General features: G+C 37.5%; 2 protein-coding genes and 1 long non-coding RNA gene across 6 annotated transcripts; 1 reads left to right on the top strand and 2 right to left on the bottom strand.

Moving 5' to 3' along the window:
* Positions 1 to 23072: 23072 nt before the first annotated feature.
* Positions 23073 to 65693, bottom strand: LOC115921211 (N-lysine methyltransferase KMT5A-like). 4 transcript variants are annotated; one of them, XM_030978447.1, is made up of 7 exons: positions 65012 to 65692; positions 58721 to 59038; positions 54566 to 54609; positions 48635 to 48740; positions 47830 to 47983; positions 40327 to 40371; positions 34372 to 34421 (listed from the first exon to the last, which is right to left on the bottom strand). In XM_030978447.1, coding segments are annotated over exons 2-6 (615 nt in total). In that variant the 5' UTR covers positions 59031 to 59038; positions 65012 to 65692; the 3' UTR covers positions 34372 to 34421; positions 40327 to 40370. The 4 variants fall into 4 exon arrangements, with proteins under 4 accessions (XP_030834306.1, XP_030834304.1, XP_030834307.1 ...); XM_030978446.1 differs by lacking the exons at positions 34372 to 34421; positions 40327 to 40371 and adding an exon at positions 23073 to 28520; XM_030978444.1 differs by lacking the exon at positions 40327 to 40371 and having other exon boundaries at positions 34367 to 34407; positions 65012 to 65693.
* Positions 46741 to 47823, bottom strand: LOC115921212. The gene is made up of 2 exons (XR_004062813.1): positions 47175 to 47823; positions 46741 to 47133 (listed from the first exon to the last, which is right to left on the bottom strand). It is a non-coding gene; the product is annotated as an uncharacterized LOC115921212 (long non-coding RNA).
* A 402-nt stretch (positions 65694 to 66095) lies between the features above and the next one.
* Positions 66096 to 66626, top strand: LOC115921440. The gene has a single exon (XM_030978926.1). The coding sequence runs from the start codon at positions 66096 to 66098 to the stop codon at positions 66624 to 66626; it is 531 nt and encodes a 176-aa protein (XP_030834786.1).
* Positions 66627 to 72089: the final 5463 nt, after the last annotated feature.

Below are 72089 nucleotides of genomic sequence, written 5' to 3'. Positions count from 1 at the left end.
CATGTTTTGTTTGTAACGTAGTGGACCTGCGTGCTCTGTAAAACCCCCTTCACATACACAGATTTTTCTTACGAGTCCTTACGGATCGCCAAATCGTAGTCAATCGCAAGCATCCGTAAATAACTCGCTGGTATCCGTAACTAACTTGTCACAGATCCGTTAAAGGAGAGGCAAATTTGTTGACATGTCAAAAATCTTCTTACGATTGTCCACGGATTAATTCGTCCGTAAATAGCTCGTAACAATCCGTAACCATCCGTAAATTGCTCGCAACAACACGTAAACATCTGTTAACTGCTCGCAAGAATCCGTAGATGACTCGTAGCAGATTTTTGTAACGATTCGTTACGGTTAGTTTACGATTTGTTCCCGGATTATTTACGGATTATTGCGAGCAGTTTACGGATCGTTACGTGTGATTACGCGTTGTTTACGATTTTATTCGGGCATTTTACGATGGCTTTACGGATTGATACGGGTTCTTACGAGCATTTTACGTGTAGTTACAAGTACTTTACGAATAGATACCTATACTTTACGTATTCTTACAAATTGTTTACGATTTAGGGAATGTATAAAAGCTGCAAATTCGAAAACTTAATTTTCAGTTGTTATTTTTTGGCTAAAAATCGTAAGGACTCGTAAATACTCGTAACTTACTCGTAACTATTCGTAACAACACGTAAACTGGTCGTAACTAACACGTTAGTTGCTCGTAGTTATCCGTGGCAACTCGTAACAAATCGTGGACTGTTGCCGTAAATACATCGTAATAACTCGTAATAATCCGTACTAAACCGCAAACAGCTCGTAATAACTCTTAAACCGGTCGTAAAAGTGGCCAAATCGTAAGGATCCGTGAAAGATCTGTGAGGTTGTGCGATCCGTAAGGACTCGTAAGAAAAATCCGTGTATGTGAAGGGGGTATAAGGCACAACGGAAAATTTCCGTTCCTGTTTATTCAACAGCAGCCCTGATATATTATGCTGTGTGATTAACTTAAATTCACACCGTTAACATGTGAAAGGGGCAATTCATTGAATACTGCGGTCCGTAAAATTGCGCCTAGTTCAACGCAATTACAGTCATATGCAGTGCATCCCAGAAAAAAACGAAACTGAGAAGTATCGATGTTTTATCATAACTTAATCTATAATTAATAAATGACACATATTTGTAAAGCTTAGATCCTCATCTTTTTTTATGTTACTCATATGATTTCACACATGAGTGATTAAAAACAACTTGGAGAGAGGAAACCAAAAATTGTTTTTGGCGGGCGGTATCTGAATTTCAAAGAGAAAAATCACATTTCTAGAAAGTCCATTTTCTGCCCTTTCAAATGATACCTCAATCAGGAAAAATCAGCCAGGAATCTCAAAGTTCTTTTTGTTCAAAGTAATGCTTGCATTTCCATAATTTGATCAAACGAATTCGTTTTCACTGGCTGCCTGCTGTAGCAACAAACAGAGTTGTCAAAAGATTTAACTCCATTTTGTTGACGATTAGCCATGCACAAAGAAGACGAAAGACTTACTCATTTACATATACACTGTAGGTGGAGAGGGACAAGTATGCCTTGCCAAAGCAAGTTTTAGTGCCAGGCTGAGATTCAAACCCTGTATGGTTGAATTAACCACTATAATTATCACGACACCCCCTATTATTGGATATCAAATTGTAATTATATTGAATGAATGACATTTCTGGTAATATAATGCCTGGTTACGGTGATAGGGCAATCCACCAGTTCTGATCGGTGTCATACAAAAAATGGTTCTTCTTCAGTGCCATATAAATATGAATTGAAACAAATGCATTGTTTTGGCTATAGCCTTAGTTTTCGGTTACATGTCGTCTTTCCAAAGGTTTGAATTTGAATTTAAATTTTATTAGTAAACTTCATTCATATACATGAACATTTTGTTTCACAATACATATATAAAACACTCATATAAGCAAAAAAATCAACAAGTGTTATTGTTTCTCGAGTAATCACAAATTAACAATAAACATTGTAGCTTGTATATACAGTGCTAAATGATATTCCATCAAATAAGTATATGACACGTACCAACGTTCTACCAGGTTTGTAATTCCGATAGTTCGTTTATTCCGGAGGTTTTTTAATCCGATAGTTTTGTAATTCCGAAGGTTCATATTTCCGAAAATGAAATAGGATTTGTTTGAAGGAGAACAGTATATTATTTATCGGAATTATAAACCTGCCATATAATAAAACTTTTTTTTTTCAGAATTACACACATTTTCAGAATAATAAAACCTTTTTCAATTTCGGAGTTATGAACCTTCGGGAAAAACGAGGCCTCCCCCTTTTTTCGTGCCGCCACATTTCGGGGATTTTGCATAAAATACTACCTGGTTCGGTGCAATAGTAAAGCCGGACATCATCAGAAATCGGCAGGTCTGCTGGGAGGTTGGATATTAACCAGTCCAAATCGGGTTGAATCGGTTTCGGGATTAATTCTACAGTCTCACCGCTCTCCAGAGTGATCGAAGGACATGAAATAGTCACATGAGGACAGGCATCATGTACGTCATGTAGTGCTACAATGAAAGTGAGTTAAAGAATGAATTCGTTGACAAATACATTGATAGATAAACACATATTTAAACGAATTTATAAGTATATAGAAGTAGATGTTACTGAATAAATATATGAATTAATGAATAAACAAATAGATAGATAACATTTAATGTACGTTTGAATGAAATACACTTGATAAACAACCAATACATGAATGATCAATACCTATCATTGGCTGCCAACATTGTTCTCTAAAGCTCATTCACATCGGATAAGGTTACCGAACAAAATGGTCCAATATAACAGTGTGTTGTACATGCAACAATGTTTAATGCAATTTATATATCAAAATAGGGTAGAGTATACAAGATCTTTCAATAGATCTTTAATCTGATCCCCACTCAATTTATGTTACTTGTGGTTCCAACTCCTGATTTGACTATGTCTATTTTTTTATATTTATCATATGCGTTCATACGCAACTTTATGTAATACATAAAGTTGCGTATAAACGTATAAAACCATATACTATATGTTTTTATATATTGAGTGAATAATTGAACCGAATTGAACTGAATGAAACATTAATAAATTTTGAGCAGCGGTTTGCTCACATTTTTAACACTTCAACGCTACCTTTGCATCTGGGGTCGAGGAAACCTACAGCACAATATTCCCAACTTATCCCAGGATTGATGGTGTAAAACCAAGCAGTGTCACCATTATCTGTAAATGCTAGTGAGACGCTATCTAACATAGCTTTTAATATCGTAACAATCATCTTGGACCCCAGTCATATCAGATTAAAAAAAATCTACATTATTGTTTTCAAAGTGGTACGTAGCTAACATTTGTAAAGTAAAGCACGTGATTACAAATGGTAGTTGGACAAACTCGATATTTTAAATAGCAAAGTTGGGATTCATTAATTATTATTTGAGTTCGAATACGCAAAATTGAAGAAATGTTTTCCATGCTATTGGTTAAATAAAACCTTCAAAAACCAATTTTACGTTACTTGAATTTACTTTTTTCTTTTAATTGGCAGAAAGTGTTCAATTTTAAATTTCAACAAATTATTGATTAAAAACGTAGAGGCCTCATAACAAAGCGTATGATTTAACAATATTACTTGGATCTCTTATAAAACGTGATTGGGTCTATCATTATATGTATTAACTTTATTTCTCATCTTGCCTTTCTCTTACTCAAATTCCTTTCCCCTCCCTTTTCTCTTCCTCTAAATTTCGCTCTATTTATTTTTCTCTCTCTGTCTGTGGTTTCTCCATGACCCGGCTTTTTATATATTGCCTCCCTCTATTGTGTTGTACATGCAACAATATTTCATGAAATGTATACATCACAATGGGGTTGAATACACAAAATATTTGTATAGATTTTTAATCTGATCCCCACTCAATTTATTTTACACGTGCTTTCAACTGAATTTACTCCAGATTTGTCATATGAGTTCATACGCAATTTTATGTAATCGCTTTTATATATTGAGTGAATAATTGAACTGAATTGAAATGAATTGAACATTAATTGGTTTTGAGCAGCAGTTTGCTCACATTTTTAACACTTCAGCGCTACCTTTGCATCTGGGGTCGAGGAAACCTACAGCACAATACTCCCATCATATTCCAGGAATGGTGGTGTAAAACCAAGTAGTGTCACCATTATCTGTAAATGCTATTGAGACGCTACCTACTAAACATGGCTTTTAATATCATTACAACCATCTTGGACCCCATGGAAGAACAGTCTTGTTTCCATGGATTGACTGAACTGGGTGTCCTTCCGACTTCATTATTGTCTTCTTGTTTTCTTATTTTTACATTGTATATTATGTTTCTTCTAAATTTCTTTTCATATTATGTTGTAAATGTTCTAAATAAATAAATTAATTAAATCAAAGTTTGGAAAATAGGTGAAATAGGACACATGCATATTGCACCATTTTCCTTTAAAAATTCAATATATCATTAAGGACGCGGATTGTATTGCCTGACACACGCCAACAATGCTCCTAACATTTACCAGAAACTCGTAAAATATATGAAAAGAAAACTATTACATTTTCAGTTCCGAAGTATTGGAATGTACTCCCAACTGAAATCCCTGAATCTATACCATTATTTGTATTCAAACGGAAACTGAAACTTTTCCTTTAAAATTATTATGCATTACAGGCAGAAGCAACACCATAATGCTTCTAGTGTGCTAATAATTAATCTGCAACAAACCTTTGTCTATTTGTCCATCTTTGTTTATATCTTTTCTCTGAGGAACAATTTCATTTATTCCTCTGCAGCGAATTGCTGTGCCTAAGTAGCCACGGTTCGTTGATTCCTGCTGTATCGGCAGAGAATAATGGCTTGCCTGATAAAGCGGTAGTGTTTGTGTATAGTGTGTGTTCTGGCTGGTGGGGGCAGTGACTTGTTGCTAGGGGATCCGTTTGTCATGTTCATCGTGTGCTCCAGGGCTCTCGGAGTGAGGGCTTTTAGTGCATGACCCTCATGGTTTATTTGAAACATCGAACGACTGACATCTCGATCCCGTCAGTTTAACGTGCCTTCATTATTGTTATTTGTCCGATGCTGTTGTGTTTGTATTTGTTGCCAAAGCATACAGGTAATGCAAATATATGTAAATGATTAAAGGCTATTGCGTTATTATAATGGAAGTGACTCTGACATTGCCCTTTTTTGGAAATATACGAATTAAAGATAAACTCCAGGGGGTGTTTCACAAAGATCCCAAGTCGAACTTAACTCTAAGTTGGACTTAAATATTATGGAGAGCCATTTATAGCCTTAAAATAAAATATGTTCAAAGCGAAAATTCAAGTATTTTAGACTTTTTATAAATTCCACATCAAGAACATGATATCTCCCATGATAATGGAAATATGAATGATTTGAACCACCATTTACGCCTTTTAAAAAAACTTTTAGAAAATATTTTCAAGGATGCTAATGGCTTTCCATAATTGTTAAGTCCAACTTAGAGATAAGTTCAACTTAGGATCTTTGTGAAACACCCCCAGTACTGGTAAAAAAAAAAAAAAAAATTCTCACAGAATCAAACGAAGCTTACACTGAATGTTCAAGATTACAAATAAATGACATGTGCCAAACAATTTTGGAAGAAAATGTATACTGGCTGAGTAATGAGCATAGAAAGACAAGGAAATCAAGGTAGTACTAGCCCCGACACCATGGGTGTTGTCCCATATATAGCTTTCTATGTGAGTGCTTGTTACTTTACCAAGACTCGGTCGAATTTATTATGATTTTGATGACTCCAGAACCTTGCAGTGCACACCAATACTTACATGCTACATGATCAACTGTTTCTGATCCTTTCCACACCTTTTCTTTCACAATGCAATCGCATTACCAGTACTAAAGTTTATCTTTAAAGTGGTACAATCGACATTATTTGCCTCGTTCCTCTTTTTTTAAAGACTGATATCAAAACTAGCTACCCCTCGGGGCCTATAAACCAGAGTCATAGCACCCACCAAAGGCCCCTCTATCCACTCTTCTTCTTAGTCCAGTCGTTTAGTTTAATACATTCGAACAAATTGAAATTAAGTACTCACCTCCTGGTTTAGTCTATGGAAATAACAACCACGTTCAATTTGACCATTGACTTTGTGAAATCATTGCAAAATATTTAATGCATGTGACATATGTAACAATAAACTGAAACTGAGACTGAAATTGTTGACAATTTTAATGAACATTTGAAAAAATTTGGCCAATAAAGAGTTAATAACTACAATATTACTACCCTTTGTAAATTTGTTGGGTTTTAAAATAAATCGTAACGCAGTGGTGAAAGTTGGACTGGTTGAATTCGGGCCTTTATTTAGTACTTTGAGATGTGAGCTTTCTTGTGTCACAAACTAATTTTGTTGTTGGAAGAAATCAATTTCGCATAACTAACTAGAAAATTCAAAAACTTGGCAAGTGTATGAATCATTTCTTCGTCAACTGTATATATATAGGCGTGAAGAAAAAGGTCTAGGAACGTGAGACGTAGCTGTACTTTACAAGTTTATTACGAGCTTTCGGCTTGTGAGGCCTTCTTCAGGTTCTGAAGTTCAAATACATACAAAAACAAAAACAAATACATTGTATGAACAAATATACATGGCATATAAATATAATATCACTCAAGCCTAGTCAAAGCATCATGAACATAGTACAAATTACTACGAGAAATACTTTCGGAATAAACTTAGAAATTATTATGCAAATGTGTGCAAGTGTTTTGCCTTGCTTGTGTGTTGGGCTGTCGGTGTGTTTATTCAGTTGATGTGATACGTCTCACGTTCCTAGACCTTTTTCTTCACGCCTACATAATTATTCTGGAACACCCGTTGTCATGTCAGAGTTGAGAATTATCGCACTTGTATATATATATACACTGAATATATTTCAGTCTTTTGAAGGTATAGTGCGTAGTACCCCCTCCCCCCGGTTAACAATCTGGCCGTTTTGTCAATGTTGTGTGTATGTGTGTGTATGTGTATTTTTTTGTAGACGTGTATCAATCAGATATTATTATTTACGTCTGAGAACCGACCTTTAAACGTCACCATCCGAAAGACGTGACTCAGTTTCGAACCTGTGTCCTCGGTTAAATCAGTTTGTAACTTCCACTTTTAGCTGGATTACAGGCACGCCACAACGCCGAGTTGTAATATTACGAATCCGCACGCCCAGCCTGGCCAACTGTGGCTAGCAGTAAATGGGGGGGGGGGGGGGGGGGGGAGGGGGGAGGGGGGGGGGGGTGAGAGGGGGGATTGGGTTGATGGTCTTACCTGATACTCTGACTGTTTGAACTCCATTCATTATCACAACGATCGCTGCAACTAGCTTTAGTATGGACCCCATACTTGACGGCTTCCTTCCTCCACTAAAGGCAATGCCAAAGATCCTGCATGCATGAACAGAAAATGGTGTAATCGATGGAACTTGCAAGGTGGCATAGATTTATGGGATGAGGAGAGACTGGCAAATATGATTGCAGTAACTAAAATGAAGTGATTTTTTTTCAAAGTCACCCACATCTTATTCATCATCAGAGTTAAAGGTACTATGTCCCATTTGCAGGACAAAACAATGAAAAGGTAAAATTCCAACGGCATTTGAAAGATAATACTAATTTAGAACTTCCCTAAAGAAAGTGGGGCTTGAAAAAGTCTTCAAGTGGGAAAATAACGACTATTAGTTGTCAAATCAACTTAGGAGCTATAGAGCCCATATGTAATAGTCCTGATTTTCAGACCATTATACTGAATGGTCATACGTTGTATGCTGCGCAAAGATTCAATCAGTTTAATTTGGCCATCACAAGAAGTGGGTTTTTGATGTAGACAAATGCTCATGTACCTTTTACAGCTCATTTTATGAATTATTACCAGAGAAGAAGAAAAAAAGCCGGTCAGTCAGTCAATAGTGTATGACAGTGAAGTCTAGCAAGTAAACGGGTTTCCTTGCATAATTTGAATATTAGGACACTGCTAACGTTTAAATTTCACAAATAGGATATACATGACATATTTATAATTCCTGCAAAGTTCTACAGAATTAGAGGTTGGCTGCAAAAGGGACATAAGGCACTGCAACGATTTCGTTTCAAACTTTAGAGTAGATATCAGCATTAAAGGTGACACTGGTTCAGGAAGCAATCATGGGTTAACGACAGCAAAACAGGATACCCAACTTTGGTAGCTTATGTTTAAAATGTCGTGATTAATGTGACGTTAAAATCAGTTCATGATAAAGAAATAACGTTCTTTGTGTAACGATACCCTATTCAGAATTTTGCTCCTGATGAAGTAAATTTACTTGAATCTAAATCGGGTGCTAGCAGATTGTCACCATCTTCATCGCAAACAATTTCTAAAAATAAGTCTGACTGGACTTAAACTTTAACCTGGTGTAGTTCAAATTGTGTAGAAAGTGAAAACCCGATCTCGATTTCGAGTTGAAGTGAAAACCAATTATGAACTGATTAATTGATTATAACAGTTAGTTTACCATCATATTTTAGGACATTTTGAATAGTGTGCCTTGTATTTTTTGTATTTATATGATGAAGTTCTTTAGAGAGATTTCTGTTGCACCAGAAGGCTAACATGACTACATACTAAATGAATAAATAGATAATAATAAACAGATACACGCACCATGTGAGATAATTTTTTACTTCATTATATTAAAAAAAGGGACGCTGTACTTATAATAACACACATCCATAGCATTTAAATATCAAGGAGGTTAGGTGCCTTACCTTCGTATAGAGATGTTTGATAACTACCGGTTCGTCTAAAAATTGAGGATCACTAAGAGATGCATTGAACACAAGTCCAGGCCCGAGGTATGCTGACTCTAAACTGACACTGATCAGCTAACCAGTCTACAAACACTCACCGTGCGCTAGTTGGCTGGCGACTCAGAATCAGAATGGGGCGGGGCTACAACAGCAGCCACAACAAAAGCTACCGACCAATCATCTCGAAGGTGGGGATGAATCGCATGCGTAGGCTGTGTTGTTTGGAACTAATAATCTGGACGACGAGCGAATACCGTATATATAGTGGAGACATGTCTCAAATATATTTTTTGTCATATACTTTATTTATTCAATATAATAGCAGAAAGAATGTAAACAGAAACAAGTATACCGTTGAAGGTTGGTTGTTTATTCGTTTTTTTCCTTGACTGCTAAGAAATCATGTGAATGCGTGTGAGTAGGCAAACAGGGGACCGACGGCTTTAAGTCCTCTCCAAAGGTAATTAGTAATGAGGATAAACGCCTTACCAAAGGGCAATATCGCATTGACTTGGTTTCGAACCCGGGATCTCCAAATTACGAGACCACTGCTTTACAACTGAGCCATAAATAATCAGAGCAGAACAAGGCTGAAAATAATACATAATTATATATATTTACCAAAATCAGGATGAAAATACAGTAGAATGCAGGTACTATGCGATGTGGAATTCAATTTGGCAGTTGGCACATTGGTTTGAAAATGTACTTCCAACGTCTGACATCTTTGTCACATTTATAACGCACTTTTTTCGGCGTTTCAATATACCCATATCTAAAGATGTTTCAAAGAAGGCCTGCGTTTATCACCATGATCGGGAACGCATATGGATGGCGCCCCGCCGCTCGCTGACTTTTTTCTTTCGAGTCTTGCGCATCTTTAAAAAAAAAACAAAAAAACGGACGTACAGTTACAAGGTCACATGACCTTTTGTCTTTTCATGTCAGCCCGAAAATCGCTCATTTTTGTGATGTGTGTACAAAACATATGGAAAACGTATGGAAAGGGCTGACGTGCAAAGACAAAAGGTCATGTGACCTTGTAACTGTAGGTCCGATTTTCATTTTCTTTTCATTGGTTGTTAACCTTCTGTTTTCTGTGCCCCAAGGATCTGTTTTGGGTCCCTATCTGTTCAATGTATATAGCTTACCACTTCATGAGATGATCAGTAAACACAATGTAGGCTATCGTATGTATGCAGATGATCTACAATTATATTGTTCGTGTCTTCCTATTCAGGAACAGGTAGAAAAACGTGTTGAAGATCTTCAAAGTTGTGTTCGTGATGTACGGAAATGGATAAATGATTGCTATCTCAAACTAAATGATGGTAAAACAGAATTTCTCTTGTTAGGCTCAAGACAACAACTTTCCAAGATTCTTATAACTCATATACGTGTTGGTTCTGTGCACATTGCTCCTTCAGATAAAGCAAGAAATCTTGGTGTCATTTTCGATACAAACATGTCTCTTGATGCACATATTTCAAAATGTGTGAAAGCTGCCTATTATAATCTTCGTAATCTCCGTGCTATAAGGACATTTTTAACCCCCAAACCACTCAACAATTGATTCATGCTTTTGTAACATCTCATCTCGATAATTGTAACTCTCTCCTTTATAGACTTCCTAAATTCACAGACTACAAAAGGTTCAAAACGCAGCTGCCCGCTTTGTCACTTATACCCCCTTCACATATACGGATTTTCCTTACGAGTCTTTACGGATCGCAAGCATCCGTAAATAACTCGCTGGTATCCGTAAATAGCTCGTCACAGCTCGCAACAACTCGCAGACACTTGTAATGATCCGTGCAAAGAAAGGGCGTAACAATCCGTAAGTATCCTAAACCGCTCGCATCAACACTTTACCATCCGTGAACTGCTCGCAAGAATCCGTAAATGACTCGTAAAGGGCCTATCTCACTGAGCGGCGAATGCTTGCGAACGTAGCGAATTGGGGGTTTCGCCAGAGTTTGTAAAATGTTGTAAAAGGTTGCAAGAAAGATCGCAAACAGTTTTCTTTGTTATAAACAATTTTTCTTGTCGCAAAGAAATTTTGAACATGTTGCGAATTTATTTTTCCGCAAACAGTTGCAGGCGTTTGCAAAACAGTCGTAAGCTTTTGCAAACGGTTGTTAAACGGTTTTGCTCTTTGTTTTCGTCAGTTCTTTGTGTTTCGCCAAAGCTAGCGACCACGTTACCATATGGTTCCTTTATAAAATCGACCCATTCAGTACCAGTAGTTAGCAAAAGGTCTCAAACGTTCACAAATAGTGGCAAAGGATTGGCAAATAGTTGCTAATCTTCGCAAAAGTTGTCGCTAATAGTCGCCAACTGCCTTTCGCAAACACTTTCGGAGACATTCGCTCAAATGTTGCTAATTGTCGCTAAACGTCACTTAATGTCGCTAATTTTCGCCAACATTCGTCAGAAAAGTTGGCGAATCCAAATTCGCAACGTTCGCAAGCATTCGCTGCTCAGTGAGATAGGCCCTTAAAGATTTCTTTAACGATTTGTTTCGGTTCGTTTACGATTTATTTACGGAATATTACGAGTGCTTACGTGTTGTTTACGATTTCATTCGGGTCGTGTTACGATGGCTTTACGGATTGTTACGAGCTATAGCGAGCACTTTACATGTAGTTACGAGTACTTTACAAATATATACGTATACTTTAGGTATTCTTAAGTATCGTTTAGGTTTTTGGGGAAAGGTATGCAAGCTTCAAATTTGAACACTTCATTTTCAGTTGTTATTTTTTGCTTAAAAATCGTAATGACTCGTAAATACTCGTAACTTACTCGTAAATATTCGTAACTATTCGTAACAATACGTTAACAGGTCGTTACTAACTCGTAAGTTGCTCGTAGTTATCCGTGACAACTCGTAACAAATCTTGGAATTCTGCCGTAAGTATATCGTAATAACTCGTAATAATCCGTAACTAAACAGTAAATAGCTCGCAATAACTCGTATTAACTCTTAAATCGCTCGTAAAAGTGGCCAAATCGTGGGGATCCGTGAAAGATCCGTGAATTTGTGCGATCCGTAAGGACTCGTAAGAAATATTCTTGTATGTGAAGGGGGTATAGATCTAAACGTTCGATCGATACTACTCAAATACTCAAAAACCTTCACTGGCTTCCAATAGAACAGCGTATCAAATATAAAATTCTACTACTCACCTACCGTTCACTAAATGGATCTGTCCCTGAATATATTTCCTCTCTTCTTAATATCTTTTCAAGTTCTCGTGCAGGTCTTCGTTCCTGCAAGTCAATAAATTTAATACAATTAAGAACAAAGAGGAGTTGGGGTGACAGAGCTTTTATAGCTGCTGTACCCCGGTTATGGAACTCCCTACCCCATTCAATCAAAATTTGTTCCAAAAAAACTTGAAAACCTATCTAATGTCTGAATTCCTTAGCTAAGACGTAGAGTATTTCACAATCTGATGTAATTAACATTGTTTAATTATATTAAATTATGTTAAATTATTTTCGTTCTCTGTAACTCCTCATGTACTTAATGTATTTACCTTGTTAGGCGCCTTAAGCATCTCTTGGGGTGGATATGTGCGCATTATAAATTTTGTTAATAATGTCATTTTCCCTAAAAATAGATTAAAGGGATCGTTGAGTTCTGTTGCAGAGGGCGCTACACACTTTTGTTGTTGTTGAGATAATTAAAAACTGAGTGTCAAATTTGAAAGAACATAATATTTTAATGACAAAATCATCTTTGTTTGATCAAAACCGGTTCAGATACGGCTGAACTATAACAATTTATAATACTTGTGTACCACAAATATTAGATATTTTGAAAAAATTGAAAAAACCGTTGAAAAATGAAATAACGCCTTCTACGTCGTGATTCAGACAATGCCGATGTTGGCTTTTGTTTGCATTTTCGTGTTGCTTAAATTACCAACAGTTAGCCGGTTCATGTATTGTTACTTTTAATTAAATAATTAATTAACGGTCACTTTGTTGTTTAAGTGGAGCTGAATTGGTATGATCGTATTGGCTAAACTTCACACATTTTGGGGTCTAGAATTACCTTCATAGCAAATTTAGGTTCTAAAAGGGCACTATAGAATCAGAGCAATGACCATGCACTTTGAAGGCATTTGCGGTCTGAAAACAGAACTCAACTATCCCTGTAAACATTGGTTATTGGGTCTTGTTTAAAGTTTAGGTGGTTGTTCTGGGAGTAAAAATAGTTGAATTGTAGTAAGAAATGAAATAAAACAACAAGAAAAATAAAATACATAAGTTAAAAAAACAGTAAAATACATAAGCAATTGTCAAAACAAGATATTACATAATGAATAAGCTGGCTCTTCCGATTTTTTTTGTATTTTTATTCCAAATGGTCTAATACATTATATGTAGTGAAAAAAGAATGCTTGAATATCTATAAAATATGATTTTTGGGTAAAAACGTGATTGCATGACCTTATTTGCATATATTACCATAAATATGCAAATACGTGACTTTTTCAAAAAATTGAAATAATCATTTTATTATTATACACTTCACTTGACATGCGTGCACATTTTTGCGGGGGGTATACCCCCCACCCATACTAAGACCTCACATAGCCCGGTCTTTTTAGGATTAATGTTATTAATGTATCATACTAAAAGCATGTTAGTTTTACTTTATGAAAAGCAACAAATCTAATTAACACAGCTCATAGTTTGTTCGCAATAACCATTTGACTTATGTTTTTTTGTTTTTTCATGAACGCATGCATATATAGATTAACATTATATTATTCGTGTTTGCCCAACAAAGCAACATGTGCCTTTTTAATCTGTATTGAAAAATCTATTTGAGCAAAATTGACACCTTCAGATGAAGGCGATAAATTACAGTACAACAGGGGGGGGGGGGGTAGAGAACAAAAAGAGGGGAGAGCCAGACAGAGAGAAAAAGAGAAAGAGACAGGGAGAGTTAAAAAGGAAAGAATGGGGGAAAGAGATTAACACAGTGGAATTTGGGAAGGAGTGAGGGAGAGGGAGGGAAAGAAAGAGATAAAGGGAAAGAGGGAGGAAATGAGAGAGAAATGGGATGAAAGACAGAGAGAGAAGAGGGAGAGAGAGAGAGAAGGAAGGAGAAAGGAAGTGAGGGACAGATAGAGAAATTGATAGGGGGGAAATAGGAAAAGTTATACATTTTTGAAGTGTTACTGGTATTTACCCCCACCCATAGGAGCTTCAGTAAGTTCTTCCCATGGGTTTATATATATATATTTCATAATGTGGTAACTTGCTGAACGGCCTTGTATATCATGAGAGAAAACCATACGCCGTGCAAATGGGAGGTTATAAAATACAAGGCCTCAAATTAATGAATTGTCTGTCAGAGGAGTAACAGCTCTGTGATAATTAATAATAATAATAGCTCGTTCTTATATAGCGCTTTTCAGGACCGGAGGCCCTCACAAAGTGCTTGACAGATAATTATATTATTAAAAACACATTGTCGACTTGATGACAATGACAATTCACAGTGACTTCTCTTTAATTAAGTTTACGGCTCATGCTCCCGCTATATTTATATCACTAACACAAAGAAAGTCCATGTGCGCTTAGACAAGAAGGACAAAGAGATAGGCCGGAATAGAAATGAACTTGTATGCCTGATACATGAACATAATTAATTACAAACTACAATAATGATACGCAATTCCTATATAGCTTACATGTAATAGATTATACATTCAGGTATTACAAGTTTTAAAATTAAAATTAAATGAAAATGAAATTAAATATGAAATATGTACATAATAATAATAATAATAATAATAATAATAATAATAATAATAATAATAATAATAATAATAATAATAACTCTATCTGCGACTTAAGGGGAAGGAAGCGCAATCATCTAAAACTGGCACTTAAGGGCAATGTTCATGGTGGTCACAAGAAAGACCCAATCACTTAGTATTTCGGTCAATAATATCTTCTGGAAATAAATTAATGTTCTGTAGCTTCAAATCCGAATTCGAAGATTAAATGAAGAATATAACTTTTTTTGCCTTCCCTTTAAGTTTTTTAACCATAACTGTAGCTTGCGGAGAATATGTTATAATTCCCCGAAAAGTATCTATTGCTTAAGGGGAATGTTTTCCTCTTTTTTGTTATATTTCCCCGTATGGTCATAATGGGTTACAGGGGAATAATGATCTACAATAATTCCCCCGAAGGGTATGAATGGGTTAAGGGGAATGATTAACAATATCTTTTATATTTCACCATATGGTTATAATGTGTTACAGGGGAATAATGATCTACAATAATTCCCCGTAAGGTTGCAATGCTTTGCAATTAAAAATGGGTTAACCCTTACTGTATTGGGTTATTCTGATGTGGGGGGGGGGGGAGAGGGGCTGGGAGCTGAGCTGATCTCTCATGTAAGTAATGGTAAAAAATTGATAAATGTATTTTTATTTGTTCAAAATAGATTATTTTACCGAATCTTTGCCGTCGATATATTATAAGACAAATGTTTTTATACAACCTATGAAATATATTCATTCCTTAATCAAGAATCATGAAAAAAGTAAATTTATGGAATTTTTACCATAAATTAAATGGGAGATCAGCTCGCAAGTGTCGTCACAAATTGCCAATTTATCTTTGATCGATTACAACTTTAGAAATTCATAACTTTGTTATCCTTTATCGGATTTTCGTCAAACCTTCACTAATTATTTTCTCTATTTTTTCTGCTTTTATTCAAACCAAATTAATATCAGGGTGGACTTCCCCTTTGACCTTTTATTTGCCAAGTTCGCCGATCGGCACAAATAATATGAACCAATTAATAGAAGGATTTGCACTGTGCCTTACAATAGCTTTGTGTAATAACCCATTTCCGGTCTTCATTGTCTACACAAGAAGCTTTTTATCACAGGTATATTGTAGTTTTATACTGGAAAATGTAAAATAAGTCTTGTAGCCTTTGGTATAACTACCAGTTGAAAAATACAACTTGGCACAGGGCTATAATTTGCGTGGGTTATAGAGGGTTAAACAGCATATAATTAATTCATTTTAAATCAGTAAAAGCAAAAATAATCATACGAATTTTGGTAGGCAACTCCGCGTAACAATAAATTATGCTAGAAAACAGGTTATTTTTAAATTAATGAGTTTCATTATATATATCTCTGTCTTGGATCATAGACCTGTCAAATCAGTGTAAAGAACCATCTCAATAATTTTACACGCACAAACTAATAACAAGGTGAAATTATCAAATTATGGAATAACTAATATGTGCATAAGTATTCCCCCTGCCATTAAGAGTTATTAATCGGCCGTCCTAAATGATATTAGGAAAATAAAAGTTTGCGAGACTTATCGCTTCGGTATGTAGAGGTTTACGCCCAGCGTAGTCGTATGAAGCGTCGAACCGCGCGATGTCGATCCTTGGAGGGCGTGGCTGGCGTCCCTACTGATACACGACGACGTGGACGACATCTGACGCGATGACTGATGGGTAGCTTGAGCCTTGCATAATAATGACGCCGGAGAGATTCGCGACGACCTTCCCGGAAGGATCTCTGAAGTTGCCTCTCGACGAAAACTCTGCACCCGCAGTAAAGCTTTACATTCCTGGTAATCCAGGAAGTCCGTATCATTCCCAGTAATTATTGTAGTCCTAGTTATCCTATTTATCCCAGTTATCCGCCATCTAAGATACAATAATTATCCAAATAGCTGCCCAATCAATATATCCTAGATCATATAGCTCCGTTTAGTCTCAGAGCCCTTTATACACAGTAAAGGGCTCTGTTTAGTCTCATCGGGCACTGCCCTCTAGAGTCGGCCACTCGTAGCATAGTGTAATATTCTACGGGCTTCCACAAAAAAAATCATAACCGGTTCATTTTTTGGTTAAACAGAAATCACATTCACCCAAACAAACTTTGACACTTGCTCTTTCATTGAAACCCTCATGTCCAAGTTCACCCACCGTAATCTGATCAAAATAGGTCGCCTGCTCGCCATTGCATTAACAACATGTATGAATTAAAGAGACCAATGTTTGGATTGTATTTGCCACAAAACTACACATCCTCCCATCAATCACACGGAGCTGGCAAACATCAACAATCATAGATCAAATTGCACCATTTCGTTTTTCTGTTCTATTCCATACCTTGTAGGGCCCACAAATGTAAAAATCCACCACAAATGTAAAAATACCACAAATGTAAAAAATTGTACCCGCAAATGTCAAAATAACCACAAATGTCATAACATGTCAACCACAAATGTAAAAATAACCACAAATGTAAAACATTTCGCCCACAAGTGTAAAAATTTGTTTAACCACAAATGTACAAACAGTGGCAGAGTGGTCTTGTAGAGAGTTAGCTATCCGAGATAAAGGAATCAATCATACAACGCGATTTATTCAGTTTGTATGATATCAAAACCCTCTTATATAATCGTTGTTTATGTCACCACTTTGAAACTAAATAAACTAATTAACATGTTTATTCCATCAACCCCGCTTTTCCCTCCTCTTCAAGACCACTCTGCCACTTTTAGACAGTTACCTATCCGAGATAAAGGAATCAATCATACAACGCGATTTATTCAGTATGTATGATTTGTATGAAACCAAGATAATGCCTGAAAGTCAGATCAGTATACATTCTCCGCACGACATGGAATACAAATTATTAAATAAAGAGACTTCCTTTATGCAGGCATTAGCAGTGATTTATCACATAAGAAAACAGTTCATCCTACTTTGGAACAACGTCACATGGTCAGTGTTGATCCATATCTATAGCTCCTAATGGCTATACCAATGCTCATTAAACAAGGTTCCAGTACAAAAACTGGACATTTAATATAAGACTAGCTTACTAAAAACAACTAAAATTTCACTTACAGTCTGTTTGGAGAGATTCTACTTTGGCTGGAACGGCAGGATGTCTAAACTGGCATCTTAGCGTTGCTCTCTGGTTAGCTGCCCAGGCCAGCAGTTGGCTAAAAACAACCTTGCTGCCAAATCATACGAAACGAATATGGCCGCGCTAGCATTATGTGCCTTGCCCTAGCCCACTTAACCAGCCAACCTAGCAATATATTCAGAAACTATATTCATAACCGCTCTACCATAACAGCGACAAACACCTTCCCTGAAAATGTATGCCTTGCCCTAGCTAACTTGTGCCCAGCCAACCTAGCAATCCATTCATAACCGCTCTACTATAAGTATGACACACACCTGTCCTAGATAATTATGTATGAGCCTTACCCTGACACTCCCAAGATTTACCTTCAGACCCTTATCAAGCGTATTAGTGTTCACAAAATGCGCTTCATAAGACAGTGTGCATTATTTTTTTTTGCTAGGCCGTATGTAGTTTCGGGAAGAGTGTTATATGCCAACACCAATCATATCGACTGAGATATCGGGAAGATTAGTGTGACTGATGGTGGTATCATATCCTTCATGGAACTGTACAGGCCACATCAAAAAACAAGGAGTCGTCACGATGAGGCTGATACTTTCATATAAAGCAGGATTTCAGATGGCAATAAACCTGGTAACATCCAGTCAAAACAGAATCTCTCTTCATCTTTCTCAACAGGCCTGGGATGCATGCAGTAGCGGGGGGGGGGGGGGGGGGGGGAGGGGCGCACCGCTGATTTTCAGATACCAGTGCACCCCATTCAATTTTGTATGAAAAGCCGGCCGATCTAAATATGCTCTCAGTGTGAGGGGAGGGGGCTGGATCCGTGCCTGGAACTATTGGTTGGCAACAACAGGATTGATGTCTCAAAATTTAGCAAAGTTTTTTGAAAGGAAACAGCCCGGTGTTACTGAAACACTGACTGGTCATTAAGCCCTGTCTAGCTTTGACTTAACGTCGCGTATATTCAAACGGACAAAGTCAAAAGCTTTCAAAGCATTGAGATGAACGCCAAACACATTTGCTTTATTCTTTTATTATTTATTAAGTCATGTTTAACCAGGTTGGTCTCATCAGTGGTCGAAACACTGTTCTCAGTACAAGAGGGCCCCGATTCATAGAGCTCAGATCCCTAAGAAGACATAGTGGAGGTGTAATAGCTCTCTTGCAAAATTGAAGGAAATAAATTATTCTTCTGTCATGCGCAAAAACACTCAAACACAGGAATAATTTCTTGGAAATAAGGCTGGAAATCAGCTCAGAACTACGTCGAACCATGCAGAGTGGCATTCAGGAACTGCAGTCCCAGAGTCTCTCACTGACCTAAAGATTCACATACCACACCTACGGAGGATGGTGACATTGTCGAGAACGAGGGGTCACACGACGTTTGTAGGGAGAAAAGTGATTGAGAGCAACTTCGGACTCAATGATGAAGAAGAAAAATGACGCTTAGCAAACTCAGTAATGATTATAAGCCCTTTTGACATAAGTGAATGTTATGTAAACATTATTTTATGGAATTTCAATATCAATTAAGATGGACATGCATGCATTTTTATATTTGCATACCTTGTCGATTTCCTGATAATGGTGAATGCGTCAGAGGTAATATGAGCTTAAAATGTTTCCATATTTCTTTATTTTATTCTTCCATTCGAATATTGACCGCCAATATGCGGTTCACAATCTCAGAAACATAGGAAAGTTATATGGGTGGTAGGGTAAAGTGGGGTTAGTGGGACAGTGGGGTAAGTGGGACAATTGGAGGATTTTTCTCTTTTTCTTGTATTAGGAGATAGAGTTAGTGGAGGGAACATTTTACAACGAAAAAACAAAATACCTAGCCACAAATTGGATGCCTCCTTGGAAAAATTTAATAAACATTAGAGGAACAAGCATAACAAATCTTCAACCTCTCAATATTTTATTCGAAAAATCCCCCCCTCCTTAGCTATTTTAGAAATAACAGAAAATAAATGACGATGTTTGGTGTCTGACTTTTATGAAAAAGAGTAGTTTGGTGACGTAATTGAATGATTGCAAATAAGGTATAAGTAGTTAGTTCAACAAAATATACAAGTATTTGCATATACATTTGTTAATATCCCCCTACATGGTTGTTGTATACCTACATTGTCCCATATACCCCCATCGTGTTGGGGTAAGTGGGACGCGCGTGCAATTCCAATGCGCATTCATGTATCAATCGCGGTATCGACTTTCCCAAGTTCTCTATACGTATTGCACGCTGTCCCACTTACCCCTACATGTTGGGGTAAGTGGGACAATGTAGTGGCCCTGAATAAACCGTCACCCTGACCTTGATTATGAAGATTATTTATCCAAAAGCTTGTCACAAATTTGTATCTATTTTAAGCTCTAATTAAGATGCTTGATTAATTATTTGAACGTTTGGTATTTTTATAAAATGCAATCAAAATCTTAAGTGTCCCACTTACCCCACTTTACCCTAATGGTTTTCCGCACGACTCTATAATGGAAGAAAATAAACAAATTTTATATACTCTATAACTGTAATAGGGTAAACTGGGGGAATATGGAGCCCTTAAGCACAAAATGAGAGTTTTGAACATGTAAAAAATATTCTTTTCACTTCTCTCTTTTACTGGTGGAAGAACTATTTATTCCTTACATAAAAACACATAAGTTAGAAAAAAAAACAATTGTCTTGTATAAATTAAAGACAACATAAACAAAAGTGTCACAGGATCCATATTACCCCAATGAACGGGGTAATATGGAGCCCACAAACAAATCTCCATATACCAAGATTTTATGAGCTGTTATAGTACAATTAATTTTGTCTCGCATACTATTTATGAATTTTCTTCAGTGACATGGGTTTTTTTTACTTTGATTCAATAATGTTATTCATGTAATAATAAATTATAATACTCCTGGTTGAAAAAAATTCCCCTCAATGCCAGGAAGGCATTATGTCACTGCAAAAACAAGATCAAAGTTTATGGTTGTGATTGCTAAATGTAATTTTGAATGGATTGTGTCCATTCATGTCTGGACATGTCATTAGGCATTATTAAACACCAATACATGGAATGAATCAAGATTAAGTGGCAGTTCCATACAGAAAAACATTAAAAAAACATGGCATTCATAGATCGTTTTTCTCGAAGCAAGCTTCTGCATGTGTGTCCCATGTGTGTACGTACGCTGTGGAATGTCAAGACATAATCCCATGCAAAAGCTGTTGATAAATCATTCACAAAATAAAACTGTAATATCTGAGGTATCAAAGTATTTACTGTTATGACTGTGGTGGTGGGGTATAGGGGGCAGAAATTAACCATGAGTATAGGCCTACATGTACATTGTACAAGAGGGAAACAAACTTGAAATCTTTAACATGTTGGTGATTTATATGGAAAGTTAAATGGGCCTGTCTTGTTATTGTTCATCCACACTACAACCACCTGGCCCCTTGATTAACATCATTAAAAGAAAAAGAGAAGCAATTAGTTAAGCTCTCTCAGTCAGAACAGTAATACTATACTTTAATAGAATATAATAGTTATAATGTTCATGATGATGAATGTATGCGATAAGGGCGGAATGAACGGACAATAAAGGGGAGAGAGGAGAGAAGAGGGAATTGCAGGGGTAGAAAGAGAGAGAGAGAGAGAGAGAGAGAGAGAGAGAGAGGGGATGAGAAATAATGGGGAAGAGAGGAGTGGAGGGGGAGTTATACATCGACAGTGAAAAAGATAGGCTATAGATAGCTATTGGCAGCAGTAGATAAATATGAATATTGTGATAAACAATGATAATATTATTAATAATAATAGTGGCTGCATATGCAACCCAAATGAATGCTCTGCACCTACAAAGTATCACTATTCCCCTGGATATAGGCAATCTGCCTTAGGCTAATTACCCACTGAAGATATTCACGGAATTATTTCCAACCCGGTCACAGGCCTATTCATGTTAAAAACTGATATTTCAAATGATGAATGGTAGTTGAATTAAATAAAGGTATAAAAGAATACAATCTGCAGATGAAAACAATGCATTTTAATATTAGTTTTGTATAAATAAGCTAAGTTTAAAGCATGAAAGTACAATAATCATATGTAACGGTCGGTGAGGGCGCTGTTTATCAGGGACGCAAATAATGAATTTTAAGCCAGAAATTTATTTAACATGCTTTCATGCTCTTGAAAGCGAAAGACTTACTGCATATTCATGTCAAGTTTAAGAGCAAACGGTGAAAACAATCGGAATTGAGAAGAACTTCAAATATTCAAAGCCAAAACTGACATAAAAACAGAAAAAAGTACCGCATTTCGGTGACATCGCCCCCCGCATCGCCCTCGATTTCTATCATCGTAATCGTCGCTCTCAGATGTGCTATCACCGGGAAAAGTTATTGCGTTATCTGGTATACTCTAGGCAAGTCAAACGTTAAACAAAAATCACAAAATTAGCACTTAAATGAGCGAGGGGACGTGTTATGTGTGATGGTGCAAGATACACAGTTCAACCTCCGGTAGTGACGTCACACATTGGGTGATTTTGTCGGGAAAATTAACCCACAGAATTCTGTGGGAAAACCCCGGTTAACCCGGCAGCAATTCATTTTCGTGAGGCCCAGGGTCCATCCTATCGACCTACGAGGTCAGTTGTTCCGGCGCTTTTCACTTGAATAAATCTTCCGGGCTCCCGGTCTATAATTACTCTCAAACGCCTTCTTCCATTTCCAAAACTTCTCCCTCAAACCTTCCATTTTCTCACTTATCAAAAATCATCAGCATAATATACAACATCTCGCTAACCAAACCTTCTCTTGCACTCTCCGCAACCACATCAATCACACAAAAAATATATATATATCAGGTTACTTCTATGTACCGGGCGGCACTCATTACACCCCCCCCCCGGTAATTCTGATGTCCTTTTAGGATTGATTTAGAAACCAGGCGCCACAGTACTCCCAAAATAATGGAAATGTACGACTGAGAGAACCTTATTATGAATACGTAGGGCCTACTCAGTCGTACATTACCATTGTATTGGGAATACTACGGTCAGTTTCAGTACAACCATTGAGTCGCAATGTATGGCAACCTATTTATTTTTTGTATTTATTTTGTTTCCTTGTTTTTTCAATAATGAAAATATTAACATTTTGTTTACATTAACAAAGCACATCACTGCAATATAGAAAAATCTGATCAGGCTAACCGTCTTGTATGTTTAATGTTCCAGGACATAATACAATTTACAACAAGAATTCTGTTTTGTGATATCACTAATTCAAATTTGTAATATCAAGAATTCAGTGTGAATTCCAACATTACTGCACATCACTGCAATGTAGACAAATCTGACTAGTTAGGTTAACAGTCTTGTATGTTTAATGTTCCAGAACATAATACAATTCACAACAAGAATTATGTTTTGTGATATCACAGATTCAATTTGTGATATCACTAATTCAAATTTGTAATTTCAATAATTCACTGTGAATTCCAACATTATTTTTGCGCAGAAATTCAACAATAACAATGTTATGACCTCATAGAAGGCACCAATCCTGCCCAAGCAGCAGGAAAAAGATGTTACTTAGGTGGTGTGATTCGGCATGGTTGCAAATTCAAATTACAAAGAGTCAACCCCCTAATCCAGTACGTGCTTCTCACCCTTTCTTAACTCAAGGCCCACTTTGCCACTTATTAATTTGACAGTAAAGCTGAACTCAAGCTGGTTCATTTTTATTCTAAAACAATGTTTTGGCCATCCTCATGGCCCACTGGTTGAGAAGCGCTGCTCAGTTTAACACTGGCGAAGATTCGAGCAGTGAACCTATTGTTCAGGGGGGGGGGGGGGGTGATCTACTTGAATAGTGTGACGTCACATATCTACGCCCTGCCCGCTGCTCTAATCCATGCTGTTGAGTTTATTACCATAGCCCTCATATCTCAAGGTTTGTTCAGATATGGCGCAACAAACCCAAACAATTTTAATGTACAAGTCAATGGAATATAAGGCGACCAAAAAAAAAAAAAAAAAAATGTTGGCGAGGCAGGAGACAATTTGTTGCCGCCTGACTTCAAAAAGCTTTGGAACAAATAAATTCCTAAAAAGTAAATGCAAAATGATGTCATGAGTTTGTCTGCAAATTTTTTGACAAAGATCCCTTTTATTTGTGATTTAATTCAGGTTCATTAACATAAGTGTGGGGGTTTGTTGCGCTGTATCTATAAACACTTACAATACTGAAGGAATTTTACACATCCTATCCAACAAGCCCTAAAGGCCACCGCACACCTTACGACTGGTCTACGACTGGATTTTGAAAGAAATTATGATAGGATTAGATATAGAATGTTTAGAATGTAAATTCCTACTGATTGAGGTCCCGAATTGTCATGTCAATATCAATATAAAAATTGCAGGGTGTTATGGCCTTTTCAGTTGGAGAAAAGGCCCGATCGGCTGCGAATCGTAGCGACGTCACACAGGCACGACTGGCCACCAACTGGTAACTGGGAGATTTGGCCTTTTCTCTGTCTGAAATACTTCAAATACCATATATTTTCGATAATTATATTGATATAACCATTCTGGACCTCAGTCAGATACAAATTTTCAAATTGAAACTCAATTTCTCTTCAAATTGCAATTTCTTTCAAAATCCAGTCGTAGACCAGTCGTAAGGTGTGCGGTGGCCTTACTCCTAAAGCAACATATGAGACTCCACAGTAAAAATGTCACTTTTCGCTATTCCAGTTATTAATACAGGCATATCATTTCATTTGTCACAGTGTTTATTACAGACCCATGATTGTACTTGTGGACCTACACTGCTTACAACCAGGCCTGCTTACAACTTCCCAATTTTACTGTCTCAGAAACCTGCATCCAAAACTACGTGAAAATTTGCTGTCACACACCAAATTTCAATATCCATAGGATTGCTAAGTGTTCTATGAATGCACAAAAATACATTAATTGATGCAAACCACAATAATTTTCCAATTGAGTCACCAGTTTGATAATTTTCTTGGTGCTATGCAGTTATAAACAATTAAAAATATCTTGTTCTTCATGTAAGGAAAGATAGATAAATAAATAAAATCATAGCAGCAAGCCCAAATGACGATGCATTTACAGATACAGATATTCAAATTGAAGAAATTAACAAAAATATACGAAATAAGTAATATAATTAAATTGGTGTGTCATATAGAATATCAAAAAGATCTTTAAACAAGAGCACCGCAAGTCGGAGCATTATACGCCCGAAGTTTCACCTTTATGCACATCTACACATCAATATCATCCAACCATGCAAGTTTGAGGAAATTTCATTACAAAGTAAATGAGTTATCCACACAAGAATTTTTCAATATTTTTTTAGTAAAATGTGGTTACCATGGCAATGCCTTGTCGTACCCAAGTTATATCACCTTTATGCACATCTACACATCAATATCATCCATCCATGCAAATTTGAAGAAATTTAATTAAAAAGTAAATGAGGAATTATCCGCACAAGAATTTTTCAATTTTTTAGTAAAATGTGGTTACCATGGCAACGCCTTGGCGTACCCAAGTTATATCATCTTTACGCACATCTACACATCAATATCATCCATCCATGCAAGTTTGAAGAAATTTCGTTAAACAATGAATGAGGAGTTATCTACACAAGAATTGGCTAACGGACGGACGGACGGACGTCATACCATAATACGACCCTTCGGCGTATAAAAAGTGTATGTGAAATAATGGTTTATTGGTGTGCTGTTGTAGCACTTACAGTATGTATGTTTTGGACAGTAAAATTACTCAATATTTTAGTTTCAATAAACCAATGATCGTTTTCTTTAAATTGCGTATATTGCATCAGAAATTTATTAACACCATGTATAGTGAATCAAAACATAAACATACACAGTGTAACAACAAAAGTGATAATGAGCATGCATTGGTGTATCCTATACACTGTGAGTAAAAAAAAAGGAACCTAACTTTAGTAGCTTCTTATAAAAATATTATAACATATGAAACCTTGAGATGTATCTAATTGTAAAGAATAACCTTCACTCTGTCTACCGATACCTCATTTATGATGTTTCTGTCACGGATGACTGAGCACTAAGATTTTCAATTTTTGGGGGGTCAAAATCGCCTTGTACCAAGTTTGACCTTAAGCAATGGGTGTGTGTCAAAGGCTTCTAATCACATGTTACTTTGTCTGAAATCGTTTTTAAATGATAAAATATGTTTTGTGTTTCAATTATTCAGAGTTAAGTGATTTTAAGTATCTAGACTTTCACAGGGATTTTATTTTAGGTTTCATTGGCTGTGGATGCACTTTGAACTGCCTACAAACCTCTTATCTTAGAATGTTATCTTGCCACAAAACCATCTGTTTATTGGTCGATTGCACCAACTTAGCTGAATAAGTTATCTAGCTCACAATCTACATTAAATTAATAGTTAACTAACCTAAAAGACTAAAAAAATACAAGGAAGGCCTGTTTAGAACACATATGCTAGTGTTTTGAACTGTGTTTTTACTTCATTTGAAAGAAAGCTTCTTCACTACCAACATTCTGAAGCTGACACACTCAATAAAGAAACTCTTACATACGAGGAATGTTGAGGAAACCAAGATTGTGTCTTAATGACAACAAAGATATCTTAAATATTGCTTGTAATAAGGATATTCTTTCATTTAAAGTTCAAATCAACACCTTTTCTAGTCAAATACACAAAATCAATTTAAAAAGCTTAGCCATTATTTCAAGACTCCAATAACAAATCCATAGTAGCTTTTGACGCACACGTATTGCTTAAGCCCAAACTTGATACAAGGCGATTTTGACAAAGCTTTTTGAAACTCCTGGTGCTCAGTCATCCGTGGCAGGAAAAGTATGAATAAGGTATCAGTAGACAGTAAAGTTACTCTTTACAATGAAATAAATTGCAAGGTTCCATATATGTTATAATATTATCATAAGAAGCTACCGAAGTTGGGTTTCCTTCTTTTTTTTACTCACACTGTATAGGAGAATTAAAAAACAATGTGTGAAGAAGTGGGTAATGGAAGTGCTGTTAAAACATACAGTAGGTATGTTTGATTACATGGAAAAGCTGTTATTTTAAATACGTATATTAATACATATTTTGAGTGGCACTATGCATAGTGGATTGAAACATAAACATAAATAATCGAATGGATAAATCAATATACATGTATAAATCATTAATATTAGTTATGATCATTATATTGGTGTGCCCTATTAAAAACAGATGATTTTAAAAAAATTGTAATTTTCACCTGTAGCAAGTGGATAAAATTTGGTAATTGGGCATGTTTTGTGACATCATTCTTACATCATACAATGGAAAGGGGGGGGGGGGCATACCGAAACTATGTACTGGCAAACATATCAGGGCTTATACCTTTCAAGGGCCTCCTCCCCTCTTGGTACACATCAATACTAAAATGTTTTGGTCAGACCGGAGTTAGCCTGAATTCATGATAAATACTCTTGCAGTGCTAAAACACAACAGACAATGTATGTATACATAAATTTGAAGAACATACTGAAAGATCAATCTAAAATGCCAGCAAACTCCAAATCACTCATTGGGAGTTGAAAACGCTTCAATTTCATATGTGAAGACCCTATGGAGGTATACATGTAGGGGCAGCTAAAGAGACACACAGGCATATATAGTTAGAAAAAAAAACGAGAAATTAATGAAAAGGAGAGAGATGGTTACGCTTAATACTAGGGCCTATTCCTATTGGGCCTAAACTCATTAAAATTATAGTCTACTACATGAAGGAAAGAGAAGAAATGCCAAGAATCTGAGACTTCCCATAACATGACTCTTCTGCAACAGAAAATATCAATCAGTTTGAGGGCTAGTAGTGTAAGCTATATTGTGTGTATACCATAAGCCCGCCCGTGCGCACGGTGCGGTGCATCAGCGCCAAGGGTTACAACATGGTGCCTGTTATCAAGTTGGCCAAACTCTGTGTATAAAGGGCTCTGGAGTGCACTGACAGAAAGTTCTTATGTGGGTGAAACAGGAAGAACACTGAATGACCGATTAAAAGAACACAAAAGGGCCCTCAGATTAAACAATCCAACCCACTCAGCAGTGGCCGGAACACGCCCTCAATACTGGACATAACATTCGCTGGGATGATACACAGATCATAGACTTTGAATCTTATTTCTGGCCAAGGAAGGTCAAAGAGTCTATCTAGATAAAAAGCATTAATCCAGCACTCAATAGGGACACTGGGTACGCATTGTCACCTATCTTCGCTCCAGTGATCGCCAAGACAGCAACTGTGTGACAAATCAGTTGACATGAGGAAGTCTGCAGGAGCAGACGAAAGCTCGCCCCAATCATTTTTAAGTTTGGTAGAAGCGAAATACTTGTATATCAAGAAATCGCTGTGTGTGGCAAACTAAAGAATGAAAAAGTTCACCCGGTGCATTAGAGAATAATTTCCTACTGGTTGCTTTCCATTTTTTTTACCAAGCGATCTCTTTTTGATTTTTCATTCATGACCTTGCTTCTGATGACTTTGAAGTTTCTAATCTTGAAATCAGGATATGCTGCCAAGAACTGGTGAACCTCTCTCTTACCTACAAAAGAAAATGAAAGGGAAAACACATGAAAAAGCATTGAGCAATGTAAACAAAAATAACTAGATTTAAAAAAAACAGAGCGATGATGATGAAACAAAGTTTGATTTTTTGTCCTCTCTAAAGCACAAAATAATTATAATGTACTTCTTTTTTGTTCCAGCAATTTCTAGTCTGTGTATTTCAAAAATGAAACCACTGAAAATATTTCTTCTGGCTCTTCTTGAAATTACACACACAAGGCATGAAAGGCAGTTTGACCACCCTTTGACATTGGATATCCTTAACGATCCTTCTCACAGGCTTTTACCAAAGACTTGGGTCACGTCGCACTCGAAAACACCTGTGTTTTGGCTTGTGCAGCTAATTTTTTTGTAATGGTGTCTGCAATGGGCCAAACACGCTGGGAAAAAAATCTTAATTTAAATTATCAACTGCTCTTAACCATTTTTTTTATGGCTGTCTTCAAAGGGGGCCGTGCGAGGGGAAATTTGTTTTAAAAAGAAGTTAAAGTTGCGATTGTTTTGTTTTTGTCAATGATGAAAAGAAAGAAGACAAGAACTAAGGCTGACATAATACAGAACAAGGCGGTTCACGAACCACGAGTCTCGCCCGATTTCGTGGTCAATAGAACGTGGAAAATTTTACCCCCCAAAAAAGGATTTTAAACAATTAGCATTTTGAGCCCTAGATTCCTTTGACCCCATCCTCCTACAGATCTGCTTACATACATGTACAACTTGACACTCAAACTGCATATACATGTATGTATGCATTTGAATAAATTTGCATAAATTAACCTAATTAATGAATTTCAAAATTCTGTGTACAACTTTTCAACCCTGCACCTAGCCCTATGAGATAAAACAATCAGAATCAAAATCGGTCGAGAAATGAGGGAGAAGAAGCATGTTTTGTGAATTATGAATAAATTTACATAAGCTATAATTACTGGAGTAAAATTTCAAAATTATGTGTACAAGTTTTGTGTAGCCAACGAAGCTCTACCAAATAAAACAATTATAATGAGAATTAGGTCAAGAAATGAAGAAGCATTTTTTGTGAATTTGAATAAATTTGCATAAATTAACATAATTAATGAATTTCAAAATTCTGTGTAGAAGTTTTGAACCCTGCACCTAGCCCTATGAGATAAAACAATCAGAATCAAAATCGGTCGAGAAATGAGGGAGAAGCATTTTTTGTGAATTATGAATAAATTTACATAAATTATGATATTTAATGAATGGAGTAAAATTTCACAATTCTGTGTACAAGTTTTGTGTAGCCATCTAAGCTCTATCAATTAAAACAATCAGATTCAAAATCGGTCAAGAAATGAAGGAGAAGAAGCATTTTTTGTGAATTTGAATAAATTTACGTAAATTAGCATAATTAATGAATTTCAAAATTCTGTGTAGAATTTTTGAACCCCGCACCTAGCCCTATGAGATAAAACAATCAGAATCAAAATCGGTCCAGAAATGAGGGAGAAGAAGCCTAATTTAACATTTTGTACACACACAGACACACAGACAGACAGACACACAGACACACGTACGGAGCCCGTTTCATAGTTTCAAAATGTGTAAAAAAATTGTGTATAAAGCCAATGAAAATTTGTCCAGGTTGTGACATCAAGGAGTTGCCAATTTAAGAGTATGACAATAAGTTGAAGTTGTACATGAAAAAGTTCATTGACCCTTGACTATAATGGACTTCAGAAAAGGATAATATTCTTTACATAACATTCATATGAAACTATAACACTACTGAGCTCTCCTACCTGAAGTTATGGAAGAAACCAAAACTTCAACATTTCCATAATGTCTGTACAGTACATACAGTATATGTACAGTATATATTGTGTATACAGGACACTGGCCTGAAACTTTAACCAAAACTTTAACTAAGTTTAAAAGATTATAAAATCCCTATTCCTTGACAAAACGCAGAGCATGGGGGTGCATATGAAAGAGGACACTCTACTGAATCATTTGAATTAGGTTTCAAGACAATTGGTCACAGGGTATTGGAATTATAGACATCTGAACTTAACCATGCAAACTTTAACCTGCAACAGACACTGGCCTGAAACTTTAATCAAAACTTAACCAAGTCTAAAAGGTTATAAAATCCCTATTCCTGGACGAAACACAGAGTATGGGGATGCATATACAAGAGAACACTCTACCAAATCATTTGAATCCAGTTTCAAGACCATTGGTTGCACGGTATTGGAATTCAAGCCATAGGAATTTGACCAATCAAACTTAAACCTGAAATGTTGACAACGCCGCCGTCGCCGCCGCCGGAAATAGTGACGCCTATGGTCTCGCTTCTGCTTCGCAGGCGAGACAAAAATTAAAGATTTTAAAGGATTTTCTAGACTGACATATGAAAATAAAATGAGGAATGAAACTTAAAGGTATTGCGCAGTGTTGGTAAAAGACGAAGGGGTAAAAAAATAGATTTCCTTCACTTTCTTATTTTTTGATACACTTATGAGGGTAGAACACAACTCCGTAAAAGTTCACTCTGAAATGCCTCCATTTTCGAGAAATCACATGTTTAGTGTTGATTTTTGGGATTTATCGGGTACCCGATGAATACGGCTAATTCGCTTGATGCTGAATATCTCACGGATAAAAGTGTTTCTGATCTTACAAATCACAGGTAAGGTTCTTTTTATGTTGATACATCTCAAAATAAAGAAAAGTTGGGAATTTTTGAAGGAGAACACTGTTTTTAAAGGGGAAAACAGATTTGTCTGGCCGGACAGATATCGTCGAATGTACTTGTCCTTTTACAGCTTCCAAGGCTATTTGAAGAAAATTGATAATCGATTTGGTCTTAGATCATCTAGATGCACCAAGAAAAACACATTTAATCAAAATCCGTGACCTTGGCCAACACTGTGTATTACTTTTAATAGGTTGGCAATTACTAGGAATGATGGAAATATAGAAAGAGAAGATAAATTATGGAAAACAAAGAAAAACTTATAAAAGAAAAAAGGAAAAGAGAGAAATCCAGACACAAAGAGTACTACAAGACGAATGGAAAATTGCAATGATTGAAGATAAACAAAAAAAGAAATATGCATTGCCAAAAGAAAGAGTGATGGGAAAACAAAGGAATACATCAAGAAAGGGACGATAAAATGAAGGACAACCAAGAAATTACATCAAGCAAGCATTTATGATGGGAAAACAAAGAAATACATCATCAAAATGAAGATGATGGATTGAAGGAAAAACAAATCACTCTATCCTCTTCCTTTCATCAATGTAATTCTTTATTTTTTCTCCAATCAGTGCAATTTTCCATTAGGCCTATAATATTCTCTGTGTCTGTAATTCTCTCTTTTTATTTTTTCATCTTTAAGTTATTCTTTGTTTCCCAATTCGGCCAACTTGAAATTCCAATATGTATAGTGCTAACAACTTTCAAAAATGTATAACTTTCTTATTGTTTGTCCGATTTTGTTCAAACTTTCACCAATCTGCTTCTCTGAAATTTCTTTTTTGTTTTAGAACTTGCCATATGGGTTGGATTCCCCTTTAAATGACTGTAGACCACTATCCTTGATGTTGCAACCATATAGATATGCATTAGAGTCAAATAATTCTCTAAGGCTTTGCAGTTAAATGAAAACAAGATGGTTCTCGAACCACGAGTCTCGCCCGATTTCGTGGTCAATAAAACGTGGAAAATTTCACCCCCAAAAAAGGATTTTGAACAATTAGCATTTTGAGACCTAGATGCCTTCTAAAGACCCCATCCTCCTACAGATCTGCTTACATACATGTACAACTTGACACTCAAACTGCATATATATGCATATTCATGCGCATGTACATGTAAATGCATGCAAGTACATTGCATATATATGCACATGTATGCATATTTATGCATAATTATGCATAAAGTTGTATGTAAGCATATCTGTATGCACCATATATGTTCCTATACCCAAGGGTCATTAATTACCACCAAGTTTGATCCAAATTGATGGCAGACTTTACAAATGAGCAATTAAAAGTTGTCCAGGTTGTGACATCAAGGAGTTGCCTATTTAAGAGTTTAATAAGTTAAAGTTGTACATGAAAATGCTGAAGTTCATTGACCCTTGACCTTTGACCTTTAACAGTGGTTACCTCACAGTCTTAACTGCAGACTGCAAAAGGGTAACCATCCTACAAAACATTGTCACCAGTAAATAATCCTAGTTGAAGTTGTACATGAAAATGCAAACATTATGCAAAGTTCATTGACCTTTGACCTTTAACTCTAATGGACTTCAGAAAAGGGTAATATTGTTTACACATAACATTCATATGAAACTATAACACTACTGAAATTTCCTACCTGAAGTTATGGAAGAAACCAAAACTTCAACATTTCCATAATGTCTGTCCAGTACATACAGTACACAGTATATGTACAGTATGTATATTGTGTATACACGACACTCCTGAAACTTTAACCAAAACTTTAACTATGTTTAAAAGATTATAAAATTCCTATTCCTTGACAAAACGCAGAGCATGGGGGTGCATATGAAAGAAGACACTCTACTGAATCATTTAAATTAGGTTTCAAGACAATTGGTCACACGGTATTGAAATTATAGACATCTGAACTTAACCATGCAAACTTTAACCTGCAACAGACACTGGCCTGAAACTTTAACCAAAACTTAACCAAGTTTAAATGGTTATAAAATCCCTATTCCTGGACGAAACACAGAGTATGGGGATGGATATGAAAGAGAACACTCTACCGAATCATTTGAATCCAGTTTCAAGACCATTGGTGGCACGGTATTGGAATTCAAGCCATAGGAATTTGACCAAGCAAACTTTAACCTGAAATGTTGACAACGCCGCCGTCGCCGGAAATAGCGACGCCTATGTCCCGCATCTGCTTCGCAGGCGAGACAAAAATCAGGAACAAGAGGTCAAACTACTCATTTACATCATAAGCATTTTATGTTTTACAATTGCAAGGGTTCTAAGCTCTCCAGAAAAACAAAGAGCCCTGGGAAGTTTATGACATTCCTTCTACTTTATATCTCTTTTCACTTTAAAAAGTCCTTGCATGTACCCTTTTGTGAATAGCACGACACATACCAGGTAACTTCTTTCTCGTATCTCTTAGCAGGTACTGCTCGAAGTAGTTGCATACCAATTTTTTGGAGGAAGTTTCCCAGTGGGTGTACCCCCGACCTATAAAGAAAAGAGAAATAGAAAGAAAATCGATGAGGGAAATATAATTTATATCAGAGCAAAATATATATTTTTTGTTTTCAATATTTGCCAGCATCATAACCATGGCAGATCTGAAGTTCCCTATTACGAGGGTATCATAGATAAACGAACAATGCACCAGCCAAACGTCATTAGGGAGCTTCCAATTTGATACCAGACTGATAATTCGGGCCATGTGCACATGTATTGATTTTGTAAGGAATAAGTGCTCCAAATCCAAGACAAGTAAAGTGGCTAACAAACATTGCAGTTGGCAAAATAATGTTAGGTGTACTGCCAATTTTGAATCATCTGTCAAGACTACAAACAAAAAACAAAAAAGTGAATTGGTAAATAATGTTATGCATAATATGTGTCCTGCGTAAAGTGAAGATCTTTGGTTCCTTTTAAAAATAACATACATGTATGTACTAAGACATACCTGAATACGCAATATGGTCCTTTTCCTCCTCCTGCTTCGTCCCTTCTTCCTCCTGATTCATCCCTCCTTCCTCCTGATTCATCCCTCCTTCCTCCTCCTGATTCATCACTCCTTCCTCCTCCTGATTCATCACTCCTTCCTCCTCCTGATTCATCCCTCCTTCCTCCTCCTGATTCATCCCTCCTTCCTCCTCCTGATTCATCCCTCCTACAAACAAGTACAATAAGCATAGAAGCAAAAGATAAGGAGCAGCATGTAAGATGGGGTAAAGACAAGGTGAGAGAAAGCAGTGACAATGTATTAAACCTTCCAGGTACCCCCTTGATGCTTTGCGGAACAAGTCTGCATCGCGAAAACTCGCGGCGACGTTTCACGACTTTTTTCTTTTGGGTCTAGCGCATCTGTTTTGAACAACATTGCAACGCCCAGGTAGGTGGTTCTGAAGTTACACATAAGTTTATACATGCACGTTAACCAAAAATGGCTAAAAAGCATGATTTCATGCAGGATTTCAATACAAATTGTGCTTTCAGCCAAAACTCATAAATGTATGATTATTTTTGCTTCTAACGATTAAAATTAATTGATAACATGCTGTTTATGATCGCACAAGTGTAGCCGACAATTTTCATCGAAAAACAATAACAGACAAAAAGGTCAAAAACATAAGAAATTAATTTTGATATCATGTTTTTGAAGTATATTTGCTAAGAACACTAAAAAGAGTAACTATACCACAAATTAGTATATTTGGAACTTTATTTATTGATTAGGAGCAAAAAGTCTGATTCCATGCATAAATTACACATAAATTAGCATAATTAATAAACATTATTCTTCACAAAACGGATGACGTGCATTCCAATTCCTCGTCGCGATCGTGCAGTCGACGGCCCAGATCTCAAGGAGGCATGGAGCCCCCCCCCGATATCATCTACCAAATTAGCCAGGCCTAATTCGGGTTAAGGGGAAATATAAAATTTCCCCCTAATTCGGGTTAGGGGGAAATATAATATTTTCCCCTAATTGGGTTAAGGGGAAATATAATATTTTCCCCTAAGTCGGATTAAGGGGAAATATAATATTTTCCCAAAGATGTACATGTACAGTATGTATGTGCATATATATATATACACATGTAAATACAGTTAAATTTGCATGCCTAAGTCAAATCCCTTGGGACCACAGAAATCTGAGAAATTCTACTTCTAAGAGGTAAACTAGACATGAATTCGTCACTTGAGATGAATTAGGTGATCCGCCATGATTTTAATAGATGACGCAGGAAGTTACGATGTAATTGAGAAAAAAAAATTGCAACAAAAATAGCAGCAAAAATCTTGAATATGAAGTTTGGAAATGATTAAAGACTTAAGAGATGATTTTTTTTAGAATAATTCATTTGCCATAGGCTTTGTACACAAATTTTGAAGTGCAATATTTCAATAAATGATAAACGTCTGGAAATGAGAATAAACAAATATGAATGTCTTTAATAACCCAGTACAGCTCTGGAAACTTGGGCATGATTGGTAACGTTATGTATTTATTATGATTTTTTTTTGATAATTAACTTGTCATAGGCTTTGTACACAAACTTTAAAGTGCAATGTGTTAACAAATGATAAACGTTTTGAGACGATACTAACAAATATGAAAGAATTATTAAATGCAAAACTTATTTAAATTGCCCACCAAAAAACAAAAAAACAAAATCCTTCAGCGGATTCGAACCCGGGCCACAAAGACGAGAGTCGAGTGTCAACACCAATATACCACGGCGCTTCCACATAGACATAACACGTATATCTGAAAAAGTCTATGACCGATTCTGAATTCACACGTTAATTCGAATTTTTTCACCATGATCCCATAATCTAAATCAAAAATAACATTTCTCGTAGCGTACAGTCTCAGCTACAACATATCAAATTTTGGTATAAACAACTGAGAAAAGTAAAAAGAAAGACTATGCAAATTGTGACTTAGAAAAAAAAATCACCCTCCATAGACATAACACGTACATGTTGCAGATTCGGACTTTTCACCTTTAATCAAAAATTTGACCATGATCCCATCATGTAAATGAAAAATAAATGTCACGTTACTTGTAGATAACATTCTCAGCTACAACATATTGAAATTTGGGACAGTCAAAAGAACATTGTCAAATGTAATGTAAAAAATCAAAAATCAATTTTCTTACTTCAGATGGCAATATGATGATGTCACAACATCCGGTGACCCAAAATGATGCATGAAATGGAATCTACAACTCATGCCCTTTCAGAATATGAAATAAAAATGGAGGTCACATGGCATTCTGAAAAGTTACAGCGAATTCAAAATTTGCCTTTTTTTTACAATTTTTTCAATTTTTGGCATATTTTCGCGCGCGCGGATTTTGAGGTTTAGCGCGCGCATATTACGTTATTATAGGTCAAGAAGGACTGGAAATTAGTTAAAATTGTTGACAATAGTATTAGGAACCCAAAACATGTAAAAAAACGGCGTTTCCACGTTCCGTACGTGCTACACGCGAAAAAACGCGCGCGCAGACGCGCACGCGCTGAATTTTTTTAAATGCTCAAAATGGCCTGAAACGTATAGTAAACTCAAAATAAATTCATTTGGAGCATTTTTCAATTTTGACGCGCGTGCATGCGCGTAGGTTGAAGAGTTGAACCTTGACCTGAAGTTAATGTATGCCAAATTTGGTCAAAAAATAACGTTCCGTTAGGAAGATATGGTCAATAAGAAGATTTTACAAAATGGCGCCTAGATGACGTCACGGATGGGTGATCACAATGAAAACAGATGACCCGTCAAGATTTTATGATGGGACATGACTATGGGAAATTTCATGATGATTGACATTGCCGTTTTTGCATGAATTATGTCACAAAAAAGTGACCAGAAATAAATAATAATAAAAAAGATTCTGACGAAATCAAGAGGTTCTCCGCCAATGAATGGCGGATCACCTAATAACACATATTTTGCACAATCTGGTCTAAACAATGCTTCCACGGGCGATTATTTGACGACTTACAGAAGGTCAACTAATACAAGGTTAACTGTAACCTTTATGCAATAATAAACTCACAGTTTGCCAATTTTTTTTTTAATTGGTGGGGAAAAAGAGCTGCTCTCTGGTTCTTCATTCTTTTAAAGCTACAGTATTCCCAGGACCCAGAAATAGCTCCATCTCAGTCCTGAACTACCCATATTGTTCCCGTCAGCGCTCCCAGGATGCAACATTCTGATCTCGTAGTCTTATGATTTATGCTCGCTTGAATGATTGCAAATTTATTTGGCATCCTTTACATCCTTACAATAAATTCATTACCAAGTAACAAAGTGAGTATTATGTCTCTTCCAAACATCCCTGTTTTCCCAGGTCGAAAATCCCATAGAGACCAATAGAGACCATTAGAAAAATTCTATTGGTCTCTAATGGTTTCTGTTGGAGTCTATTGGTTTCTGTTGGACCCATAGAATTGAATCCAATAGAGACTATTCAAACCATCAGAAACCAAAAGAAACCAATAGCACCCATAGAAACCAATAGAAATAGAAACCAATAGGACCAATAGAAACCAATAGGACCAATAGAAACCAATAAGACAAATATAAACCAATAGGACCAATAGGACCAATAGGACCAATATAAACCAATAAGACCAATAGAAACCAATAGAACCGAAAGGACCAATAGGACCAATAGGACCGATAGGACCAATAGAAAACCAATGAGACCAATAGAACCCAATGGGACCAATAGAAACCAATAGGTCCAATAGAAACCAATAGAAACCAACAGCTAAATCTATCTCATGCATATTCATGATTACTTTATACGTGTTCACAGAAAATTACATTTATCATAATTTGTCAAGCAACTTATGACAATGTACATCAATTTTATGATTTTTATTTTCTTTTGGCAACTAATGACTCATAGATTATTTGTTTAATCATGTTACAATTTCATTCACGTTTTAGCAATAGATATATTGATTATAATGATTACTATAAAACACTAACCAAGAAACAATTCATGTATGTTTATTATATAGAATAGTAGAAGCATTCAGTCAAAATAAAGGATAATCTAATACTCACTCCAAGTGATCTATGTGATGGAGTTGATGCAATTGAGATTAGAATATACTTTTTTTTGGTGGACAGTTGCTAAAATCGATTCTGATTGATCATTATTGATTTACCAATAGAAGCCATTGGACTATTGGTTTCAATAGGGAATTCGGAACATGGGAGCATTAGGAACCCATTGAAAGATCTCTAGTGGACCAACAGGAACCCATAGAAAATATCTAATGGACCAACAGAAACCCATCATAGAAGAAAATATCTAATGGACCAAGAAACCCATAGAAGACATGGGTGGATGCTGGTCCAATAGAAGCTTTCTGTTGGTCCATCAGCATTTCTTCTGTGGGTTTGTGTTGGTCCAATAGATATTTTCTAATGGTTTCTGTGGGTCCATCATTTCACTTTCCCTATTGAAACCATTAGACACCAATAGCTCTAATGGTTTCTGATGGTCCAATAGGATCGGATCCTAATGGAATTTCGACCTGGGTTCTGATACAAACCCCATTATAGGCTAATTTACTGAAATATATATCGTTGATCGTTGTGTAAAAAAGGCATAGGGTCCATTTATCAAAACTTACTCTTATGCACTGATTCCTATTGGGGGTGCTCTTTAGTTCTATGAGAATACTTTCCCTTTGATATGATAAACTAGATGGAACTTTGACTGCGCGCAGTCAAGAAAGATGCCTCCGTCATAGAGCAAGTTTACAAACCAAAACAGAAGAAATTTTTCAAATTCAAGTTTCTTGTAATCCATTAACAGGTTCTCAGAATATCGTGATTACAACCAATTTCTCATATACATATATGACCCTTTGATCTTTGATCTCATGACCCAAGAATCTACTCAGTTCATTGGAAGATAAGCAAGATACATACATGATCTAAGTTTGGCAGGAATCCATCAATCTGTTCAAATGATAATGCGATCACAAGCTATTTGCATACATAATGAGCCGCATGACCTTTGACCTTGACCTCATGACCCCAAAATCTAATCAGTTCATCGGCTCTGCGAGTAACATACATGACCTAAGTTTGGCAGGAATCCAACAATCAGTTCTTGAGATAACGCGATCACAAGCTGTTTTTGCATACATAATGAGCCCTGTGACCTTTGACCTCGTGACCCCCAAATCTAATCAGTTCATCGGCTCTGCAAGATACATACATGACCAAAGTTTGGCAGGAATCCATCAATCGGTTCTTGAGATAACGCGATCACGAGCTGTTTTTGCATACATAATGAGCCCTGTGACCTTTGAACTTTGACCTCGTGACCCCAAAATCTAATCAGTTCATGGGCTCTGCAAGATACATACATGACCAAAGTTTGGCAGGAATCCATCAATCGGTTCTTGAGATAACGCGATCACGAGCTGTTTTTGCATACATAATGAGCCCTGTGACCTTTGAACTTTGACCTCGTGACCCCAAAATCTAATCAGTTCATGGGCTCTGCAAGATACATACATGACCAAAGTTTGGCAGGAATCCATCAATCGGTTCTTGAGATAACGCGATCACGAGCTGTTTTTGCATACATAATGAGCCCTGTGACCTTTGAACTTTGACCTCGTGACCCCAAAATCTAATCAGTTCATGGGCTCTGCAAGATACATACATGACCAAAGTTTGGCAGGAATCCATCAATCGGTTCTTGAGATAACGCGATCACGAGCTGTTTTTGCATATATAATGCGCCCTGTGACCTTTGACCTTTGACCTCGTGACCCCAAAATCTAATCAGTTCATCGGCCCTGCAAGATACATACATGACCAAAGTTTGGTAGGAATCCATTAATCGGTTCTCCAGATAACGCGATCACGAGAACGGGACGTACGGACGGGACGTACGTACGGACGTACGGACGTACGGACGGACGGACGGACGGACAACCCGAAAACATAATGCCTCCGGCTACTTCGTAACGGAGGCATAAAAATATTGTTAAACATATGATGGTAAATAAAAACGCTCTGTACATACCAGGAGAGGACATCAATGGCTCTTCTTGGTCTCGTTCTTCTGATTCTATGATAAAAAATATACCCATTCATTAATTACAACAAATTATGAAAAATGGGATGGTGCATTTTGGGGGGTTCTATAGTCTTCATATCATCACTAAAAGAAATTGACATGAGTATGTATTTCAAATATTGAACAACAATAATCTTCTTTCTGATCTCCAACATTCACAGACTTTGGCCTCTATTTGCAGCACTTTGACATATACATGTACACAGATGGTCATAGATGATGGGCTCTCGTAGTTATTTTTTTTTTGCACTTAATCTTCGCAAAGTGGGTGACAGTGTTCGAAACGAGTAAAGATATGATTTTTGGTGATGCTGAGTACAGTTTGAGCAAGACTCGCGAAGAGAAGCTTCGGCGACCGGAACAACAGCCAGAGGAAGAAGACCTACGGAAAGTTAGAGACTACACAGTGAAGAAGATAAATGAGCTTGGTGTCAGAGAGAATATTGATGTTCATGAGTTTATAGAACTAAGGAATTGTGTTGTAAGTCGTTTAACACTCTTCAATGCTAGGCGGGGTGGTGAGCCCAGTCGTCTCACTGTAAAAGCATGGGAAGACGCAGATCGTGGAGTCTGGTTGGATCGAAGACATCTTGACGAGCTTGATGCACTGGAGAAGACCTTAATTGATTCCTTGAAAATAGGCTACCAGACAGGGAAGGTAATCATCATCTGGTGCCAATCCTATTCCCCCAAGATTGTGTTGTAGGTCTCAAAAAACTTGCAGACAAGGATGTTAGAAGGGCATGTGGCATTGCTGAGAGCAATAAGTACCTTTTTCCAAGCATAAGCAAATCCGCTGAGCATGTTTCGGGCTGGCATGCCGTAAAGTATATCTGCGGTAAGGTAGAGTTGAAGAATGAAGAGAGGATCACAGCCACAAGAAATAGACACAGGATCTCTACAGAGTTTGCCCTCATGGATGTGCCTGAAGCGGATCGAGGCTATATATATAAGCACCTCGGACACTCGGAGGATGTTAACCAAAATATCTACCAAGCACCTCTGGCAATTAAAGCTGTTACAGTTGTGGGAAGGAGGTTGGCAGCTCTGGACAGAGGAGGTAAGTTGCCCTTTATTTCACCTAAACTCTATTTCTGAAAGTGTCGTCATGGAGTGGATTTGACTCATCTTTTGATCAGAAGATTGTGTATTTGATTCTCACTCTATAATGCCAGTTTCATTCTGTTTTTAAAGGGAAAAACAAATTTGTCTGGCCGGACAGATATCGCCGACTGTAGTTGTCCTTTTCTAGCTTCCAATGCTATTTGAAGAAAATTAGGAATCAATTTGGTCTTAGGTCATCTAGATGGACCAAGGAAACATTTCCACCAAATCCATGACCTTGACCACACTGTGTATTACCTTTAAGAATTTAATTTCTGTCCAAATTAAGAAATATGATTATATTAGTTATAAAGAAGCATCAAATGCTGGCATGTTGATTGATCTCCGATGAATTAAATCCAGATTTGTGGTTTATGATGTTCTCTATGATGGATGTCAACCACACCAACTTTGGCAGCAAGAAAAAACAAGTATGAAATGGGTGTGCAATTATCATAGATGTCCTCTAACCCTTTAAAAAGTCAACAGATCCCAACTAACCCAGGAAGGGGGATAGGTAGAAATAGTTGAGAGGTTGTCTTTAAAGATGAGTAATCTCTCACCTAAACACTGAATAATATACTATATATAAAATAATAGATACATGTAGCTCAAATGTATGGTTCTCTAAACAAGAATGAATTAGATTACATTTTTCTTTAAAAACTTTTTTTTATAAACAGAACAGGGTTCTTAATTATGGGTCAGGGAATTTGAAATACTTTTTCAAACAGCAAAATGTCAATGAAAGTCATGGAATTCATTAATACTTCTGGAAAGTTGGGGGAAAATCATTTGTTCAAGATATTATTTAATATTCTAACCTTATATTTATTTGTATAATTAACAGAGGGAATTAAAAAAAAAAATGTATGCTTTCATGTCAGATCAGTTTGTATCATATTCCACAATTACACTTCCCTGACCAGCCCTTCTATTACATGTATTTTATTATTTTGTGTACTTGTAGTACTGATACTAGCAAGCTCCCCTCACAACTAAGTATAAGTGTGTATGACTGACGACATACATGTACATGTACACTCTAGGCCTGGGAATGAATACCAAATTTGCTATTCAAATATTTATGGAAAAAGTATTTGAATAGTCCAAATATTTGTGGTATGAGCCCAAAGTGCAACACCCAGTGAAGTGGTCGAAGGTTGGCCATGACCGATATGCCCCCACAGACTCATGTCGAGCTGCAAAATGCAAGACAAATATTATATCACTATGTGGCTCTTTTGTCTGATTTATTTTCTGTGATATATTACTTTTGATGTTTTTATTTTTTTTTAATAACTATTAACATATATTCATATATGAAATCACTACGGTATTCATTGTTAAACAAATATATTTGAATAGTAGAAATTGTGGTATTTGATTTCTGATTAGTACTATAGTGAGCTATTTAAATAATTCAAATATTCAAATATTCCCAGGCCTAATACACTCTAGTTCTGAGGGGAGCTAGCTACATGCAGTATTGCATTGATACACATGAAATGGTCATAGAAATTTGGAGTTTGCTGCTTGGGAAAGTCATGAAAATTTAGGGCATTTGAAAATATGTAAGTGGAAGAATAATCCTCACAGAAATTTAAGGATCCAATCTTATCCAATCCAAGTATTATAGAGTGCCAATATCTAGTTGTTTTCTAATCAAGTAATTATCTCCGATCTTTCTAACATTATTTGAAATACAATATATGGATTCAAAATTCTTTCATTTGTAATTTTACAGTGTTGATGCGACAATGGAGCCATGCAAGAAGGAGCCTGTGTTGGCACGACTCGTGAACCATGCAACAGGTCAAAAGGCCAACTGTAGGATGAAAGTGATTGAAATTACGGGGAAACCCGCACTATGTCTGTTCGCCACAAAAGACATGAAGAGCAATATGGAATTATTGTATGACTACTCGCTGCCAAAAGATTTCAAGTTCCCAGAACCCTATTATTCGGATCTAATAAAGCAAGCGAGCACATGGGGAAATGCATGTAAGGAGAAGATGCCTCAGGAAGTAAACACAGTAAACACAGAAGACCAAGGGATGCCTGAACAAGTCAACACAGCGGACCAAGGGATGCCTGAACAAGTTAACACAGAGAACCAAGGGATGCCTGAACAAGTCAACACAGCGGACCAAGGGATGCCTGAACAAGTCAACACAGAGAACCAAGGGATGCCTGAACAAGTCAACACAGCGGACCAAGGGATGCCTGAACAAGTCAACACAGCGGACCAAGGGATGCCTGAACAAGTCAACACAGAGAACCAAGGGATGCCTGAACAAGTCAACACAGAGAACCAAGGGATGCCTGAACAAGTCAACACAGCGGACCAAGGGATGCCTGAACAAGTTAACACAGAGAACCAAGCGATGCCTGAACAAGTCAACACAGAGAACCAAGGGATGCCTGAACAAGTCAACACAGAGAACCAAGGGATGCCTGAACAAGTTAACACAGCGGACCAAGGGATGCCTGAACAAGTCAACACAGAGAACCAAGGGATGCCTGAACAAGTTAACACAGAGAACCAAGGGATGCCTGAACAAGTTAACACAGAGAACCAAGGGATGCCTGAACAAGTCAACACAGCGGACCAAGGGATGCCTGAACAAGTCAACACAGAGAACCAAGGGATGCCTGAACAAGTCAACACAGCGGACCAAGGGATGCCTGAACAAGTCAACACAGCGGACCAAGGGATGCCTGAACAAGTTAACACAGAGAACCAAGGGATGCCTGAACAAGTCAACACAGAGAACCAAGGGATGCCTGAACAAGTCAACACAGCGGACCAAGGGATGCCTGAACAAGTTAACACAGAGAACCAAGCGATGCCTGAACAAGTCAACACAGAGAACCAAGGGATGCCTGAACAAGTCAACACAGAGAACCAAGGGATGCCTGAACAAGTCAACACAGAGAACCAAGGGATGCCTGAACAAGTCAACACAGCAGACCAAGGGATGCCTGAACAAGTCAACACAGATAACCAAGGGATGCCTGAACTAGTCAACACAGAGAACCAAGGGATGCCTGAACAAGTCAACACAGAGAACCAAGGGATGCCTGAACTAGTCAACACAGAGAACCAAGCGATGCCTGAACAAGTCAACACAGAGAACCAAGGGATGCCTGAACAAGTCAACACAGATAACCAAGGGATGCCTGAACAAGTTAACACAGAGAACCAAGGGATGCCTGAACAAGTTAACGCAGAGGAACCAGAGGTGCCTCAAGGAATATATACACAGGAACAAGAGATGTCTCAGCAAGTATACACAGAGGGCAGCTCACCTTACACATATGACCAATCAGATGATGATTCAGACTATGTTCCAGATTCCTATTCAGAATCTGAATCTGAAACTGATGATTTTCCTGCAGATGTAGTCTGTAATAAGATTGGTAAGAGAAAGATCCAGTCCCATGAAAGAGCTTTAAAATCAAAGAGACCAGGCATTGAAATTTCCAATTGGTCTAAAGCAGGCATTGCATGTAAAGAGAGGATGCCTCAGCAAGTAATCATACAGGACAGAGAGATGCCTGAACAAGTAAACACAGCGGAACAAGAGATGCCTGAGCAAGTAAACACAGAGGACCAAGGGATTCCTGAACAAGTAAACACAGCGGAACAAGAGATGCCTGAACAAGTAAACACACAGGACCAAGAGATGCATGAACAAGTAAACACACAGGACCAAGAGATGCGTGAACAAGTAAACACACAGGACCAAGAGATACCTACATGTAGGCCAGTAAACATACCAGGTCAAGGTTCTCTTGCATGTGGTACATACAAGAAACCTTACCGTTATTGCATATTCTGCAAAAGAATGTGGTCAAAGCTACGGAATCACATAGAGAAAAAGCACAAAGATCACAAGAGAGTTTGCCAGGCCTTGAAAATGAGAAAGAAGGAAAGGGATTTAGTATTTGATGCATTCAGAAAAGAGGGCATATTGGAACTGAACAAGATAAGATTGAGGAAAAATCCAGATAATCCAGTGCTTGAGAGAGAAAGGAGGAATGATTCAAAGACAAAGGGTAAACTGGTCATTTGTCATCTGTGCAAAGCATTCATAGAAAAACGTTACATATCAAGACATGAAAAAAAACATGCCCAAACCTCCGATGCAGCTTGTGAAGTAACTCCTATCCCTGCTGAGATGATGTCTGTGGTAGATGAAGCTAATGGAGGGGAATTCATGAAGGAAATAATATCCAAATTTAGAGAGGGTGAGGATAGAGATGTTTATGACATATGCACAAAAGATCCTATCCTACTTGAAGTGGGAAAAAAGATGTTCAACAAACAGAGAAGGAAGGTAGACAAAAAGAGTGAAGTAAAAAAATCAGTGATGGCTGATATGCGAAGATTGGCCAATCTTCATTCAAAAATGAACATGGCAGAACAAGCCATTGGGAGTCTCCCAGACAAAAGTGGGAATATCTGTGATTTGTTCAAGAGGAAAAATTTCCGTCACCTGGAAGAGGCAATTGATGCTTATACGAAGGTGGAGAGTTCGGAGGGTGTAGGTGTGAAGGCAGGCCTAAAACTTGCTCTTTATTACCTGCTCAAACGAACCAGTAAAATACTGAGAGGGATGTTTCTAATTTCCCAACTTTCCTTTATTTTGTGATGTATCAACATGAATAGAACCTTACCTGTGAAAGTGTCGTGATATCTGTTTGTAAAGTCTTTGTAATGATAAGCCTGAACAAAGACTAGCCAATGTTTATGTTATTGTGTCATGACCTATGAGTCATACCCAGGTCAGGACACAGGGAGTGTGTTGTTTGGTTCTTTCAACATGGAACCACATATTAAAGACTTACACGCGTGGCGAGCGATTTCATTGGCCACGAGAAATGTCATGTACGCTGACGCCGTCCAACTCCCTTGTGAAACCGTTTCGCCTAATGCAAACTACGCGTGCTCGAGGGGCAAGCGAACACCAAAGTGGTCGTCTTTCCCGCAGCACCCAATTTCAAACATGGCCGTCCGAACTCTTCCGAGCGACGCACACACACAGACGCACGATATAGAAATCAAACCGTGTGCATAGGAATCGCCAGCTCGCTATCCCCGCTCGAGCTGTCTCAGCGATCAGCTCACATTACGTACGCACGAAAGAAACGTGCACATTGCGCAATATCGCAATCTGTGTATGTTTCTTGTGTTGTCAATTGCATCTTAAAAAAGCAAAGAAAATATACTACATTGTTACCGCACAGTTATTTTTTTTCACATTCTAATAATATACTGTATAAGCTATAAATTAGTTAGTAGATTTATAATCTGGATTCTTATAGAGGGTCTAGTTATAGTATACTACTGAATTGAACAGCTGTTGTACTCGGCCGCGCTTTATACTACCAAACGTAAACAAGACCGAAAATTACTGCTGCATGCTGTACGCTGCAACCTGCGATCGCGATTGCACGTCTACTTTCATGTGCGGTGTAAATTTTGGTGTTTGTCTTTATCGAGATCTCGTCACCGGTAATTGTTTTATTATATATCCGATCGTCTCTAGAGGCTTTATTAGAACGTTAAGTTTGAATTATATTTGCTATCTTGCGCACAAAGCTTGGTCTTTGATGTATTTTTGCAATGCAGTGACACTCGACCTGCTGACACTCGCTGCAGTGACACTGACAGGGACACTGACCTGCTGACACTCGCTGCAGTGACACTGACAGGGACACTGACCTGCTGACACTCGCTGCAGTGATACTGACAGCCCTGGACACTTTGATTTTGAAACTGAAAATTTGACTTGAGCAAATTTAGAGTGTCAGGACAGATCAGACAGACTGTTTTGCAGGTCTGATACTGACACTGACAGTGCAGTGACATGATATGACTGAGAATGGTGCGCATACGCACGTACAGAAACTGGACACCCGCGCACGTACAATTCCGCTCGGTAAACAGCTTCGTGACCGTACTTGTGTGTCGCCATCTGCGGCTGAAATTAATCAGGAAATCCCCTGCGTGACTGCCTTTAAATAGTTGCTACTACCAAGCTTACAAATGACTGTCTGAGCCTCATCATTACATTATAACAGTAAGATCAGAAACAATTTTATCCATGAGATATTCAACATCAAGCGAATTAGCCGTATTTATCGAGTACCAGATAAATAACCAAAATCAACACTAAACACGCGATTTCTCGAAAATACAGGCATTTCAGAGCGATTTTTTTTTGGCGGGGGTGCGTTCTACCCTCATAAGTGTATCCAAAAACTATAAAATTAAGGAAATCTAATTTTACCTCTTCGACTTTTACCAACACGGTGCAATACCTTTAAAACACTTACCACAGATTCTTCCCTCTGTACTTGAAGAAATATCTGAATCCGGTTTCTTCAAATCTTTCTCTTTCTTCTGCCTCTGCTTTATCTATTAATTCCCCATGGTAATGGAGTAAAAACTCCCCACTATGAAAGTTTTTTGTAGTGAAAACAGCTCTACCTGCAGAGTACAAGAGATAACAATAAATAATGCACTGTTTTTGAAGATGGTATTACAAAGCCAAACTACACGGATTCTCGACTGAGCGCAGTTAAAATGTATGCCTCTGCTATTGCCAGATCTAAAATATATTACACATTTAACTACTAAAATTTTCAAAAACTTAAATCATCTAATCAGATCATCATCACTTCCATAAGCCTATATGAGCCAAGATTGAAATTGATCCGTCAAACGGTTCTTTAGTTATCGCGAGAACGTAGACCTCTGTCACCTTTGACCTTAATACCCCCAAAACTAATCAGATCATTATCCCTCCTACATTTGTATATGCCTCCTATCAATTCATTTCATTATCTAACCATCAAAAAATATACAAAACAAAATAGAAAATTTACACTGACAGACACATGATCAAAATTAAAGTGAAGGTTCGGAGACCCTGGAAAAAGCAAAGCTTACAAAAAGGGGCCACCAAAGTAATGCATAATCACTATTAAAAGGTACAAATTATTCAACAAAAAGAAAATACAATTCAGACTACTTATCCTGATATTGGACACATTGGACACTTAAAATAATCTTGAAGGATGTTAATTCATGAAAAAAGGAGCCTTTCGAAATCACTTATATCTGCACTGGATACCTTACCCTTTCCTGGTAGAATTTTGACACAAAACCCCTTTCTGTCCTTTTCTGTGTAATCTTCTGGGCGGTTGGTATCTGCAGGCTCTCTCAGTCGTCGAGACATTCTTGTCTAGGATAGCGAAGGCAAACAAAACAAAACAAGGAGATTACTGTAATGTGTCTTTCCTATCTTTCCTACTTGCATGTACTCCACCCCGAGATCAAAGATCAAAGATGATTTGATAGTGTGAAATCAATCAAGCATAACAGTACAAATTTCATTGAAATCAGATGGAAAATAACAAAGTTACAGCAATTTGAAATTTGTATTATTTCAAAAAACAATGAATGAGGCTGTGTCCAAAAGTGATGATGTCACAAGCCCGCTTTTTCTTTTGTATTTTATCATATGGAAATCTAAAATATTTCAAATGTCAAACATGGTTTGGCTCCTCATGGAATGTGGAAAGTCATCCTTACTGTAATTTATTCTGATACAAGGGAGCAATTCTTTGTGTACATGTACATCTATAAATGAAATATTGCAAAATTCATATTATAAACTAGATGAATTTGACTGCGCGCAGTCGACGGGTATGCCTCCGCCCTCCCGCACAAATACTTAAGTATTGCCATAATCCTTCATATTTATAGTAACATTTGCTTATCTTATACATGTACCTTGAGTTAGGGCGTAAACTGTTAAATTTACCATTTTACCTTTACCTTTGACCCAAAATTAAGTTTGATGGAATTCTGTCCAATACTTCTTGAGTTAGGGCAGAAACAGTGAAATTTCGGAGTTTGACCTTGATCTTTGACCTTTGACCTTAAGCGGATTTCACCCAAAATGAATTATCTGCATCTCGTAGTGTACATTTGGATTAAGTATGATCAAAATCTGCCCAGGGGTTCTCGAGATATCGTGATAAAAAGATTTTTCACACAAATTTCATTGACCTTTGACCCTCGACCTTGGGCAGATTTCACCCAAAATCTAGTCAGTTCAACTACACCTCATGGTGCACACTTGGGCCAAGTATGATCGAAATCCGGCCATAAGTTAATGAGATATTGCGATAACGAGACTTTTCAGGCCAAGTTCATTGACCTTTGACCTTTGACCCTAGGCAGATTTCATCCAAAATCTAATCAGTTCATCTACATCTCATAGTGTACATCTGGGACAAATATGATCAAAATCCGTCAAAGGGTTCTCCAGATATCGCGTTAACGAGACTTTTCAGGCAAAGTTCATTGATCTTTGACCTTTGACCTTAGGCGGATTTCATCCAAAATCTAATCAGTTCATTTACATCTCATGATGTACATCTGGGACAAATATGATCAAAATCCATCAAAGGGTTCTCCAGATATCGCGTTAACGAGATCATCAGTTGAGAACCTCCCTCAAAGTATAGGAACTGGAAACTGACTTTTGGTGGAATTATATTGACCATTAGATTTTGAATTGATTTATTTCGTGATCACATTTATTATACATGTAGTCTAGTTGCTGCAGACCCTTGTACTGCATGTGTGTACTCCAGGTATGTGATGTAATGACATTTTGTCACAAATTACGATCATGTACATATTCATTCTTGCTACATGACACATTGGCGCTAGTGCACTTTCGCACCGGGTGCCTAAAATCCAAATAAAACCACAAAGTACTAATCAAGAACCCACCTCAGTGTCTCTCTGAGGCTGTTGTCCCGTCCTTTCCTCAAAATCATGAATTTTCCGTAAAAATTCACCGCCGTACACTGCACTCACTGTACGGGCGCTGGCGCTTCGGCATTCACTTCTCGCTCGCACAGATCTGTGCGAGCGAGAAGTGAATGCCAAAGTGCCAGTACAGTGAGTGCAGTGTACGGCGGCGAATTTTACGTAAAATTCACAATTTTGAGGAAAGGACGGGACATCAGCCTCAGAGAGACACTGAAACAGGTTTTTGATTACTTTGTGGTTTACTTTTGATGTTATATCATTAAATTAGGCGCCCGGTGCGAAAGTGCACTAGCGCCGACACATTTTATACATCAGCTCTTGTGTAGATTAGTAATCATAGACCATAATACGGAGATTGCCAAAAAAAGTAAACTGAGCCTGACACACAGGCTACAAAGTAGTTAGTATTTTGTGCATTATTTGAATCTTAGATGACTGTTAGCTTTCAAATTTCACAGACATGTCCAACATAACTAGCCTGAGGTTCATGTAAGGTTTTGCTGGATTTGGGGAGGTCTGCAAAAGGGACACCCTACCTTTAATGAAATTTTCACTGTTTTGCATAAGTTTAGTTTTACTCTATAAACCCTTTGCACGCAAATGTTGCAAAATTGCACATTTGTACACTCAAATTCAACAATCGTAATAATTACTTTTCTCCATCACATTTTCACTAGTTAGAGAAGAAAAAAATGGCCTGAGTGCTGAAGTAACATCTACATGTATAACATAATATCCAGTATTATTGGTGCAAAGTTATAAAAACAGAGAAATAAATGGGGGCGAGTTTCATTTTCAAGCTCCACCCTAATTTTGTGGGCAGGCCATTCTCCTATGTCAGCGAGATACATGCATGTAGATGGAAATAAATTTACCAAACTACAATGTTCTGCTTTGATGCTTTTTGACTTTCCTCATTTGATAATCTTTAAACAAAATGTGTATAATTATTCATATCACAGGAAACAAGACAAATACGACTGCGTCTCCTATATGCCTCCGCCCTAAGCTACCCTAAAGGCAATATAGGAAATCGATGAAATTATTACAATGAGACATACTATCACCAAGTTTCCACCCTATATCTCTAGTTGTTCTCGAGATATCGCAATAGCAAGGCTAAAACCTATAATTTCTGAAATTGACCTTTGTGACCTTTGACCCCAATATCAAATCCGATCATCTTCCTATGGTAATTCACACTATCACCAAGTTTGAGCCTTGTAACTCCAGTGATTTTTGAGATATCGCGATGACAAGGCTAATATCTAGGATTTCAGAAATTAACCTCTGTGACCTTTGAACTTGAACATAGTTACTCCAAAATCTAATCAGATTGTCTTCCTATGGTGGTATATACTATCAAGTTTGAAGTTCATATCTCAATTACATGTAGTTCTTGAGATATCGCGATAACGAGGCTAACACCTGGAATTTCATAAGTCGACCTCTGTGACCTTTGACCTAGTTACTCCAAAATCTAATCAGATCGTCTTCCTATGGTGGTATATACTATCATCAAGTTTGAAGTTCATATCTCAATAAGTTCTTGAGATATCGTGATAACGAGGCTAACACCTGGAATTTCATAAGACGACCTCTGTGACCTTTGACCTAGTTGCTCCATAATCTAATCAGATCGTCTTCCTATGGTGATACATACTATCATCAAGTTTGAAGTTCATACCTCTGGTTGTTCTTGAGATATCGCGATAACGAGAAAGCATGACGGACGGACGTACATGTAGGACGGACAACCCGAAAACATGATGCCTCCGGCACCACCTTCGGTGGCAGAGGCATACAAATAATATTTTCTGTATGGGGGTACTTTTCCTTCGTCAATTCCAAATTTAAATTTTGTATTGAACCCAATGGTAATTTACAAATGTACATTGACAAGTCTCATGTTACTGCATTCTTCCACTCTGAGTTTATATACATGTACGTGTACATCCCGAAAGAAATTTCAGGTTTCATATTGTGTTTTATAATCTAGCTGTTTTGATTTTTGTAGATTACTTGAAAAGCTTCATTTCTTTTTCATCTATTTACACCATAAACTCAGTGTGGAAGAATTCATGTAACATGAGACTTGTCAACATTCTACTAACACAAATATCATTACATGGGGCAAGATGAATTTTCAAAGAAAGTTTAGGAGTTTTAGAAGGTGAAGAAAGAAAATAATAAACATATATTGTAAAAATTACATGTATAATGACAGTTAACATACTCTCTGTATGTAAAGGAGCGAATCTGCATCTCGTTCGAACGAGTGAATGGACTTTCACTCGTAATTGAGCTGTAAACCACTCATGTTTGAGTGGCCATGACGATGTTCTCAGTCCCTCAAAAAGCGAGCCAAATCATTGCTCAAAAACGTAAAACGAGTTAAACTGGATTATTCTCACTCGTTTATAACGAGCAAAAGGGAGAGCTAAGTAACATTCTTTCGTAACTAAGCGAGCCCATGGTTTATTTAGTCAAAGACTAGTCCACAAATACTAATTTTTTTTTTCAAACTACATTTATGTAATCAGGTAAAAAAAAATTGTTGCCAATTTGAGGAGTGAAAGCTGATTAATTTAGACCTCAGGAAAGTTCTATACCTCTGTGGGTTAGAAGTAGTTGCGACTGATTCAAATCAAACTCAAGTTTCGATAGATCTTAATTGTGTACTTAAGAGATAATGGGCTGTATGCATAAAAAGTAGCAATTGCTTGTGCTAGCCTTTTACTTGAATCCGTATGCATAAACATAAACAATTGCTTGCAAGCAAATGCTTTTGCTAGCAAGCACAAGCAATTGCTTAATGTCCACAAGCAATTGCTTAAAGATCAAGCATTGCTTAAAAACGTATGCATAAAACGAACCTTTTGCTTGTTCTGATAAGCAATTGCTTACGTTTTTTTAAGCTCCGTCATAGCAGCTTGAGCTCTTGCTTAATCGGGACGTTCGCGGTTAAGCATCATGTTTATGCTCGTTAGAGAAAGACCAAAGTTGTACAGGAGTAGAATAAATCGAGAAGAAATTGCTCCCGAGACCTATCGGAAACTATTCCGTTTCGACAAAGAGAACGTTGAGTGGTTAGCACACAGGTTCATACCTGAACATGATGAAAAACGGGTGTGTGTATTTGGGTGTGCGCTTGTGTGTGCATGTATCGGTGTTTTTTTTTCATTTTGTTCTGAAATATGTCATCCTGGAATGTTATACTGCCATGTCAGGAAAGGCTACCCCACACGCATGACATTTGAATACACTACTAGTATGCGAAACCCGCCTTTGTTCTCCCATGAATGATGTTCGAACCGGCGTGACGTCGCTAATGTTGAGATCGTAAGCAATTGCTTGCTGGAGGCAAGCAAAAGGTTTGAGCACAAGCAAAATGTTATGCATACGGATTTAAGCAATTGCTTGAGCTTGATCTTTTGCTTGACAAGCAATTGCTTGTGCTTGAAGCAATTGCTTGCAAGCAATTGCTACTTTTTATGCATACGGCCCAATGAGATCAATTTAGATTTGAGTTTGATTTGAATTGATTGCAACTCTTTGTAAGATGGACCCCTGGCTTGTTACTTTGGTCCTTGCGCAAAAGCACAAAATTTACAATGCAATGCGCAAATGATACTTAGATGGCGTCATGAAAATATAAGTCCATACTTTGATGATCTCATAAAGAGGTACTTGTGTTATTAAAGTCAATGTACATGTGTGATGACAGGGCATCATACCATCAGAAACCTTACAGATTTTTGTCCTTCATATAATATACAGGTAGTGTATTTTGACAACAAAAAACAGCCTACCATATCCATAAAAATCTGTTGGTGAACTTTCCATGGCAATACATTTTGTGAAATTTTCCAGCTTTTTTATGATGTGCAAGTATTGCAACTAAAATTCAGCCTTCACTACTGTAGCATGTAAATGAAACAGAATGGGCAGCAGGGAGTTGTTGTATGAATTTCCATCCCTTTTTATGGTAAATACCCAAGGAGCGCTTAATTACTCTCCCACAAAGTGATTAAGGAGAGTTGTACATGTACATGTAGGAGAGCTATCGCTCTCACTGACTCACTCCCCATTGTAATCCAGTCCCTTGTGAAAGATTTCAAAATTTTCAGTTGAAGCAAATAATTACAACATTGATGAGGTCCCCCAGTGATGAGGTACTAAGTGGAGTAAGTGTAAATGGACTAATGTTAAAATGCTCACCTGCCTTCCAATTTGTGCCTCTGTCATCTTTTCTGGTCTTTCGGCTGAAAGTAAAATATGTACCGGTATGTAAAATGCAAGTTGAATAGGCACTAATTCCTGGTTGTACATGTATACAACATTTTTTTTTTAAAGCAAGTCACAATGAGACAACGCCTGTAATTACATGTACTACCACGATTTCCAATTTTCACTAAAAAAATTAAAAATTAAAACAAACTAAAAGACCATGTTAAACCAGTAACGGTACTTGCAGAAGACTATCAAGTCAACCATATTAAACTTTGAACAAACTTGACCCTAGAAAGCCGAGTTATTTGAACCCATCTTATGGCGGGGGGGGGGGGGGGGGGGCCCGGGGGAAGGGGGGGGGGGAGATCTCGGCCGTCAACCAATTGCGATGAAAATTGGCACGCACGTTGCCCAAGACGTAATCTACACATTTGCATAGTCAATTGGTCCAAAAAAGTTAATTTTTAATCATAAATAAATTAAGCTAATTTTGCATAAAATCATAATTATGCTCTAATTCATTCAATAAATCTCCAAAACTGCTAAATTTTGGTTTTAGATACTTTTGTAGGATTCTGATCAAATGTACAAGTTTTTTGGTATCATTTTTTTTTCTTATGTATTTCTTATGTATTTCTTTGTTTTTTTTTATTAAATATGTTGGCTGCACTATTACGATCATGAACAGCAAGAAATTAATTTTAATCAGTAAAAGCAAAAATAATCATACATTTAATGCATTTTGGCTGGAACACAATTTGTATTGGAATTCTAGGCCTACCCGGTACATGAAATCACGTTTTTGAGCAATTTTCGGTCTGACATGAAAGTATGAAATGCTGCGTAACTTCGGAACCGGGTACCCGGATATCAGTGCGCGAGGCTTGAAAGTAAAAAGTCATGAAACATCATGTCAGCTGCTTTGCGTGTTGCGAACATATTGCGCGAATATGTCCTCATATTGTTCCAATTACATAAGAATAAACATGTGCCTGATATGTTTATGTTCCGTGTATGGGGTGTATTATTTCCGATGAAATTAAGAGTAAAGATCCGATGGGGATCGTCAAAAAAGAGGCCACCACTTGCCATGCCCGCCGCGCGGAGCTATGGGCGAGACAGCCGAGCGCGATTTGCGTGTGTACAGCGGGTGTGTCGTTACTGCATTTGTTTTCCATGTGTTTGCCGCGTAGCCATAATGCAGTCTCTGGTCGGAGATCGATATAATTTCACTGTTTAATTGCAAAATTTCCAGTCTTCAAATTAATTTTATGACAAATCCTTTTGTTCATGCGAGTTTATTAGGGTATGCTTTCATATCATTGTGCAATGGAAGCGAACTATTACAAAAAATTTGGGGGTCTCCCCAGAAACTTGATTTGGGCTTTAATACATGTATGTATATATATATTCAATCTTTTAACCCTTTGCCTTCTGAATTGTTTATTTAGGCTCAATACAGGGATCACTTGGTTCCCGTAGCCAACGGATTAAAATAATTTTCAAGTGTAATTGCAAGTTCTACATATAGAAAGGGCACTTGACATGCCCCAACATATAACAAAGCATGAATAAATTGAATAAGTTAAAAGGCAAAATGTGTATCTTAATCCTAAAAAGACTACCAGACTATTTTGAAGGTATTGATAGCCTCAATCAATAGTGTGCTTTCGTTTTGGACGACGGAGCCTTCTGCGACGGTAAATAAAATATTGACCCATCTGCGCATGCTCAAATCTGCATGTTCGTCCGTCGTCCAAAATCTATGACGGTATTCGGGGTATTTTACCGTCGTGCCGACGACGACAACGTATAGCAAGGTCTAACAGTATGAGGCCGTGCATGGTACCTTGCTTTTAATAGAAAATCAAGGAATAACATAAGGAAAAGAGAGAAAAACAATGAATAACATAAGGAATTAGAGAGAAAAACTATGAATAACATAAGGAATTAGAGAGAAAAACAATGAATAACATAAGGAATTAGAGAGTAAAACAATGAATAACATAAGAAAAAGAGGGAAAACCAATGAATAACATAAGAAAAGAGAAAAACAATGAATAACATAAGGAAAAAAGGGAAAACCAATGAATAACATAAGGAATAGAGGGAAAAACAATGAATAACATAAGGAAAGTGAAAGAAAACAATGAATAACATAAGGAAAGAGAGAAAAACAATGAATAACACAAGGAAAAGAGGGAAACACAATGAATAACATAAGGAAAGGGAGAAAAACAATGAATTACATAAGGAAAAGAGAGAAAAACAATGGATAACATAAGGAATAGAGAAAAAAACAATGAATAACATAAGGAAAAGAAGGAAAACAATGAATAACCACTTGACTGCGACTCACTAATTTCCCATTTTACCCCGCGCACAGTGGGCCAGAATGAGACCAAAGTGCGCCAAAAACAATTAGTGAATATGTGTAACGATTCCAACAATCTGGAGAACCTAATCTGTACACTTCCAACTAGAGCAACGGGTATTGTTGGACTGGACTGCGGGCATGCTCCGCGTGCACTCATGTGTCCCATCCCATCTATTGTGTCTATTGTACTTATTGTTCGCTGCTTTGACGAATGGCTCAGAATGCTCAAAAACTGTGAAAACATTGCTTAGGAAAATGGCGTATAACTCAAAAGTATGCGGATATATGCAGCTAAATTTTACATGACAGAAAGCCAAGACTCTGATCATGAGGCCAATATATCAGTTTACGTGGGACTAGGTGGGAATCAAAACTTATTCATTGCACTGTTCAAGAAAATGTAATTTCATAGTATGTTCTTGGGGTTTATATCTAATTAGTTATGCAAATTTATGCATTTCAAGCCATTGAAACAGGACATATTTCAGAATGTGTTGTTACTAGAAGCCACACAGATTTATAGCCTAATCTGTCAAAAAATTTAGCTAGAATTACGTATGCGCCAAAAAGTAAAAAGTTTCTAGTTTTGGTCCAAATCTGACATAAATTTCAACTTCAAGATAATTTTTAGTATACTCAGTCCGTTTCAGAAAGAAATATTGGAAATAGATATTGTCCAATATTTTATCTTTCATATGCATGCAAGAAAAGTAGAAAAAATTTCACTCGCCAAACTGACTTTTGGCGCAGTTTGGGGTCTCCCTGGCCCACTGTGCCGCGGTGCTCCAATGCAATTTCCCATATAGGCAACACACACACTTTCACCAAAATGCATTTAGTGGGACGGCTTGTAATTATTGGAATCAAATCTATCATTTTCAATTCAAAATCACTCCCCTAAATTCATTATCACATCGCCACACTCGTCCGATGCTGCACTAAAATCATCCTTACTGCAATCATCAAAAGTCTCATCCATTATCACTGTTTTTTCAGAGAAATTGCATCTATCGACAACCATCGAAAACCACCGTGAACGCCATTTTGTACAAAAAGTATGTTGGCTGAAGTTTTCACCCAAAAGATTTGCTTTTTTCAGAAGCTAGAGTGCCATAAATTTTATAGCATTAGCGCCATCTGTTGGCCACATTATAGAGGCTGAATTTGATGTGCTATAAGCCTAGGGGTACAAGGCATTGCGGAGTGCCGTTGCCTACAACAAGACAATGCATGAACACGTCATATGACGTGCTCAGCACAGAACGGCAAAACGGAGAGCACATCATATGACGTGCTCCGCAGCCAAGTGGTTAAGGAAAGGGAGAAAAACAATGAATAACATAAGGAATAGAGAGAAAAACAATGAATAACGAGGGAATAGGGTCAATTCGTCGCCGTCCTGAAAAACGAAACAAGTTTTAGGGAGGATGGACACGTTGCACGCCCGACGGTAAAGTCACTTTTTTTATCCATCGTAGAATGCTCCGTCGTCCAAAACGAAAGCACACTAATATCTCGACCATGACAAAGCCAATCAACATTTTGCCCTGATTTTAAGAACTGTGGAAAGGCAAATTCATCGTTATTTTTTTTAATGTTAATGGGCAATTCAAGCATGACGGATGGGACATCCAACCCTCACTTTTGTGTATCTTGGCCTCATATTTTGAATTTTATGTCGCAGTATTGCTTTCATTACGATAAAAAAAATCAGAAAATGTGGTTAACATTTCTGCAATAAAATTCTTCATTTTTATTTTACGTACCAATTTTTGATGCCTCAAGTTGACGGGCTCGCTCATCCAACATCCTTGCAAAAGATTCCACTTCTGAGTCAGAAACCAATGACTCTTCATCATCGCTGTTGGTCTGCTCAACTGCAGTATGTGCTTTGCTCTGTGTTGACATATAGATATTTTTTTTCAGCTCAGGAAGCATCTGCAAGCCTGGTAGCTCTGCATCATCTACATGTACATGCACGTTGTTAGTCTGTCCATCTGCAGCCAGTGAATTGCTCTGTTTAGATGCTTTTTTGAGACCGAGAGCTAGCATCTGTCCCCCTCGAGAACTATACATTTTAGATACTTAAGATAAAAGGAAGGATAAAATTAGTAGGTAATAAATAGAAAACTACATGTACTGTAGTGATGCCAATACTCTGCCTAGCGTGTGAACTCGGCCAGGTAACCCAAATTGGTTCAGTGACGGCGCGTTGTGCTACCCACGCGTAGCGCATGACAGCCAGGGCATAGCGCACAGCGTTAGCACAACAAATACGCTAACAATGTGTGAGTGAGCAGCACAGCGCGCTGTCACTGAACCAAGGCAGGTGAGCTGGCCAAGTTCACCCGCCAGGCTGAGTATTGGCATTACTACGGTATTTTCATTTTAATAGAGGGAGTGATGTGATAATAAACAAGACAAATTTGACTGCATCTCCTATGCCTCTACCCTAAACTACCCTAAATGCAGTATAGGAAAATGGATGGAATTATTACAATGATGAGACATACATGTACTATCACCAAGTTTGAACCCCATATCTCTATTGGTTCTTGAGATATTACAATGGTAAGGCTAAAACCTGTAATTTCAAAAATTGACCTCTGTGACCTTTGACCGTTGACCACAAAATCTAATCAAATCATCTTCTTATGGTGATACACGCTATCACCAAGTTTGAGCCTCATAACTCCAGTGGTTTTCGAGGTATCGCGATAAGGCTAATATCAAGGATTTCAGAAATTGACCTCTGTGACCTTTGAACTGAAACCTAGTTACTCCAAAATCTAATCAGATCATCTTTATGTGGTGGTATATATTATTACCAAGCCAAGTTTGAAGTTCATATCTCAAGTAGATCTTGAGATATATCGCGATAACGAGGCCAACACCTGGAATTCCATAAGTCGACCTCTGCGACCTTTCACCTTTGACCTTGTTACTCCAAAATCTAATCAGATCCTCTTCCTATGGTGGTACATACTATCATCAAGTTTGAAGTTCATACCTCAAGTGTTTTTTGAGATATCGTGATAACGAGAAAGCAGGACGGAAGGACGGACGGACGGACAACCCGAAAACATGATGCCTCCAGCACCACCTTCGGTGGCGGAGGCATAAAAATAGAAAGGGGTGGCAGCTCAACAAGGAAATCTTTACAGTAAAGTGGGGAACGGACAGAGAACTGGCGCATGTGTTGCATCACTTGCATGTATTTTTTTTTGTTTTGTTTTTAATAGAATACTTTAACTCATGCTTTTTATCCAAAATCAAGAGAAAACGATGATACTTACATTTGTATCATGACATTGCCAGTGGTATATTAATAAAAATTGGTACATGACTTTAAATTATAGGTGTCAAAATCTATGTTTTGGCTGTTGTTGTTTTTTGTCTAATTCTTGGATGATAAAAACAGGGCTGTTTCATGGATTTTCGGGGTCAAACACTGCAGCTTACCAAATGTATATACATAAATTAAAAATTGAGCAAGTGTCACAGGAAACTAGGTCTGAATATATTAAATTTAAAACTAGGCTAGTACTAGGTGGGATATTCCAGCTTTAACACTGGAGTAAGTAAAGTAGACTGCCTGAGATTTGATCGCTAGTTAGCCAATTATATTTCCTGGGTAAATCCTGGCCCCGAAATTCCATAAATCATGTCTAAAGTTTGAATATATGCGTGCAAAATGAGTTAGTGCGGCGACATAGGTACCTGTAAGTCAAGTTTTGCCGTATCAAAATGACATGCCTGTCTTAAATGGTGAAAAAACATTGTTTTTGTAAATATTTTTGTGAGATTTTTTGCATTAATGTTTATAAGAATATGAAAAAAGGCATGACAGTGATATTTTTGGACATAAATATTTACCTTATATTGAAATTTAGGTAGACATTTAAGGTGCGCAGACGTCACATAGGGCCCCCTGTAATACAGACAGCTGGTATCCAGACAAAATTGGCAATTTCAAGAACTTTGCAAGCAATATTATATTTCATAATTTGTTTGACTTTGACTTTGACAATTATTGCAAAGCACGGATATTCACAATTATCTGTGCTAGTATTTCTAACTTAGATCTAGCCATAGCCATAGACCCTACACAGTGACTTTTTGTGACTTTTGTAGTGACTAACGCGACGGTGTCCATTTTCCTTTGACAAAATCAAACGGTACATTAAGCTACGCACCAGTTTTAATACAGTAAATGAATGTAATTTTTTTTTGTCTGTTTCAATGTTGTGAATTCATGATGATTTCATGAAATGATGAAAATACAGTACACAAATGATTTTCCCCCAAAGTTTTTGTGATATCTTCGATAGACTTGTTGTTTTCTAATCTATCCCAAACATTGAGCGCATAGAACGCGTATTAAGGAGTGCGTAGCTTAATGTACCACGTAGCTTAAGGTACCATCACCATATGGTGGGGGTACCAAAAGCTACGCGGGTCCTAAAGCTACGCACACCATATAATACGCGCTACTGTATGCAGTGCGTAGCTTAAAGACCCGCGTAGCTTTTGGTCCCCCCATCATACATAGGATTAGGAGATTTCTTTCTATGGGAGACTGCATGTGTCAATCTCCTCAGCAAAATCACTGGCTGGAATGCCAAAACAATCTTATTTTTAATTAAATGCCAAAGAAGTTACAAGAGATTCAATCTGAAAAGATTGTGATGGAAAAGGATATTGAATCGTACTTTATTATTAGGTAGTCTAGGTTTTATCCCCAATTTTGCTGGTAGTCTGGACACTCTATCCTCATCAGGCACCCAATTCAGCGGCAGAAAGCAATAAAAGCATTGGTAAGTTTGAAATATTATATTAATATGAGTACTTTTTAGGACTTGAATACGTACATTATGTTACCAAGTTATAACCTATGCAGTAAATGCAAATATACAGGTTTTTTTTTAGTAAAATAGTAGCCAAAAGATTACCACGCTGCGAACCTTTTTAGTCGCAGGTGTGGTATATACGGTATAAAAGTTTTAAAATATCATTGTGGCAAAATGCGTTTTTTTTCCCCCATTACTTTAGCCGTAATATTGATGAAAAGTGAAAAAAGGTCTCAGGAGGCAGGCCCCTGGACGGTCTCACGAGGGAGGCCGGAGGCAATGAGACCCATGCCTGCAGGGGCCGGAGGCGGTCCGCCTACTTTAAACTAGAAGTTGTAATGTTGCTGCCACTGTGATTCTAGTCACACCTGCAGCCCTAAGTGCAATATAAGGGGGTATTGCATTGTATATGGAGTTGTGCACTATCTGAGGACTGTACAGTACTCAGCTTGAATGAACTATTGGATAAAATCCTTTTTTTACTATTCAAATGTTATTGCCAAGTCGTGTTTTTTCAACCTTATGTTTATTTGGTACTAATTTAATAAGAATATTATTTTGGATTAGTGAAATCAAATAGACTCTACAGATAAGTAGTAATTTTGAGGCAAAGTTTTATTGACCAGAGGCAAATTTTTACTGTTGGGCGAATGGTATTGGTTGCAGGTGTGATTCAAGACCGATAAATTTGTCTCCTTCAGGGTCTTTTTAAACAAATTCTGACATTAATGGCTGACCCATTCTAGAGACAGATCGCTACGTATGCCAGCGCTATGCGGGCCTCCTGTTCGAAAAAAATCAGGCCGGAAAAGGTGCATTTTAGCTAAAAATAAATCTGCTTCCAGTTGGGTGAAAATCTAGTCATTTTCCACTCGTGTACGAGTCCCACTCGCGTCAACTAGCGAACGGGAAGCTGCCTGCAGTACCCGAAGTTTCGGCAGTGAACGTGATCGCGGGCTGGCAGTAGGCCCGCATAGCGCTGGCATACGTAGCGATCTGTCTCTAGAATGGGTCAGCCATAAATGTCAGAATTTGTTAAAGAAAGACCCTGATTCCTGAAAGAGACAAATTTATCGGTCTAGAGACTAGATCTAGAACTTGTGTGATTCTACTTCTAGTCCAATAAAGCAGAAAAGGAAGCAAATGCCTGGTAATGGTAAATAGTCCTTTGTCGTGACCTTTACCTTGCGTTGTGTAGTTGTTTGGATCATCCTCAGAGACTCAGATTCAGAAGCATGCCATTAAATTTTGCATTTGAAAAACTCAGAATGATCTTATTAATTTGAAAATTTAAGATAGCTTTGGCCTTTTGCCTTTGCCTTTTGCATGGACTGGTTTATATTTTACGTACCGGTAGATCTATTCTAGTCTAGATCTCTAGATCTATCTCTCATCTAATTACAGTACTGCCACTAAGGGGGAATGTACAGTTTAGCAGATGAGATCTAGAGTGACGTAGGAGGCGGGGCCTCCGTTACTAAGGCTCTATATAGAAGCGATTTCAGCCCGAAGGGCTGAAATCGCTAGAGAGCGTTTTGGGGCCCCAAAAAGTCGAAAATCGGGTTCCCCGTCAAAAAGTAGTTTAGTAACCTACTTGTAGGTTGTTTTTAAAAATTAGAGCAAAAAACCGTCGATCTGCCAAAATAATCGGCAAAAACTAAAGTAAACAAAAATACGGAACTATTTTCATGACGTCAGCTTGGAAGAAGAATCTAGCTGGAAATTATTGAAGTATTGAAAAACATGCACTGCCACTGCGCATGTCAAGCATGAACTAGCTAGCTCTTGCGCGTAGTTAAGTGTGTGAACTGTGCAATGCATTATCACGTACGCAGCGCTGAGCGCTTATGCACACAATATATAATACACAAGACGTAGACTAGACAAACGCGAATTTTTAACAGCTGTAGACTCTAGCCTAGGTTTTCTTAGCCATCTAGATCATCAAATCGGATTTGGATTATCAAAAAAAGGTAAGCAGTATCTTGAATATAGGTCTTAGCCTTAGCTAGACTAGTTTTATAGTGATTTAATCCTAAAATCAGGGGGTAAACCCCCCAGACCCCCCTCGGCATTGATGCAATTTTTTTACAAATCGCCGACGACGCTGTTATGGCTGCTAACTAGATCATGTTAAGCCCCATATTATACAGTCCAGTACCTCGGCCAGACTAGCTACATGCGCATTAATATCTACCTTAGCAACGTTACGTCACATCCTTTTTGATCGCCGAGTGGCTATCCGCTAAACTGTGCTAGTACAATTAATTAATAACATATTAATTTTGTCCCATTAGTCTAGAAGATCTAGTCTAGCCTACATAGATTCTACATAATTTTTTACCGTCTGCCATCTGGCTCACATCTACGAGGTAAATGGTTCATATGAACCATTTACAAACCGTTAGTGTATTTTTATAGATATAGACCTAGATCTATGTCATAGCGCCACCTAGATCTATAGATGCACATACATGCCAACATTTGAAAATCATAAATCTGTACAAATTATGCTATTTTCCAAAAAAAGAGGAACAATCCTAACTCTCCTATTCAATGCTACCTCTACAGACAAATTTGTGTACAGGAAGAGGAACACCTGCATTAAAATGATAATTATCTTCTCCCAAAAAGAGGAATGTTCCTCTTTAATCTGAACAGTTAGCATGTATGGATGCATCGAATATAGAGTTGTGTTTTACAAAAGTTCATTTATGAACTTTAGCTTGAGTAAACTTTGTGATTAAATGTTTTGTTAATAGACTAGATCTAGAGTCTAGGCCTAGACTCTAGATCTAGGCCTATTCAAATGAGATTGCTAAGTCATCTATCTAGATCTAACTAGACTACTTTATGAATATTTAGAGGTCTAGAAGTAGAACTGTTTCAACATGAATATTATTTTGAATTAGCCTAGAATCTAGTGAGAACAAAAAGAGATGGATCATAATTTTCAAGAAAATTTCCAATGATCAGAAGGCAACTAGACTCTAGATCTAGTTACCATTGGCCGAATGGTAATGGTCCCTTGTGTGATCTGGCTTTCAATTTTTCCTGTGCAAGATATCTTGTTACAACATAAAATTAAGTGTATGGGACTAAGCTAAGCTATGCGTCTATTCGTAGCCGCACGGAAAGTCCGAAACTACTCAAAATTCGAATCTTTATTTGAATCATATGCATGATTTACACATGAAAACTACTTACCCAGGGCAGAATGAAACACCGGATTTCAAAATTCCGCTAAACTTTCCACTAAATATGCTTCATTTTACTAAGCACGAAGGTTTTATCTGGTCAAAACAAATATTATCGCTATTTTTCGTCAGCGCTGTTTATTGAATTTCGTACGGTACGATAGCTTAGGCCTATCGATATCCAGACGCGCGCGCATGTTCGATCGTCCGAAAACGCACGAATAATCATAATTTCCTGGAGCTCTAAACTGGTCAATTTACAGGGGTAAAATTTTCGAAAAACTGAAAAAATCCACCGAATGAGATAAAAATCTCCAGATAGGAAAAACAAGAGTCCCAAAATATGTTAGTAAAGAGATAATAAAGATATAATCCCAAGTTCAGGTAGATTCGCTAGATTTGTCTCTTCCCCTTAGAGCTGACTTTTAGACGACGCAAGATATAACGATGCCAATTCTCCCAAGGGTTTAACACCCCTGTCATGGAGAGATTATGATTCAATCTAAATGTCGATTTCAGTAGGTGATAAAGTCCCGTTTATAGCCTTGATTGAGTCTCTAAACAGCTGGGATCGTACCAAAACTGCTATGCAAAACGTTGCAGGCAAGGTAATTATTCCCCCTAACTAGACATTCCCCGTAAGCCACAGTTTCGAAGCATAGAAATTGCCCGCAAGTCGCAGTTAAGGTAATAATAATAATAATAATAATAATAATGATAATAATAATAATAATAATAATAATAATAATAGTGGGTTCTTGTATAGCGCCCATTTCAGTCAGATTTGACCCTCCTGTCGCTCCCGATTATTACCCTGGCCTTAGCACGGCTGCCATACGGGGCTCATGCATTTCAAGGAAACAAATCCTACCCAGGTACCCATTTAATTTCAACTGGGTGGAGTGTGGCAAATGTAGATGAATGTCTTGCCAAAGGACATTAGTGCGGCGGCGGGAATCGAACTGCAGACCTTGTGATCGACAGTCCGGCGACTGATTTACTCGACCACTTGAAACTATAACTATAACTTGGGAATCATATTCGATGAGCACGCCACAAGAAAATCTCATGTCACAGGGGTGTTTCGCTCTGCCATGTCATCCATCAGAAAGATAGGTCAAATTCGTAGGGTTTTAGACCGGAAGACAACTCTCACTCTCATCCATGCCTTCGTCACCTCTAAACTTGACACATGTAATGCACTTCTTCCTAATCTTCCTGCCAACGAACTGATGAAGCTTCAAAGAATTCAAAACATCGCAGCCAGAATCACAGAGAAAGCAACTGGTCTCACTTCTACCACATCCCTTCTCCGTAACCTCCACTGGCTCCCGATCAACAAGCGGATTCACTTTAAGATCCTACTTCTCACCTACAAGTCTCTCTCTAACTCCACACCTTCTTATCTGTCTGAACTCATTCACACCTACACACCCTCCCGTGCTCTCAGATCCCAGAACAAACATCTTCTCCAGGTTCCTCGTTTTAAGACCCAGTACTACGACCGTAGCTCCTTCACCTTCAATGCTCCCACCCTCTGGAACTCTCTCCCGCTCGTCATTAGAACTGCACCTTCCATCCAGACCTTCAATACTGCACTTAAGACCTACCTTTTTAAGAATTAATTATTATCATGCTTTGCTATCTATAATTTCAATTCAAATTGTATTATGCCTACAACTTGTAATATATGAATAAAATCTTGAACTATATTTGTTGTATCATTATTTAAGAATGAATTATAATGTTTATCTATCTAGTTACTGTTATATTATTTTAGTTAAGATCTTGTCAGAATTTTTGTTTTAGGATAGTTCAATAGTAGAAGCGTAAAATTAATTAAGCTTGTAATACAATGTAAAGCGCATAGAGACATACCTTGTATAATGCGCTATAGAAATATAATTTATTATTATTATTATTATCATAACCAAATAAGTAACTAAACAACTTGAACGAAATTATCAATTTACAAAATGATACGTCTTCAACAGACTTGAATGTCTCTGTTGTGCTTGCCTGTGTGACAATAGAGACTTTTAGATTTGCACGTCGACAGCTTTGACTGCAACGTGTGACGTCATTTTAAGGCATTGCACATGCGTCACGTCGTCTCAGTCGGCGATCAAGAATGCGTCAACCTCGATTTTCCTAAATCTAGTACGGGACTAGTATATGCCGCGTGCGCATACAATATACAGTTCCTCAGGTAGACAAAGGAACATCCCTTCCCTGCTATTATGTCAAAATATGTAGAACAGGTGTCACATGCATATTAACCTGTTCTACAAACTTTTACATAATAGCAGTGAAGGAATGTTCTACCACAGCAATTATTGAGGGTAGAATGAGGAACTGTGTATGTTGTCCTCTTTCTTTGTCCGTCATGTTCATAGTGTTACTTCCTGCATGCGTGTATATCGATTTATAATTGTAGTGAACATTGGCAGTTGAGTACGTTGGCACGCATGATCAGTCGGCGTTCGCCGTGTTCTCGTCCACTCATTAGGGACTTTTAGATTTGCACGCCAACAGCTTTGACTGCAACGTGTGACGTCATTTTAAGGCACTGCGCATGCGTTACGTCGTCTCAGTCAGCGATCGAGAATGCGTCAACCTTGATTTCCCTAAATCTAGTACATACATACATACATATTGATATTTATAAAGCGCCTTTACACGCTCAAGGTACTAGTATGCGGCGTGTGCATAAAATATACAGTTCTTCAGGTAGACAAAGGAACACCCCTTCCCTGCTATTATGTAAAAATGTGTAGAACAGGTGTCACATGCATATTCACCTGTTCTACACATTTTTACATAATAGCAGTGAAGGGATGTTCTTTTGTTGAGGGAAGAATGAGGAACTGTATATTTTGTCCTCTTTCTTTGTCCGTGATGTTCACAGTGTTACTTCCTGCATGCATGTATATCGTCGAGTGCAATCTAAAAGATTTCTAATTGTAATCAACATGGGCAGTTAAGTACGTTGACACGCATGATCAGTCGGCGTTCGCCGTGTTCTAGTCCACTCAATCTAAAAGTCCCTATTATCGGGCAAGCTGTTCCACAATTCGGCCGAATAATTTTTGAAAGAGCGAGTACCATAACATTTTGTTTGAGTGCTAAGCAGGGCTCCCACTTAGCTGAGTTGGAGCCTCGAGTTGTGGCGAGCTTGCGCGATCTTATGGCAAGCAGTTTTATCATTAAAACATATTTCTTGATCAAAAATTCAGTTCTTGATATCACGAAATCGAATTCCTGATATCACAAAATCGAATTCTTGATATCAGGAATTACCATTGCTTTACAACATGAAATTATTTCTTGATAACAAGGATTGATTTATTGATATCAATTAATAATAAAACGGCTTGCCATAAGATCGCGCCAGCTCGCCACAACTCGAGGTACAAACTCGGCTAAGTGGGAGCCTGCTTTAGAGTTACCAGGAGGGATTTACTATTTGATCTTAATTTTCTTGTAGGGGTATATTGTAGAATGAGATCTTGCAAGTAAGACGGGGCTATACCTGTTAGGCATTGGTATGTCAGTAAAAAATATCTTATAATTAATACGGGACTTAACTGTCAGCCAGTGCAATCTGTGTATGGGTGTAATATGTTCTCTGCGTTTAGTTCTAGCAGGGAGGTGAAGAAAAAAAAAATCAAGCCGCTTTCCTTTGACCCCATGCTCGAAAAGTTATGCGCTAGTTTGCAACTGTTGACCAGGTGGTGGGACAATATCACCATCATCAAAATTTGCTTTTTCAATTACCATTCCGTTCTGCTCAATAAATATGTTAATCTATTTCATGAGTTTTGTCTAGGGCTGTCGTATTATCAAGCAATCTGCTTACAATGATAGTCCTTCTTCCGCAAATAATTGTATGATGTTTTTGAAGACATTTAGTATTTACGACAGTTTAACATTTCTTTTTGAAAATAACAATTGTAATATATATATAAGCAAGTTTAGTAAAACTGCAATTTCTGACAGTGCTCAACTGTAGGAGCAAATGTACATATAGGAGTTGGAAGGTTACACTTTATTGGTACGAGTTATACAGACTGTTTTGCCAGAAGGCTCATCGGTAACTAAATACATTATACAATCATGGCGAAGTTAAAAACACTCATATGCAGTCAGGCAAGAATACAAAAGAGACACAAATAATACCCAATTGTGTCGGTCTGGAAACCTATGGAAATTTTCCCCTAGGTTTTCGAGGAACAATTATTACGACCAAGCACTTGGAAGTACACCATGTTTGACGTGTATCGCATATAACCGCGCGCTACATCAGTTCTTCTTGCCATACGTCACAACCCGAAGTTTTGAAGGGAAAGTGATTGGGCAGGGTCAAATATTTGAACCTGATTAGAAAATATTTAATGAGACAATCTCTAACAATGTGTATTTACCTTCAATCATGTCTCTTGAAAATAGTACCTAGACATTTAAACCAAATAGCAATCAACATGTATTTGGAGGCCTTAGCAGAAATGAGTCAATCCGAATGATCGAATAAGTAATTGTGCGCCATCTACGACCATAACGCACGGCGATCCACAACTAGGCGTTGTGGCGTGCGCCTGTAATCCAGCTAACAGTGGAAGTTACAAACTGATTCAGCCGAGAACGCAGGTTCGAAACTGAGTCACGTCTTTCGGATGGTGACGTTAAAAGTCGGTCCCCAGACGTAAATAATCATATCTGATTGATACACGTCTGTAAAAACCCAAATACACACACACACACACACAAGCGATTAATTTCCAGACTTTGAAATCGACAAATATAAACCTATCGCATGCCTAATTCAGGCAAATACCGTATCACTAGAAACTGGTAAGCTAACAGATGGCCAGTGGCGTAGACAGGTTCGTACACCTAGGGGGATGACTCAGGGGCGGATCTAGCTTTTTGCTAAGGGGGGGGGGATGACCAAAATAATGACGATGCGGAGCATAGTCCACGAGCCGCGAAGCGGCGAGCCGATTTTTTTTGGGGGTGTTTATTTGAACCCCGTAAGTGATGTTTTCCTGGCATCTATTAACACAATGGAGACCATAAAAAGCAGTGCATGATAACGTCTTTTTAAATCAAGTAACAGTTAAATACACAGTTATATCCAGAGTTATCATGTGTTTGGTTAAGTTACCAGATGAGTTGAATATCTTCTCACAATATTTGCACTTGAAAGGGTTTCTCTCCAGCGTGCGTTCTTTTTTCTTTCTTTCTTTTTTGTTTTGTTTTTTCCTTTTTTTTTTTTGGGCCGCTCAAGGAGGGGGGGGGGGGGTTTTAAACCCCCTAACCCCCCCCCCCCCCCGTAGATCCGCGCCAGTTTAATCTTGTGGTTATCTTGTGGTTTCCAAACCACAAGATAACTACAAAATACTTGTAAGATTTTCTTTTTTTACCGTCTGAATTGGCTTTCACCGTGTGAATGCGGCTAATAACAATAAACACAATTACAACTAGAAATTTAATTCGTCACGAAGACGAATAAGGTGGTCTGTCTTCAAGTCTTATGATAGATTATAATATTTACTATATTGAGAAAGGGAGAAGTTATATAGACATGTAAACAATGATGATCATCGTGATGATCAAGATGATGATGATCTTGATAGTAATGGTGATGACGATGATGATGATGATGATGTTGATGATTATCATCAACAGACCATGATGACATCACACTGAAAAAAATGAGAGAACATTTAGATAGTATATAGTCTCAGCTACAACATACCCAAAAATCAACAAAAATCAAGCCAAAATAGCGGCCATATTTCTCGCAAAAGACGAGAATGTAGAATCCAGATTTGAGAAAAAGTCATCTCCCATAAGGATTACACGCAAAAAGTAATGGATCAAGTGATAATAGGGTAATAATAAAGTAAAAATGGTTGTTAATTACATTATTTGCGATTGTACGTGTTTTAATATTCAAAGGAGATGGTACAGTGAAAGGTCAAAAAGAAAAAAAAGTGAAGAAAAAAAATTGTTGGAGACGCCCGGACTCGAACCAGGGACCTCGAGGTCGGAAGTCAAGTGCGTTACCGATATACCAAAACATTCCCCATAGAGATTACACGTAAACGAAAAATGGAAAACTCAAATCCCACTTTGTAAGTGAAATATGAGCATGATCCCGGCATCTGATCGAAAAATAAAGGGCACACTGGTGATAGCTTATTGTCTCAGCTACAACATACTCAAAGCTCAGCGTAAACAAAGATAAAACGACGGAGATATTGCTCGCGAAAGACGAAAATGTAAAATCCAGTTTTGAGAAAAAGTCATGTCCCATAGAGAATACACGCAAAATGTGAAAAATTGACATGCCTCCTTTAATCGCAAAAATACGCGATGATGCTTTTGTCAAAATGAAATATCGTGTTAACTGCATTTGTAGAGAATATTCTAAGGTAGAACATATCAAAATTTGAAAGAAAATTGATCAATATTTGCAGAGATACAATCAATTTTCCAAAAATCTGCTGACGTCATAATATGAAAATTGAAATTTTGAGTTCGGAGGCCATTATGATGACGTCATGAGTTAATTGAGGGTCAAATGAAACATGAAATCATATCTCCGACTCATAATCTATCTAAATATGAAAGAAAATTGGGGGTATCTGTCCATTCTGAAGAGTTACAATGAATTTTGTATAGGCATGTTTTTGCACATGTATGTTATGTATTACAAGAGCTCGCACGCACGGATGCGTATCTTAACGGACGCTCATTCCGTTATTAATGGTCAGAAAAAGGTGAACAAGGTATCAAAATGCTTGAAAAAATGTGCAAAATATGATGACAGAAAAAAATTGGCGATTCTACGTTGCAAAATGCATTTACGCGCGAAAACGAGCGCGCATGCGCGTGTGCGCGTTTTTTTGCAAAATGCTTAAAATGGCCTGAAACGTATGCAAAATTAATTTTAAACGAATCAGAGCATTATACAATTTTGATGCGCGCGTACGTGCGCGTCGAGGTGCGCGCGCGGAATTTGTTGACATTTTTAGTTGACCTTTGACCTGAAGTTGATGTATACCAAATATGGTTGATTTTTG

Source organism: Strongylocentrotus purpuratus, unplaced genomic scaffold (genome assembly GCF_000002235.5).
Source record: "Strongylocentrotus purpuratus isolate Spur 01 unplaced genomic scaffold, Spur_5.0 spur5_scaffold_1, whole genome shotgun sequence".
NCBI lineage: Eukaryota > Metazoa > Echinodermata > Echinoidea > Camarodonta > Strongylocentrotidae > Strongylocentrotus > Strongylocentrotus purpuratus.
The sequence above is the reverse complement of the archived record's forward strand: the minus strand, read 5'-3'. Positions and strand labels throughout refer to the sequence as shown.

Excerpts from the sequence above, each read along its gene's own strand:
- LOC115921211 (XM_030978444.1), bottom strand. The coding sequence starts at position 59,030 with ATGTATAGTTCTCGAGGGGGACAGATGCTAGCTCTCGGTCTCAAAAAA. Across the intron at positions 48,741-54,565 it reads AGGCACAAATTGGAAGGCAG|ACAAGAATGTCTCGACGACT; the intron begins GTGAGCATTTTA and ends TCGCTATCCTAG. Across the intron at positions 47,984-48,634 it reads CAAAATTCTACCAGGAAAGG|GTAGAGCTGTTTTCACTACA; the intron begins GTAAGGTATCCA and ends TGTACTCTGCAG.
- LOC115921440 (XM_030978926.1), top strand. The coding sequence starts at position 66,096 with ATGTCATCCATCAGAAAGATAGGTCAAATTCGTAGGGTTTTAGACCGG.